The sequence below is a fragment of the Arvicanthis niloticus genome, chromosome 29 (assembly GCF_011762505.2).
Source record: "Arvicanthis niloticus isolate mArvNil1 chromosome 29, mArvNil1.pat.X, whole genome shotgun sequence".
In the NCBI taxonomy this organism is placed as follows: domain Eukaryota; kingdom Metazoa; phylum Chordata; class Mammalia; order Rodentia; family Muridae; genus Arvicanthis; species Arvicanthis niloticus.
Window position 1 is genome coordinate 4,750,040 of NC_133437.1, and position 72,089 is coordinate 4,822,128.

Sequence of the window (72,089 nt, forward strand, 5' to 3'; positions counted from 1 at the left end):
TAATTTTGAAAATTCAGAAAGAGTCGATATATATGTTCTCCCCTAGGCCACTATTTACTGAAGTTTCTTTTCTTGGTCTAGATATGTTCCTTTGATATGTGAGTCTAGGTATGTTCCTTTGATGTTAACCACTTCTTATGAGATGAACTTATTACAAAGCATGCTATATCAGAGCCCTTCTCCTCTTCTGAAAGAAAATGAATTCTAATTATCATGTTTAATAAAAACAATGAGATAATAAACACAAAAGGAGGATGTAGGAATGGGCATTCACAATCCATTCAGAGTTTCAAGATATACATTGATTTACAATGCACACTTGACACTGTCATGTAACATGAGGATGGTAAAACCAGTCAAGATAGCATTTCCATGTCACACTAAGTTTTCCCACAAGATGGATCTGAACAAAGCCCAGGTGATTCTGTGCCAGTCCCCAGGTATATGCCCAAAGAATTGCACAGGCATGAATAAGAACTATAGTAAATAACATGAAAAATAGATGTTTCAGGTGAGTACAGCTTTCATTTTGAATAAATAGCTAACTACACTTGTGTTGAAAACCACATGCTCCAAATGTAATGCTCATGTTGTTGTTGCTTATTTGGCTATGTTCAGCGAGTGTACATTATAAATCTTATTTTAGAAACACGCATCTTTTATATAGTAAGGAAAAATGAAAAGTGGGTTCTGAATTTGAACAATCATGGATTGTGGTGTTTGATTAGATTACTTCTTGGTGTTATTCTTCCTCCTGGGCCATTGGTGTGGTGGCCTTTCTCTTTTTTGGTGGCATATTATTACTGACATCTTTTCCTCTTGAAGATAGAAGCATCATTAGCATACGTAGAGATAAGTACCATTAGTACTTGTTTTCTAAGCTAGCCTTAGAGGGAACAATTTTGGTAATTATTTTTTCTATCTATAAATATTATAAACACCTTTTAATTATAGGGGAATGTTTTTTATAAATTCAAATAATAAAAAGTAATTTTCTACAATTGGTATAAATATCGCTTTATTGTCATTTGTAAAGTAGAAATGAACTTTAATTTTTATCCATCTCTTGGCTGGTGTGTGTTTTAACACATAGGTCAGATTCTGTACACAACTGGTCACTGGGAACAGGAACATAATCTAAATCATAGAAATGTCTTCTTAGAAAGCTTTGCTGTACTTAGAAAGAAAGAGTAACAAACGACACAATTTAAATACAGGTAGTGATATGCAGTGAAGTTCATAGCATGCACTTCAGGGGTTTAAGGTCAGGACACAGAGGGCTTAGGGAAGGTTTCTGCAGTAAATGAGACCCGAGTAAGTCCTTAAACTCGGGGCTATGAGAGGGCAAAGAGAAAATACCATTGACTTGGGAGACAAAGGGGATTTTCTAAAGAAGGAAATCTTACCTAGAAAATGCAACTAAAGTGACAGAAAGTAAAGATGAGTTCTAAAGATCATTGGAACTTTGAGATATAGACTTCCTTTCCATTATGCAATAAAGACAAACTGGACATCTCAGAGAGATGATTAATAATGTAAATAATGAAAGAGAATGCAGAGTAGTTTGTGGTATGGATAATAGGTGTCCAACTTGGATGTCTGTCTTCTATTTCATTAATTAGTAGAACTGCAGTGATTAAGACTAAAGTTTGTAATAGGGGTAGAGTGATGAGATGAGGGAAAGAGAGAGAGAGAGGGAGAGAGAGAGAGAGAGAGAGAGAGAGAGAGAGAGAGAGAGAGAGAGAGAGATTAATAAGGTGACATTAATAAGGTGACATTTGGTCTCTATATTAGCAAGGTAACCAACGTGACCAAGGCAGAGGCCCACCCAGACTCTTAACCAGTGATCTCAGGAGTAATAGGACTTGTGGTTAACACTTATCTGTTACTCTAATCACCATTGAATTTTTAGGTTTGAACTGGAAAGAGTTTCGCATATGTAAATTTAATACATGAGTATTTAATTATGCAAGACATGTATTTTTGGTATTTGTTTTGAATATATCATTTATGAAATGCTGGCTTGCATAAAATTGGCATGTGTATAAATATATTGAAGAAAGTTTAGAATTTTTATCAATGTAAATTGTACATAAAATATACATTTTATACAGTAAGGAAAATGAATGTACATTTTATATACCTCAGTAGTGTTATCGCTCTAGCATATTTCAAGAGGGAAATCCATTTTTACGACATGGGTTTTAAGAATAAGTAGAGAAAAGGCATCCATAAAACATAATTCTCTAGGTTTCCCTAGAAAAATTCCTCTCTGCTCCATATGTGCCTTGGGTTTTATAATTAAACTCATGCCTGGACCCATGTCATCTGAATTTTAAAGGTTATGTACATAGATTGTCAAAACACCATTTAAAATACATTAGTAGAGTGAAGGATTGGCCGAGATGATTTCCAAAGTTCCTACCACAGTCAACATTATCAAATGCTGTGAATGACAAGCATTGGAGCTACTGTGAGCGGTTCAGTTTGGTTTACACTCCGCTGAACGACTGGGTTGACTGGCTCTCTTTACTGGGTCTCTGGGTTTCTTTGGGGATGCAGACATAAACTTGGATGTGGAGCAGAACTTTCTGCAATCACAAGTTCTGGAACTCGTGGTTGCAGACCAGCAAGGGAGCCGGCTGTCCCACGCACTGCGTTTTATCTGTGCAACACATGTTTGCATAAAAAGTTTCAAAAACTTTAAAGTTGGAACTAGCTTTGTCTGTGACGTTTTGGGAACAAGAGCACTTTTATCGCCAAGTTTAGTATGGTCTTGAATTTTATTGTTTCTTCAATTTGTATCCAAATTTGAGTCAGCTGGATTTGAGTTTGGTGGAGTTGGCAACACATGAATTTCTGGTTTGGAGGGAGACAGACTAATTAGAAGGTGCAGAGTCATCAAATTGCTAACTGCACATGTTAGGAAGTTACGTGTAAATAAATCAAAATCACATGAGCTGAATTTAGTAAAAAATAAACTTGAATTTAAGAACTAATGGAAAAAAATTATTGTCATAGTGACCTGTCTCTTTTCTTAAAACCTTAAACACTTATAACATTTCCTGGACTGAGAAACCCTGGTGGAGCTGATCACTTCCGATTTGAAAGAAAATAAGTCCAAAATGGCCAAATACTGGACAACAACAAAATCCAAAACAAAACACCCAATTGTAGTTTTAGAGTCTATGCTTTTCTTTGGTTATGAAATCCATCACAGGTCCCTAAAGACTTTCCCACCTATAACTAGGGGATATAATGTTAGAGCTGATAGGGTATGGGCATCACACTGATGTTTGGAACTCTTGTCTCTTTTTTCCTCTCCTTCTTTCTCAACCTCGGCTCTCTTTTCATTCTTTTCTCTTGTAGCAAATTAGCTGTCTTCTTAGGTTTACTGTTTTCTTTTTTTTCTGCTGCTGAATACACGCTTCAGACCAACAGCTTGACCACCTCAGTGTCTTAGTTTATATATGGTCTCCATTCGAGATGCTTCTTTTATATCTTTTCTTCTATTGCTAACTTTGCTTAGTGGTTTTTTTTTTTTTCTCTAACCAAAAACATTCATCTAGGTGGAGCACAGAGACTAGCGCCCCATTCTACCAGGTGCTGGTATTAGTGGAAAGGTTAGCACGTGGGCTCCTACGGGTGCTGACACCATATTCATTATATTGTAGAGAAGCATGGCGACTCTATGGATTCTGGAGACACAGGTCTGAGGAAGGTGACTAATACCTGACACTACTTATATGACCCTCAAATTGTTTGAGTAGTATATTTTCGTACCTTCCTAGCCTTTTATTCTTTAGCTGAATTTCAGGGTTTTTGATTGTTGCTCAGGACATGGTTTTTAGTATCTTTGCAGTTTCATCATTTTCTGTACCCATTGAGTTGGTTTATGTATTTATAAGGAGAAGAATAAAATTTAAAAAGTATAGCTGCTGTGTCCATGGAATTTTAGTATATCAAAATCAACTGCCAATTTTTTTAGTTAAAATTAAAAAAAAAAAATGTATATGCATGTTTGTTTGTGCATATGAGTGCAGTTGAGTGTGGAGGCCAGAAGGGGGCGCCGTACTATATGGAGCAGGTCTTAGGAACCGCTCTTGGTTCCTCTCTAAAAGTGGTCTGTGTGCTTAGCTGCTGAGCCCACAGCCACCTGTCTAGGTTAGTAATTTGCTCCAGTAAGAGCCTCACGAGGTGAATTTTATTTCTGAGTGTCTCCTCAGAACTTACTTCTGACTTAAATTTCTAAATCCATTTTCTGTCCACACTAAGTCTTCTTCCCATTAATTGCATGCTTGCCTCTTGGTGCTCTGGCTCAATACATTTTACTTGCACTACTTAGATTTGGGCTTCGTTACAAAAGATTTAGTTTTTTTTTTTTTAAATAAAGCAAACAGTCTTCTAGGAAGCTTGATTCTTGACTGATTATACATATCATGTAGAGGTTTACTAACTAAACAGGGAACCCACTTGGTTAGGGTTTGCCTTACTGCTACCTTTCAAACCATTTCACTATGATCCTTAATCTGTTTTCCAACATATTTTTTCTCAACCTCGGCTGATTTTCTTTTGATAACCCGACGTCAGAGCCAGTATTTTTCTGCCTTCTTCTGCTCTGCTCTGTGGCGGAGAGACAGAAAGCTATGTTTTATAGGCCTCGCTGGTGTTTGGCCTCTAATCACTAGGCTTGCCGAGTACAGGTGCTAAAGCTAAGGTGGAGAAGCTGAGAAAAGCAGAATTTAGGTTATCTTTTTTTTTTTTTTTTTCACTTATCTTGCCTAGAACACTGATCTCCAGGGCAGGGAGTCTGCGTTTGTAGGATAGTACCCCAGTCTACAGGGTCAACAGCCCTTCTCAGCCTTTGGGAAAAAGTTGTCTCCCTTTTCCTTTCCAGGCCTGGAGGTGCTGGTCACTTTCTGACTTACTGATTTCTGAATTACCTTTATCAAACCCTTTGTCCCCATTGGGCATTCTCATATTGTCATTCTTGTTATACTTAGCAACAAGTTGTCCTTATTAGATATAAATTTATTAGAGTAAATTATTTGGAGTAAATGCTATTTTCCTACAAGTGTGTGTGTGTGTGTGTGTGTGTGTGTGTGTGATGTCTCTGTGTTGTGAAAGAGAGAATGTCTTTTCTGTCTCTCCCTCATTTTATATAATAAAGAGATTTATTTGATTCTGTACCTCAATTTCTTGTCCTAAAAGAAATATTGAACACATCTTTTTTTGAGATTTATAGAAAACAATTCTTAGGGTGGTGTGTAGGAGGAGCTAAGGTAGGAGGAGTACTGAGAGGAAGAAAAGGAGTAAGAAGAGGAGAAGAAGAAAGAGAGGAGAAGCTAGGTGATGAAAGAGAGAAAGAGGGGGGAGACAGGGAGCCAGATGTTCATGTATCTCCACCAGTCAAAGATAGTTGTTATATCTAGTTTGGTCAGTGGGTTACACCTCTGATTGAACAATTCCAAACTTATAAAGCCTATGATTAACATTATTTTAAAAAAAATGTATAAATGCAAAAAGGAAAAGGGGGCATGGGATAGGGGTTTCCTAAGGGGGGTGGGGGGGGGAATGGGGAAAGGGGATGCCATCTGAAGTGTAAATAAAATATCTAATAAAAAAGAAAACAATTCTTTTACTTGAAATATTTTGATCCAGATATATTTTGAAACTTAGAAATTTTGATTTTATAAAGGTCATGTACCAGGAGTGTAGCTCAGTGGTAGAGTGCTTGCCTCGTATGTACAGAGCCCTCATATGGGACAGACAACCTATATTTATTATATGAATTACCATATGCCGTACCATATGCAGCAATTTGTATTTATGTGATGTACCATATATTACATAGTACTCCAGTGGGATCTAGGGAATTCATCAAACAGCACTTTTTTTTTTCAACTAGAAATTATTTCAGATTTTGCTGTCAAGTCAATTTGGTTCATTTTGTTGCCTATTTAGTTACAAAACCGTTGATTTTTCAAAAGATTTTGATCTTAAAATTATCAGTAATGGACTCTGAACCTAGAATGAAGAACATTTAGAACAATGGGTGGCGTATAGTTAGCACTAGATTTGCAGCACTGAAAACATCTTCCAGCTTGGCACCTATCCATCATTTTCCATCCAACTTGATAAAACGTCTATTTAGGAGGAAGCGCCCCAGGCTTTTCAAGATTAAATAGCTCTAAATAATAGTACAAACCAACCTCCAATTTGTAAAGTTCAGAAATGCTGCCTGTCTTTTTCTACTAATTATTTCAATTCAAGAGAAATAGCAGTAACTACGGGGGATCTGGAACAATTGCTTGCTAAGTAGATGAAATCTAGGCCTTATCAGGCAGAAAAGCATTAATGTCTTTAAATACAGGAGTCCATAATTGGATAACACTAGTCTGAGTTATCATCCTGTACTGTGTTTTCCCCCCCTAGATAGCACTGTCTGATTCTGCAGGAATCTGGACTCTTTCCAGGCAGACCAATCAGTCTTACACAGCCATCTTAACGATCAGTAACTCTATGAGTGTACTCAGCTTTGATGGATTCAGTAGGCTACATGTGTCTTGAAAATCTGAATCAAGGTAGAAACAGAATTGATATTTTTGTTATTAATATTTATGATAAAATGTAGAAAGATACCTCTCAATGATAAGGAGAGGAAATCTTCCATAAATTTTGAAATTGAAACTGCCTCTGTTAACTTTGGATAAGGTAGTACAACATAGATTTCCTTTCTAACCTCTTTTGGCTTGGGCCATCACTTTTCTTGCTGAGTAATTTTATTAAGGGCTTTGGACGAGCTAAGAGCATTTATCTGAACTCACTGCCTCCTCACGAGAATGCCAAAATTAAAATTCTATGAGTGGAATCCATGTTTTGTTCTTCGCAAATTTTCTTTTCATTATTTTCTAAGGCTTTGTAGAAATATTTTTCCCGGTGCTGCTCATGGAGGCTTGTTCCCCATTTTTCCTGACACTAATTGTCCCAGAAGGCACTGACGCCTCTCATCTGAGTCATTTATCTCACCAGGGGGCTTAATTGATTGAGACAAAGCTCGCTAAATCTGAAGCAGTTGGGTTTTGCTCTCCCAAACCAGCTATGCACTCCACTGTCAGAGCTACCATGATCAGGGGCACAAAAGGCCCCCGTTGTCAAAAGCAAGCTTGGATCTCATTTCGATTTTACCAAAAGCACACAGAGGCTGTTCTCCCCTCCCCCACTCTTAACACTCTGCCTCCTGACTCCTGTTGCTTACATGCTACCTCACACAGTTTCACACGGAAGTTTTGGGCAAAAATTATTTGCTCCTCTTTCTGCTGTTTTATAGTTTTGTAAGTCATTATTAATGACTCGGGCAATTTCTTTCTCCTCTGCATCTGTCCAGTTCTTTTCTGAGGTCTCTATATAACCTGACCTACTACTTGGTAAAATTTCATACTTAAAATATTCTTTTGTTTATACAATGCCTTGAAGTATTAGATTTTCATTGTTTTGAGCCTCTTAATTATTTTATTATCTATGCTATATCGTTTTTCTTTCATTTTATAGTCAAACATTTATACCTACATATAACTATATAAATATCAATATGTATATTTATTTTTTAAAAGTTATTTTTATTCTCATGTATGTGTGTACGTGTGTGTGTGTGTCTGTCTGTCTGTCTGTGTGTACCACCTGTGTGCAGGTACCTGCTAAGGAGTGAGAAGGACATCAGCCCCTCCTGGATCTATTCATTACAGGCAGTGTGAATTGACAACCAAACTCAGATCCTCTGCAAGAGCAGCAAGAACTCTTGACCGATGAGCCATCTCAGCACCAATATATGTTTCTGTATGATCTTGTACTGTATATATTGTACTGTGTGTCTACATACATTAGTCGAGTTTAATCAGCTTGAGCTGCCATAATAAAATACCATATAGTGTGTGTGGCTTCAAAATTTTCTTAATTTGCGAGCCTGGAAGCCCAGTATGTTACTATGGTTTGGGTAAAAACATTTTTCCCAGCTTGACCATGGTTGCACCTCATTGTGCACAGACTTATTTTCGCACATTTTGTCTCAATTTAAGGCAGTGTGCCAATATATTTACAATATGATGACCATTCTGTCTTTTAAAAGCCCAGAATTAAATGTTTGGATAGATAAAGTATCCATTTCTTCTGAAGTAAACAGACAAACCATTCAAATAACAATTTAAGGTCACCAGAGGAAAAGCAGTGCATAAGAATGAGGTGGACTGAAGGTAAACAGAAAAACTCAAAAGTTCTAAACATTACTTTGAACCAGTTTCAGTTTCTAAAATTCCCCATGGGGATTCTCCAAATGAGACAATGCACATGTAAAAAGAGTTTTGCAAAGGCACAAATCTTAGCACTGTGTTTTTACTGTTTGTATTGCTGACTTCTGTTATTTTGTTGTTCTCTGTGCTGGCCCAGATTCTCATCCCTCAGGGCTAGGAGACCAGATTAACAACAATCTCCAGAGAAAAGACCTCCAGGGACCCAGAGGGTGGGGCAGAGAGGGCTGGCTGCTGTCGGGAGCTGGGAGGTTGTGCTTGTGAGCTCTTGTTGCTTCTGATTCCCACAGCATATAGATAGGAAAACTGAACACATCCCACTGGATTAATCCAAACACTTTTTCCTTAAATTCCTCCAAAAGAAGCAGCTTGAAGATGGTGTGCTTGGGAAAACACATCAGAGGAGAGGCGAGCCTGCAGCCAGGGTGCAAGCCAGAGAGAGCTGAACATCACCAGTGTTTTCAGTAATCTGTTAGGGAAAGTGGAAGGACATTTACCCAGGGAGAGAAAGTTTATTCTCTTGTTGAAAACTCCACACGATTTGTCTCCTATCTGGATGTTTTTCAGTGTTATATATTTCTAAACACTATTTAACTAACTAGGAATATAGGCACTGGAGCTAGCGAATACAGATGGAATCTTGATTTTTTAACTTACTATGTGGTTTTGAGCAAGTTAGTTTACATCTCTTGTCATATTTGTTTATTTGTAAAGTGGCTATAGTTAGTTTATACTATTGATACAGCCAACGTTACATAAATTAATAAAGGAGGGGAAATCACTTAGTACAGTTGCCCTCAGCAAACTCTCAATAAATTTTAGCTACTTCTAAGTTCATGTGGCCACTGTTTTATTCTTGTCTGAGTTTGGACCCTAAAAATGTGACTATGTAAACTTTGCGCCTTAGCTTTTATCTTTAAAAGGGATATAATAGCATATGTCTCATAAGATTGCTATAAAAGTTAAATAAACTAATATCTGTAAAGTCCTTGAAAGTATGCCTAGCCCACAAATAATATTATTATAAGTATCCTAGTAAAGTGAAAGAAATAGTTAGAGTTTCTGTTGCTATGATAAAGACCATGACCAAAAGTTACTTTGGAATGAGAGGGTTTTCCTTATCTTATTGTTAGGCAGTATTTCACTAGTGAAGGACGTCAGAGCATCAATTCAAGGCAAGAACCTGAAGGCAGCAACTGAAGTACAAGCCAAGGGGAATGCTGTTTACTGGCGTCTCCTTCTAGCTTGCTTTTTGTACTTTCTCATACCACCTAAGCCCACCTGCCTGTGGTTGGTACTGACCCTACTGAGCTGGGCTCACACATCAATAATTAACTAGGAAAAGTAGGTGAATCTTATGAGGGTGTTTTCTCCAGTATGAGTCCCTTTTCGAAAATGACTTTAGCTTTTGTCACATGGACAGAAAACTGACCAACACAGTTTGCCCTTTGTCAACTTAACACACATACAGAACACTATTAAACCATAAATTTTTCTTTATTGTTTGTTCCCAATATTATATATCATATATAGTGCTTACATATAATTATATAATATTAAAAAATATGTAACATATAAAATTATATAAGATATACTATATAAAATTTTGTCAAATATATAATATATAGTTATATATTTAAATAACATATAATTATAATTAATATGATTAAAATTATAACATATAATATAAAATGTCAATACAAAAATATAAAATACATTCTAACTTCAAAAAGTACCATTCAAATGCTTTAAAAGTTTACATTGTTTAGAAGCCCAATGTCTCTTTGAAGTTCAGTCTCTCTCTAACATATCCAAAGTCCAATATTCCAAAGTTGTTTAACTGTGGGCTTCTGTAAAATCAAGCAAACAAAAAATGAATTTAATATTTTTTTTCCTTCAAGAGGGAAGAACCAGAGCATAGCCATAGTCAAATCAAAGCAAACCAGAGTCCTGCGTGCAGTGCTCGGTACCAAGCGTCTGGCAGTCACATTTTTTTTGGGTTTCAGCAGGTCAAGGAAGCTTCTTCAGCTTTGCCCTCCACAGCACACAGAGCTTCTCACCAGCACATCCTTCATGCTCACCCAATGGGACTGGCATCTTCAAACTGCTGGGGTTTCTACCGGATCCGAGGCTTGCAATTTCACCAATATTTTCTCCTGGGCTCACTTTTAGGGACTCTGACCCTACTACATGGTGCCATGCCTCAACCTTGCCCCATGAACCCTTTGGTTCCAGGGTTTCTACTGCACCTGAGGGTGCACCTTCACCAATGGTCTTTCCTGGATTCTCACAGTGCCAAACCTCAGCTGCGTTCCATGACCCCTTCATACCTTCAAAAGCAGTACCAACTTGAAAACTCTTATCAGATTCAGTTACCCGTACAACTTACAGCTTTGGCCCTCTCTGTCCTGTGGCTTATGTATGCTGAGCCTAAGGAAACACCTCCCAGAAGATTTTCTTCACGATGCTGATTATGTAGCCCAGCTGACTTGTCTCAGTTGTTCCTGGAAAGCAAAGGTTTTACCTCAGTGGTTTTGGCCTATTGTTAATTACAGCCAATTGTTCCATCATAGCTGACCAGAGTCACATATTCTTAATTCAAGATTTCACACAAAAGACCTGAGTGGAGTCTTTGCTTCCCTCTGAAATGTGACAAGTTAGTCCTTCATTATGTACATTGTCCTCAGAATTGTTTTCTTACAATAATCCAAAGACACAATTGGGCTCTGAGAACTCAATAACTTTTTTAGTTTAAAGTTCCAAACTCCTTTCATAACACTTCCAAAAGCAAAATGGCCATGTCTGTCACCACAATAGCCTACTCTCTGGTACCAATTCCTGCCTCAGGGTTTCTATTAGATATGATAAGGACCAGGACAGAAAGGTACATGGGGGGGGGGGGGAGGGAGGGAAAGACTTTATTTCATTTTACAATTCTCAGGTCACTATTAGTGAGGGAAGTTAGCATAGGAACTAAAGGCAGGAGACTGGAGGCAGTAACAGAAGCAGAAGCCACTGGGGGAGCACTGTTTACTGGAGTGTTCCCTGGAGTTTGCTCAGCTCACTCTTTCATATCATTTAGTTCTGCCTGCCCAGGACATGGTACCAGTGAGGACCAGTGTGCTGGGTCCTCGCTCATCAGTCATTAAACAAGAAAATGTTCTAGAGACTTCCCTATAGGCAAATCTTAGAGTGGTATTTTCTCAATTGAGAGTTGCTCTTTCAAAATGACTTTAGCTTAGTCAGGTTGAGATAAAACTAATCATTCATATATATAATTTATGTTTGAATTTAAAATCCTTTCAAAGTCATAAAAACTATTAGCTAAGTTTAATTTAGTTAACTACCTAGTCTTAAAAAACAGATTGCCACATATTAAAATAACTTTGATAATGAAAATTTTTCATTTTTAAAATAGATTTTTAAAAAATGTATGAGTGTTTTGTTTGCATGCCCATTGCTTGTGGCATTCAGAAGAGGACATCAGATACCTTAGATTCCTTTGAACTTGAGTTATAGTGAGTTGTTAGCCACCATGAAGGTGCTGAAACCAAACCTTGGTCCTCTGTAAAAGAAACAAGTGCTTTTAACCACTAAGGTTTTAAAAACCTTAAAATACTACATTTGAATAAAAGAATTGAGGTTTTTCATAAATATTAATCTCTGTGTTAACATTTCTACTGCTTATAAAGCTTGCTGGTAAACCTTAAGGCAATCAAAAAATTTGCCTCAGCAAGATCTAAAATAATAACAAGAAAACAACTTGGGAGAATTGACTATGTATGCTGAAAACTGAATTATGTAAATTGATATACAAACTTCAGAAAAAAAAGTGACTCTATTATAGATTAGAAACTCTGCTTACCCATGTGAAGCAAGTATAGAACATTGATGGTCTGGAGTCTCCAGTTCCCTTCATGACCAGGTAGGTAGTGACTGGCAGCGGGTCATTTTGCAGAGGTTGGCTATGTAGACTCCTTCGTTACATCAATTTTTTTGAGGATCACATGAGTCTGTGGTCCATCTCTTCCAGACAACAAAACTTGCACTTATGATTTTTTTGTTCAGGAAGGTGTAAAGAAAGATTCCCAGGTTCAATACTATTAGACTTTAGGTTTGAGAAAGTCTGGGTTCCCCAGCTTGGAGTGCTTGAGAAGTTGGAATCAGAAAATTAGAATTAAAATTTTCTGGGATGTATAGAGCAGCAGCTGTGGTGTGTGTGTGTGTGTACTCACATGTGTGTACCTGAATATATGTGTATGTGTATATGTATATGATGTGTATGTTTGCAAGTGTGTGAACACAGATATAGAACATACATGCACATATGCACATTTGTGTGCATGTGTTCTGATGTTTGTATAATATGACTTCCAATTGCTCTCCACTTTATTTGTTGAGGGTGGGTCTCTCATTGACTCCAGAGCCCATCAATTCTGCCGATCTATCTAGCTGGCCCTGGGGATGTCCTGCCTGGCTTTTATATAGGTTCTGGGGATCTGAATTTCAGTTCTATGTGGCAGTCCCCCTATTACTGAGCCATTTCCCTAACCTCCCTATGGATGGTTTTATTATTCCTGTGGAAGTGTGGCAAGCTGCTTTTGAATTGTAACATCCTAACTTTTTTGATAATGGGAAGACACTTTTATGGCAGGCAGGAAATTATATGTGTACACACAGGGATATGTATAACAGAATAGGATAAATGGGCATAGTATTCAATTACCCTTTAAATTCCTATCTCTATAGCCATAGATTAGTGTAGCTCTCTGACCTCATTAGAGAACAGTCTTCATGCAGTGGATGGTGGTTAATGCAGAAACTCACAACTGTCCAAAGTCCCGAGAACAAGCATTCGTGCAGAGCACAGTTGCAAATGGAACATCTGTCACACTCGCTATACCAAAGCTTAGGGACCCGAGAAGAAAAGAGGGCAAAACCATTGTAAGAGCCAGGGATAAGGGATGATTTGAAAAAAAAAAATCAATATCTATGAACTTGAGAGAATAGCTTCACTCATAAACTCATAGCAGCTATGGTTGCCTGCACCAGACCAGTCCAAGTTAAGTCAGTCAATACTCTAGCATGAGGTGAGAAGGGTTTATAATCCAGATCCCTAACAGAGGAGTGATTGACAGCTAATGGCTTGTAGCTGAAAGAGTGTCAGTTTTCTTTAAGGCTATGTTTCCTGGTAGCTGTATGCTATTCCAGTAGACAGTCCATAAACATAACTCCGAGGGCAGCACAAGTTGTACTTGGTGGGTCAGTTTAAAGCAAGCTGAGGTTGAGAAAGGATACAGGAATGAAGGATAGGACAAAGGGGTGAATGTTATAAAAAAATTACATGGAATGAAATTCTCAAAAATGAATGACACTATCACATTAAGAAAAGAAAAAGTCCAAACCAAATGCTGAATTTTCATGAGCAACAAGATTTCAAACAGGTGTGCTAAGAATGACAGAAGTTGGGATTATTGGATAATTATAAACTTTTGAGGACCTCTATGCTTATTATTATTAGGGAGCCATCAAGATTTCATCTCTGCCCATCTTTTTCCTGTTCTGTTCGTGTGTGTGTGTGTGTGTGTGTGTGTGTGTGTGTGTGTGTGTGTGTGTGTGTGTGAATTCACAGAGGAGTGGAAATACTGGTCTATACATTGCTTTTTACAGCATCTCTCATGTGTTTTTGGGTAGTAGTAGTAGTCTCTGCAAATTCTAGGTCAAGGGAGGAAAGAGACCATTGTATTTAGAGTTCTCTCCTTCCCTTCCAGGCTCTGGCAAGCCTGAACTTGCACCAATCAAGAGTGGGTCATTCTCTGCTCCAGCTCTCTATAGTTGTGTAAAGCTGGTTTGACTGTTTGCTTTGACAGGCCTGGGACTGATCCTGACTCACCTGCTTCTGGTCTCTGGGTGTCTTACCCTTTCTTATTGGTTGCTTTAGCTTTGCATATGCCTTTTGTAAACATTCCTCCAGTTGCAATGTGCCAACTGGTTACTGTAGGTATTTGGGATGATTGTGCCTAACAATCTGTGTTCAGTACTGTTGTACAGCTTCAAAGATAGTTTAATATAATATAAATCTAGTTATATTGAATTTTCTGATATTGTCTTTAAATATTGATCAAAATGAGATTTAAAGGAGGAACTTTCCCAAGGGAACACAGTGTAAATAGCACAGCCAGGATTCATATTCAGCCAGGCTGGTGTTGCTTGTAGACTCTTAAGCATCACGCTGTTTACATCTCTGATCAGAGGCACACACAGATGAAGGTTTGCAACTTTGGGGAAAAAAACTTTCAAGATCAACACTTATGAAGGAATGCAGATAGAGGACTAGGGAGAAGTCAAAGTGCTATTGGTAGCAACCAGCTTAATCTGGACTCCAAAGAGCGCTGAAGGGGAGGGGGGGCAACTGTGCCTGCCTAGCTAGTATATTGCCTCAGTATCAAGGTCGTTGATCTCAGAATCGTTTTAGCCACAGCAAGTGCCAGAGAGACAGGTGTTCAGGAGTAGTGAGCACTGGAATAAGATCCTAGTGTAAGAGGGTGACTGTGCCCCACACCCAGGCATTAGCACACTTCTAGCAACACATACAAGTTCATGGGTTTATAGCCTACTCAAACTACATTCGATTTCTGGAAGACTTGTTACTTACACTTTCCGCCTGTGTTTCTGTGTCTGTTTCTCTTTCCTCTCTCTGTCTCTCTTTCATCATGTTACATCATATCCCATCGCGTCACCATGGGTATCACTGAATGGCACAGAAGCAGGAGTTAAAAGACAGGGTTCTAATTTTTGCTCTGCTGTGTGCTAGATGTCTTTGTTCAATTTATATAATTCCTAAAGACCCCACTTTCCTTTTTCATGATTTGAGGAGCTCTGATTAGATGGTCTGTATGGCTACATTCAGCTCTAAAGTTCTATCTCTGCTTGGTTTATTAGCTTTCCAGAAGTCAGCAATAACAGAAACAAACACATTGGAATGCTTTTTAATTCATGCTGGAGATAACTTTTTGCAAGTTTTAGTGGCTTTCTTAAGCTCTGTCAGTAAATGCTGATGGAACACAAGAAAATCCACACAGCTCCAATATCATCCATGTTCTTTGAAGAGTGAAGCTGTCCGTTTCCTCTCTAAAGTGTCTTTGGTTTACACAAAACTTTAGAATACTTGACACTTCTTATTCTTTCTGAGCACAGCTCATGAATATGTTTTGTTTTAGGAATTGTTTGAAATAATTACATTGAAGACATCATTGGAACACTTTGAGAAGACAGGGTGTTAATTAGAATAGATACATTTTGAGAAAAAAAATGGAATGGGAGATGATACCCATATCTTTTATTGGAGAACTAAAACTGATTTTTATATTATAAAGCCTGAGGAAATAAACAAGAAAGAAAACAATTAAACAATTTCAAATTAAACAATAACAACAAAAGAAATGGAGGTATTGATGGAATTTAAAAACAGTCGTATATGTACACAGTACTGTAAACTTTAATTAAAACTCACACAAATATACCTTAACAACAGAGTAAGAACTTTAAAGTAGAGCCAAGTAAATACAGAAATCTTTTAAGATTTATTTTGTTGAGCAGTAGCAAATGGTTCAATAAAAACAGTGAATAACTATATTGTCAGTCACGTCTGGCTTCAACTCTACGATTTCCCAAAGTAAGCCTTGTGGTCGAAGCTGGCTGCTTGAACCATAAATAAATAACTAGACATACCTTCACTCCAGCTTCCATGCCTGACTCTCCTTAAACCCTATCAGCAACTGGAGAGAGCCAAAGAAGCAATTTTAATAAATATTTCATTCCATGGGAACCCATTTGCTGGTATTTCAAATAAATAAGTACATTTTCTCACTGCACGGATACTACAAGGAAAACGTCTCCAGTCTGCATTTTCATGCTTCCCCTTACTGTTTGAGGAGGTCAGTCATTTTTGTTTTCCAGTGTACAACTCGATTATTTATTGGAAGAAAATGTTTTAAAGCAGGAAAAGAGGGGGAAAACACAACCAAATAATTTATTGAAGATTGTCTCTTGGCAGATTAATCCCTACCACTTGGCCTGGGTTCATTCCAGAATGAGCAGAGTGGTCAAGCTTAAATTGTACGTCCGTAAGAAGTTGCATAAATAACCCACAGTTCTGCGAGTCTCTTTGCACTTGGCCATCTCCCTGACCTTCAAAGAAAATGTCAGAAAGGTAGTAAAGAAAAATATAGCCTTAGACTGTCTACTTACGGTATTTTCTAATAAATAACAAGTTTTTGCTTCTTTTCATCCAAACACATTTATCAGTTAGGACACTCTAGGTTAGGGAGGAGAATTACTGGCCCCCCTGTCCCCCTGACCTGAAGTAATCTGGAATTACCATTAGAAAGGTTCTAAGTCACAGTTAAAAAATAAAATTCATAGTCAAAATCAACTCTTACTTCATTTTCTTTTTATTATTACTATTATTATTATCCTCAACTCGACTTTGAGCTGGTCCAGTTTTGAATTGCCCCCAGCACTGAGAAGCCATATGTAAACGTGGCTCAAGAGGCAGTGTCTGAACATTTCTAGAGCCCATGTGCTTAAGCCATGGCTGAGCTTTGGTTTATAGTTCTCGGAGCACAAGAGCATTCTTACAAACCTTGTGCTGTCACTTCTTGCTGAGCAATTTCAGTCTAAAACTCATGTGTTATTCTTTCTTAATCCTTTCTGGAAGTTTAAGCTGGTGACAGTGCCAATACTTGACTTTCCCAGACCAGAAATCATAAAATTATCTCACACCTTTGTTCTAATTCATTACGGTAAATATGCTGTGTGCTTAATATATCTGCTGTCTTAGGGTTTCTATTGCTGTGAAGAGTCACCATGACTACAGCAACACTTAAAAAGAAAAACATTTAATTGGGCTGGATTACAGGTTCAGAAGTTTATTTAATTCATTATTATCATGGTGGGAAGCATCAGCGTCCAGGCAGACACGGTACTGAAGAAGGAGATGAGAGTTTTACATCCAGATCCACAGACTGACAGGAGAGACAATGGGCCTGGCTTGATCATCTGAAACCTCAAAGCCCACCCCTACTGGGCCACCTACTCCAACAAGGCTACAGCTTCTCACAGTGCCACTCTCTTATGAGCCTAGGGGACCGATTTTCATTCAAACCACCACATCTGCCAAGTCCATCGTTTCTCACTTTTGATAAAAGAAGGAATGTTTTCAGGAAAGCGGTCTGAATGTCTAAGTCTGTAGCTCTCCTGCTAATACAGGGTCTAACATTTACTGTTATTTTCAGTTTTTTAAGGTGAAACATAATCATATCTGTTTGCTGACCTTTCAGAAGTTTTCACCAGGAAAAAAAACGTTAGTGTAAATTTTAGTTGACCTCCAGTATACGTGGTAGAAACGGAAGAGGTTAATTTAATAACGTTGCCATCACTTTGGCACCAGCACATGGAACCTCTATTCTCTCAGTACTATCTACTCTCATACTTTTGCAGACTGGTCTTAGGACGTCCGTCCTGTTCTTGCTGCTTGGAGAGACCCATCTCTGATCATCAGGTAAATTGTGTTCTCTGAAGACCGCTGACCTCATTGTTTTCCCAGGAGACCAAGAGACAGAAAGAGAAGACAAAAGCTGCTCCCTAGCATCAGTGCTAAACATCAATTCCAACATACATCTACTCATGGTTCAATGTATTCAGGATCTCTCAAGAGACTACAGAGAAGAAATTATTCCTATCTATGTATTCCTTGCCAGACAATGCACATATGCTTTGGGCTATGCCACCGGAACATCATAGGTCTAAAAGTATACTTAATATTCCCTACCTCTAAACTCCTTTTTCCTGTGTCCCCCTAGTCTTAGTGACAAGCATTGCATCCATTCATTTCTCCAAGGCCACATCAAGGGTTGTTTTATCCTGCCCTGTTTATCAAGACGCCAAAATCCTCGGGGTTGTCTCTTACATATTTTATATCTATTCATTCCCCCTCATCTGTATTGTTACCAACCCTACTTCGGGGTCACACTGTTCTGTTCTTGCATTCTGTCATAAGATTCTTTAATCATCTACCCAGCCTCTCCTCAATCCCCTTTCCCTTTGCTATGTCCCTTCATTCCAGGCCAAGGTGACTTTTCTGAAATGCAAATCTCACTATCTCATGACCTTGCTTTCAAAATACTGGCCAAATTCCATAAGTCCTTTGGAGATCTTAAATATTGTTTATGTGGTTTGTCCACTCTGAAATTAGCATTGAAGTTTGATCCTTGCTATGCGATATTAAGAGAAAGGACCAGGAAATGTTAAGAGGTGATTAGGGTTCTGCCCTAAAGAATGGGTTAGTACATGCATATCATTAATAGATTAAGGTGCTATCTTGGTAGTGAACCATCTATAAAAGAAGAAGAAAAAAAAGTCAAACATTAGTTTGCTTAGGACTGAACTATCTTGGCATTTTGCCAGCAACATGGCTATCACCAGATGTGGCCTCTTGACCTATCACCAGAACCATGGGCCAAAATAAACCTCTTTCCTTTAATTTACCCAGTGTGTGAAATTGTGCTAGCAGTGACAGAAAATGGATTAAAGCAATCCTTTAAGGTCAAATTTCTACTAATGCCTACAGCTTTCCTCTCTCCTTCTGAGTTATAAGTGAGAAGTTTATAAACTTGAGCAATTTCTTCCAGTTTCAAGAATGTTCCTTGAGTGTACATCCGTGACGTCATCTAGGCCTTCCTGGGTTACTTTATTTCTATGAACTTGATAAGCTTGATAGTTCTCAGTCACTCTTTGGATTTCAGTGTAGATGTTGCTTCTGGTGAAATTTTTTCTTTGCTTGACTAAGTTCTGAGAGCATTGTGTACTTCTCTCCTGATGATGCACATTGTATGGTACTGCCCTCTACCCCTCCCTACTTTCTTCAGTAGCACTCCTCAAAAACAGGGGCTATGTCTAGCTGGCTTAGTATTTGGTCCTGTCCCTATGACATGGAAAACTCTCAAATGACATTGCTTATGTTCCTCAGAAAAAAGTGATACAGTTAAATAATTATACTAGATACCAGCAATCCCACACCCTTATCTTATTCTTAATTGTGCGATATGGTTGTCATTATTTTCTCTACAGAATGGAATACTAATATCTACCTTAAACTTTGCCAAGAGTTGCTTAAAAGTAAAAACCATCATTCACACCCTATAAAATGCAGAATTCCCTGAAAATAAAAAGTACTATCAGAATGGCCATTCTTTTGCATTAGTACGTATGTTAAATAATTTAGCACTGTTATTTGAAATTTTTCAGTAAAATTCTTATCAGATGATAAGCATACAGCTGTTTAAATGTGTGAAAAATTTTAGTAGTTTAAAACACAACAGCAGCCATTTATTTAGCTCATGATTTGCCCAATTTGGGAAGCTGAGCTTAACTGGAGCCATGGTCTCTGTTGGGCTCTGCCGCTCGCTGTCCATCAGTGGGAGCTGTGGGTTTAGGATGATTTCATGAGGATGGCTCAGCTCAGCTCAGCTCAGCTTCCTGTGTTCTCCCATCCTTATGTAGGCTAACTTAGGCTTGCTCACATGATGAGGGGAAGGGGGAAGCAGGATTCTGCAAAAAAGAAAGGAATGACATCTTTCTTAAAGTCTAGGACTAGAACAGCCATTGTGAAGTTTCACTACATTTTAGAAGATAAAGCAAGTCTACAGTAGGTCCATTTTAAATAAGTTTAAATAACTACCCTTAGTGGGGAAAGCTCTAAGAGGTGCAGGTATTTGGAGAGCAGTCACTGAGTCCATTTAGCTAGTAGTTCACCATACTCCACTCTGTCAGCACTTTCTTTTAATTATTTCCCGCTGCAAATCTAAGCACATTGCTTCTGAATCTAAAATCACATATCAACTCCTTATTGTACATAAAATAAATTCCATGCTCACAGCAAAGACGTCTGTGAAGTTCACACAGTGGCCTCATCTACCTGGTCCTTCAGGTGGTAGGAGCAGAGCGTTCTTACAGTCCCCGGACCCCAGTTGTGTTAATTCTGTCCTCTGTACTTCATGTGTTCACTCTGTCTGGAGAACTGCTCCTTCTTTTCCTTGCCCGACCAATCTTACACATTCTAATAATAACAACAATCCTACTTACTATGTGCCAGGCACTAGCTGCTCTAAGCACTTTATATGGATATAGGTTTCCCTTATGAAGAAGGTACTATTTTTTTCTCTGTCACAGATAAGGAAACTGGGGCACTGAGAAGTTGAGCAATTTGCTTAAAGTCACTCAGCTCCAGATCTCCAGGCTGGAGATCTGGAGTTTGTGCCTTTATCCTCTGGGGCCTCCTGCCTCTAAGACCTAACTTAGTTCCCTCCATTCTTATGCACACTTTCACATTTAACATACTCAGTGATTAGTTCTAGTGTTGGATGCTTTGAAGGAGTTAACAGTATCTTAAGAGCATCTTTGAATCCATCAAATGGAGCACACTATCATGTCTGGGTTGCCTTCTTTGAACTTATCAAAATGTGCCTTTTGCACCATTAAAAATCTCTGCTGCTTTCTGGAAGAAAAAAATTCAGAGCAAAAAGCCCAGAGTCCTGACAGCATCTCCAAGAGAGAAGCAGGGAGTGGGAGCAGCAAGGCTCACTTTGCAAACAGGAAATTCAGGCATGTGGAGATGAAATCACCAAGCACACTGCCAGGATTCTTTTTTGGGGTTTTCAATTCCTAGTTTGTGTTCTATCTACCAAAAAGTGGTGTTTGTCTATGAAGTGCCGCTGATGGTTGCTTAATTTCTCCTAGAACAAAGCTAACAAACATAACAATTAAATTAAATCACCCAAGAGGGACACAGCTTTCCATTGTAAAGTTCTGAGGGAACAAACTTTTGGGGAAACTTTTTCCCCCTGGGGTGCAGTGCCTTTCTTCCCTTTCAGTTGAATATATTGTGTCTGATGGAGCAAAAAATTGTTTTTAAGAAACCCTGCACCAATCTGTCTGCCCCAGCTCAGACACATGCTCACATTGAAAATTAAATTCACAGAAATGAGAGGAAAATATCAAAGGAAGCAAAAGAGCATGTCTTCTGCTTCCCAGAACTGTTCTCTGGGGTATTTAGTGGCCTGTTGGGTGACAGGATGATCAGGAGGAAGGATAGGGACAAATTAATTTGTCATGCCTTCTTGATTACATCACCAAAGCACTGAGGAAAGGAGCATTCCACACCTTCTACCTACGGGGGCTTTAATCCCCAAGAAGCTTTATTAGAACTCAGACAGTTAAAGCAGGTTTCTGTCTCTCCCTTTATTCCAGCTTGAGTTTCATGAGCACCATTTCCTTCATTAGCAGCACTAACTTCTTGGATGTAAAGCTTGCTTAAAATGGTAAGTACCAGGAGAACATGGAGACAGAAGGAGAAATTAAAGGAGACTTACAGAATAGTACCGTTCAATCGCACTCACGGGAGAGAGACTGGATTCTGTGGCAAGAAAGATCTTTGTAGCCCTTTAAAATGTTGCTTCTTCTTAAGTGTGTTTGTTTATTTGCTTGTTTTGTGTGTGTGTGTGTGTGTGTGATTTGGTTTAAAGTTTACCATTTCTTAAATAGTAATCTTTATATTTCCACATAGTCAACTGTCCAACCCAAAGTATTTTGATTGTTCTTCAATCAGAAATACAACTTTAATATGAAAATTTGAGATGAAAATGTATTTTGCATTGTTTTGCTTTACAGCGACTTTCTAATTTGCAGCCTTCCTTGGGTTATAGCTCTCTAAGCATCATTAGCAAATATGACTGGGTACTTGACAGAGATGGTGGCGTGTCCCATAAGCCACACACTGAAAGTTGGATGTGGATAATGAATGTGATCTTGCAGATGCTGACCTTTCATAGTAATCTATTTTTCTTGAAATAATTACATTTACCCTGAATCTGTGACTCCAGCATTTCCGTGGTGCATGTGTGTGTGTGTGTGTGTGTGTGTGTGTGTGGTGTATTTAGGAACACCAACATCTTACTGATTTGTCATTTCAGTCTGAGGAGTGGAGAGTTTGAGGAGCTCAATGTCCAGCCTCTTTGGTCACCAAGCATGCCCTTGACAGCGCAGATGAACTGGCAATTAAAGCTCTCCAGCTTCTCTCCACTGGCTCAGATTCTTCCGCCCGATCCCTTCTCACCTCTATTCTCAGAATGGCTGGTTTGTTATGAAACTAATTCTTTTCTAGGCCAAGTTTCCCTTTGAACAGGGTGCAAAGGCATATGATCCTGTGGATTACAAGTGGGTTGTCATCAAAATGATACAGCTCTGTTCTTCTCTGTTCCTTTCTTGGAATGGCTGAGAACAGACTTGTGAAGAGAAAAACTTGTTGGCGTTTGGGAGCTGCCAGGTTTTAGAGAGCCCAATTATGTCTTTTTTGAACTAGCATTTCTTTAATAGAGTTTAATTTTAAAATGGTATTTTTTTTTTCAGTTTTTGACATTTCTTTCAGTTTTTTAATTTGAAAAGATAAAGATATGTTTACTCATTGGCGAAATAAAAATGGACTTTGTGAGTAAGCAGGGTCAGCTGCCCATCTGTGTTCAAACCTATTGGCCATCAAAGGGCGTGTGTGTTCTGAGAGGTGCCCTTAATATTGCATCTCCTTCTAGTGCCTTTGCTTTAGCTCACTGCAGCCAGAATGCACTAGCCTTGGCTGTGGCATACCATCTATGACATCTATTTCTTAAGGTACAATTCCCCTATGCAAATTATTCCACTTGTGTTTTGTAGGCATTAATTCTCCCAGGGTCATAGGACAGTACTGGTAAGTGTAGTCTAGGGCATGGACTGGAGAAGATGGCTCACAAGTGAGTGCACTGTCTAAAGAACGATGTAAAAGTATGTGTACTTTCGAAAAACATTTGGTCTTTCATAGGAGGCTTCCAAACATCATTGGAGAGCTCTCCTTCTCTACCAGAGCTGGAGTAGGAGAACTGAAGTATGACAGATCCTCCAGGTCGAGACTTGAGGCAAGTGAATGGCTCCTGAGAGAGGATGTGAACTTGTGAGAAGGAGGATAGAGAGATATCACAATGAGGCTAGAGAGCTGGCTCAGCTGTTATGCTACTTACTCATCCAAAGGACTGGAGGTGTGTTTCTAGCACCTAGTCCACAGCCTACTGTGACTCTAGTTCCAGGGGATCTGACACTATTTTCTGACCTCTGGAGGCTTAGACATATGATTATATATTACACCATTTAATGTGAGAAAACTACACCTTTGGTGACATACTTGGAACATTAGATCAAACTTCGCCTGATTTCACGTGAACATATCATACACATGTGATGTAACTTCATGAACATCATATAACGATATGACTACTTTTATAACTTTTTGATTATTATCTATTTTGACTTAACTCTAAGCGCCACTGCTGTTTTAGTGCCAGACCCCCAGGGAAGTAATTGAAACTTGTGGGCCTTCATCCCACTTTGATTTTCCTCTGTACTAAGTACAATTTCCTCTCTTTCGCCTTTGTTGATCTTATGGACACTCTTAATAAATCCATTTCCTGGATACTATATCTTAGAATCATCTTCCTGGTACACTCCAAACATGCAAAAATATCTCTTTTCAAACAGACTGGGTTTCCTTGGGGTAAGCACCTACAGCTCAATCCCCCCACTTAATTAATGGTCAGTGGACATTGATAAAGGAGATGGAAAGCATGAAAGAGCCACAGAGCTAGGAAGTCTGCTTCAATATTGTATCTACTAGCTATGACAGGAGAGCCACAGTCCTGAAATGCCAGTAATATGGCTGTTTCATATCGCATATACAAGTGCCAAACAATAGCAACACGAGTTGACATACCAATACCAGTGAAAATAAAACCTCATGGGGTTCCACCCCATGAAGAACAGGCTACTAATGACCACTGAGAGTGGGAGAATTAGTCCTCCCCAGAGATAAGCCACCTAATTGGTCATCCAATACCAAATGACTCTGACTTGTGTGTGTGTGTGTGTGTGTGTGTGTGTGTGTGTGTAAAAAGAACACTTTGAGAGGAGTGGCAGAGGACACAGTGGAGAAAGAAGAGGGAACAGCCATATAATTATAACATATATCAATATATTACATAATTATATTTGAATTTTAAAAACTAACAAAAATAAATAAACAAAGCATTGTTTCAGTGTATTACTTTTGTAAATGTCTGGAAGTTTACCTGTTGCTTTTACTCCAGTATTCAACAGTTAATCAATCAGTACTTGAGTTATCTCACTAAAAGACCAAAAGTAGAAGAGATTTGGGTAAAAATATTATCTTCTAGATTTATTAATCAAATTTATTCTTTATTTAAAAAATTCAACTTATTTGTATACCCATGAAACTATCACGGTATTTCATTAAGACTCTGTTGTAGACTTTCCCTTTGGCTCTTTCCCCATTTCTGTGCAGTCATAGACCAATTTAATTTGTCCTATATATTTTTTTTTTTGCATTTTTAGTACACTTTTATAAATGAAAGCGGTTTTTTAAAATTTTACTCAGCATTTTCTGAGGTTTGTATTTTTCATTGTATGCCTATACAACTTGTATATTCACTGACTGATGGCAGCTTGTGTTGGTTCCAGTTTTCCAGTATTGTAAGAATACTATAAGAATTTCAGAACACATCTATAGACATAGGCTTTTCTTTCCCTCTTTTTTTGTTAAACATATGAAGCTGTTTAATTAGGCTGTAAGCAATTTTGAACACCAGTTCGTGAGGATACATCCCGTTTGTCAGGGAGAACTGAGATCGCAGGTAGCCCTGGAGGAGCAGCTTTAATCTTTGGCAAAATCTGCGAGTCCACAGTTTTCTGATTGGCCTTTCGCTGCTCTGTAATCTCGTATTTCTCCTCTCTGTGTCAAAGATCTCGCCCTCCTGATGCCTGGGTTTGCGCAGCAGCTGCTTCTTCTTGAAGTAAGCGTCAGTCAGGTGTTTGGGGATTTTAACCTCGCTGATACCAACTTTTGTTGAGGTGACAATGACAAACTTCTGGTGTGTTCTGCGCAGAGGAACTCTGTTGAAGCCAGAGGTCCAGTCACAAGTAGCAAGCCACTGCCCAGCTGCTTCAGGAAAACCATTCTCTTGCCCCTGTGGCGCCTGGTAAGGATGATCAGGACAGTCCCGGGAGTGATGCTGGAGCACACTGGCTGAAGGGCTGTTTGCCATGGCTCAGCAGCTTCTGAAGCACATCTTCGGTAGGAATATTTCTAAGCTTCACCACCCGGGTGCCACCGTTCTTGTTCCCACCAACTGTTTCTGTGACAGTAGCAAGGACCTTCTCCTTTTTCTTCTTCTTTTCAACCTTGGTCTTGGCAGCTGTACAAGGCCTTTCTGGAATACATAGCTGATCAGGAGTACCTGCCAATTCCTCTAACCAGGACAGGGTTTCAGCTGCAATGGGGCTCCGCCTTTCTGAGATTTTTAACCTTAGGTTTAGCCATTTTGGCCGCACTAGCGGCCCGGGGACCAGAGGCAGCAGCACCACCGCCAGCTTTCTTGGACGCAGGTTTCTTCTCTTTTGTATTCGATTTCTCCGCCTTTTCACACGCCATCTTGTAAGACGGGAAAGAGAACTAAGGCAGCCTCTTTTCTTTCTCCTGGCTACATACCTGAGAGTAGAATGATTATTTTCTAGAAATTTGTGTCCAACGTTTTATGAAGATGTAAAACTATTTTTAAGTGGTTCCATGGTTTTGTATTCCTACCAATTGTAGTTTCTCCATACCTTTAACATATCTATGTGTGTGCACATATGCATATCCATGTGCGCATGGGCAGGGTGCACACAGATACACATAACATGGAGCTTAGAGAGCAACTCTATGGTGAATTCTGTTCTCACTTCCCACCTTTCATTTGAGACAGGGTCTTTCATTAGCAAGGAATTTTGCCAAGTAGGCTAGATAGAATACTATTTGGCCAGGGAGGTCCCAAGGATCCATCTGTCTCTGCCTCCCATCTCATTGCAAGAACTACAGGTGCATGCCTTCATGCCCAGCTTTTTACATGGATCTGTGGGTCCCAAATTCAGGTTGTTATACTCAAAGGGAAACACTTTAGTAACTGAGCCATCCTCACAGCCTATCTTCCTTTAGATCGTTTCTAATCCTGGGCCTGGACTGTCTCTTTAGATAGTGACTGTTCCCCAAGTCAGCAATATCATCTTAATGGCTTTAATTTGCCTTTCCCTAATGACTAATGCCACTGAATACCTTTAGATATAGTCTTCTATCCACATGTTTTCTTTGGTGAAATATTTGTTGGTTATTTTACTTACTATTTAATTTGGTCACTTGCTTATTTCATTATTTTAAGAGTACTTTTAAAATAATATATTTTATGGACAAATATTTTATCAGATATGAGCTTTGAAAACATTTTCACCTAGTCTGTGGCTTGTTTTCATTCCTCACTTCCCATACCAATGCACTCCAAAGAATAGAATTTTTTATTTCAATTAAATTCAATTTATCTTTAAATAGTCTTATAGGCTGTCCTTCACATATACTTTAAGAAATCTTTTCATAACTCAAAGCAACAATTATTTTCTTCTAGAAGTTTTACGTTTCACATATATTCTTTGACTCATTTATCTTTAATTTTTATATGAGTTAATTTTTATGTATTATACAAGATATGTATTGAAATTTACTTTATTTTTGCATATGGATACCCAAGTGTTCTAGCACCATGTGTTAAAACATGGTTCGTCTAATTTTAAAAATGGAGCACATAATTCCAGGAGTCCATAGACTGTTTTAGGATAATCATTCCTAGTGCTTGTTAAGAAGAGTATTCTTAGGTCCAACACTATCCTACCTAATTCATATCTGATGAAAAGCATCCTCAGTGATTCTTGTGAATACCAATCCCTAGGAACAATGAACATGTGTAGCGTGAGGTATTAGAAAAGAGGCGTCTGGCTGGCTCCTGGCTTAGCCTCCATGTTTCCGCACTGATGGTGCACTGATGGCTGTCTCAGTGGCTTCGGCCAGGGCTCCCAAGACATTGGCGTGGCTGCTGCCTCTGCTGGCCTCCACGGCTCTTAGCCTGGCCCCTATGCCAACCCTGCTACCTCCATGGCACTAGGCTAGCCCCATGCAATAACCTCCATCCTCGCAGTTAGATATCACAATATCCATTAACTCAGTAAATCAAAACTCTGAAACTTATAACCAATGGTTTTAATATATCAGTAAAATCTCAATACCCAAGATGCCCACACAATTAGACAAGTTAGTCCAATTATCCTAACCTTTAGCTATGCATAACTCCCTGAGACTACAAAAGCCACGCGGGTTCACGTCCACTGCCATTTTCTACAGCCTCTCCCCGCCCCCCCCCATCTCTCTTTGTGTCCCCTCTCTGCCACCCTTAGCTCCCTCTCGCTTTTTCTTGTCCAATCACTGGCCTCCCGCTGCAAATAGATTGGACAGGAAAATTTCTGCCACAAACATCATTAGCTATTCATACTTCAGTTCGGCACCATCTCCATCGGAGCACAGAAAAAAGATATAACTTAGTAAAGTATAGTGCAATACCTGTTTGGGGAATAATTTCCCCCAAAGTATGAGCAACAACAAGGTTTTTTAAATGTCAAATATTAACATATATCTTAATATATGAAAAACTTCTACACATCATTTTTAAATAGCCTAAATATAGGGTAGATAGTAATGTCCAAAATATTTTTTAAAGTACAAAGATTTAATTTTGATTAGTAAAAATATATAGAATAAAAAATGAGTAAAAACTCAAAACACACATAAAACGGAAAGGACATAAAGTATACCATTAATTGTGTCAAGGGGTTATTTCTATAATCCTGTAAGATTGTCCTAAAACATTTTCATAATAATAAAGAGATACTTCCATGGCAAGTATATAAATACAAACTTATTGTTTTAATTATTTTTAGATGCACAAAATCAACTTTTGGAAAGGGAGCTGAAAGCAAATACAGATAAGTGTGCCAATGGTTCTGTTCTCTGTCATGTCATCCTTACAATAATGCTGTCTACAGCACATCCAGAGGTCTATAAGAGGTAGCCAGCATCTCATGGTGGAGCAGGTTCTGTGCTGGGTGGTTTTACCTGAAGGTGGGCTGACGTAAGAGTTCTGAGCATGCTTAATAAAAGATGAACTAAGTTATGATGCTTAGCAGATTATACACAATAAATGCAGATTTATTTGTTAGTTCAATCTCTGGTGAGTTTCTTGGTACATAACTTCATCTTTCATAAGCTGGTATTCTTGAATGGTAGTTTCTAAATTATCTACAGTGAATGTATACATTCAGTTGAAGTAACCAGAAAAACAACAATAAAAAACAACAACAAATAAAACATATGTTAAACTTTGGCAGGGATTATAAAGATATCTAAGCCAAAGGAAAGGAACTGGAGGCGGTTAAAGACAGGGTTCGGTCCCATGATTTAAATGAAAAGGCGAGGCAAAAGTTTAATGTTTAACCAACTGTTAAAAATGCTTCCATGTGATATCACAGATTGAGAGGACTAGCCAAAACACATCTGTGTCATGATCTGTTCTGATCATGTTTACATTCCACTGAAGTCAAGAGTCCCTTCCTTAACTCATAAGGTGAATGAGGTGTGGAGGACAAAGTTAGTCACCAGTTCCATCTGGCTTATGAAGTATCTGTCAGTTCATCTTCCTGCCAGTGTTACTCTGTGGTCTCTTCCTCTAGAAAGTACCTCTGAAATATTTCATCCAGTTGGTAACCCACTCATGTCTTCAGGGTTGTACTCTGAACTGAAGTTGAACCCTGACAGTTTAGTTCTCATTACCTTCAAACAATGCTACTTTTGTTTTGAGGAACTGCTTTAAACCTCATAAATGAACTCTGAATGTTCTTGGGTATCAACTAGCACTTATAAAGACCAGTATTGACTTTTAGTAATTCTAAATAAACAAATGGTAGAGAGACAGAAATGTGCAGATTGCATGTTTCTGATTGCACTCAGATTCAAAAACAATAAAAATGTATTTGTTCCTTTAAAGTCCAGTGCCATAAATCAAATTAAAAAACTGCAAAAAGAGTACTGGAAGACAAAAACAGATTATGATCTATGAAAACATATTAAATAATCTAAGAAAAGTAAATTATATTTGTAAATGAAGCTGGAAAAATCTCAAAAGTGCTATGAATTTTATTCCAAAAAATTTTTGGCATAATTGTGTTATTTATATTGTTCTATAGTTTTGTCTCAGGTTATCCAGATAAACCATCTTTGTGGGACACACATCAGAACCTGAGCAGAATCCCAGAACTAAAGTAAAAAAGGACGTCATGGGCATGCATTTGTAATCCCAGCACTGAGGAGGCAAATGCAGGCAAATTGCTGGTACCTAGTGCCAGCCTACCTAGTCTAATTGACAAGTTCCAGGCCAGTGAAAGACTCATCTGACAAAAGGTAGATGATGTCTGATAAAGTCAAATTTGTCCCCTTCCTCCATTTAGACATGCACTCATTTATATGTGCACCTGCATGTACATGTGCATCACACACACACACACACACACACACACACACACACACACACACACAGAATCTTGCAAAGTCTAAGAACCATCAAACAGTGATTGATTAAGCAAAGTATGCAGAATATATAAAATGAAATAAATAAAAATATATAAACATGTCTAGGAAGTGTTTGCTTTCAGGTTTATAAATAGAATAATACAGCAGGATTTAAAACTATAAAAATTAAGTTAGCAACAGGCAAAGTGTTTCTTGAAGGAATCCAGAGGAAGTTAGCAAACGGACTTAAAGATTGATCATCGAAAATCTTACTATTATTTGGTCTCTTTTCTGAAGGATAGACAATATAGAAATGATAATCATGACCATCCTAAAAGAAAATATTGAATCCCAGTAAGACATGAGAATGGGCCAGGTAAACGGTTCAGAATGTACATTGGACTGCCCTGCTATGAACTACTCACATGCTTGACTTACTTGTATGAATTTGTGTCAACTGTGGCAGAAATGGAATAGAATGACCAAAAGCATGGGTTATCAATGAAAAAGGAAACTTTGGATCCTAATAATGTATAGAAACAGATTTCATGGCCATGGTTTGGGGCCTGAGGGTCTTAATCTTCTCCTGTATTTCTCACTTAGCTTGTAGAATTACTTAATTCGTGCAACATCTTAAGAATCATGAGTGTGTAAACCATACTCTGTGGTACTCTACTTTTCTAGAACAGTTATCAGCATACTACATCACGAGTATTTTCACCTTGGTTTGAGGTTGTTTTTTTTGTTGTTGTTGTTGTTTTTTTTTTTTTTTTTTTTCAAGACAGGCTTCAGTTTCACAGTGGTTTTTCTAGATACAGGATGTAATACCTCCTATTCCTTACCTAACTCACTTTGCATCTGCTCAGATTCTATGTTGAGATGGACATTATGGCTGAAAATACCTGATTTGACACCCAAAAGAAAATTGTCCAGCTGACAATGTTAGCCATTATTTTAGAAATGTGAGCAAATAAATTTGATATTTCTGTTTCCCAAGGCTTAAGAATTGTATGATCGGATCTGTGCTGATTTTCTTATGAACATGCAAATTATCAATCTTAGATTCATGCACAGAAATAATTTGAAAGGAAATGTTTGTGGTCTTTAAATATGCTATTCTGAGGGTGAAGCCACGTGTCCAGTGCTTTGCACCTGGTGCTTTATTAAGCACTTAGGAAAAAGAAGAGACGAGTATGGTTTCCAGTAGCAGCTACACTCTTATATTTGGCAACATGTGATTACATTTTTCGGTTTCACTTTTATTGGGACTCCACAAGGCACACCTTGTTTTCTCCATTTTATAGATGAGAGAACAGAGCTAAGAATGCACTTGCTCACATTTTCATTTTTAGTGAGGCCGAAACGATAATCTCAGTGGGCTTTGGGTCCTAAGCCTTTTTTCTTTTTGTTGCTCAAAAGATATTATTTTTTTCCCAATATGTTTTTTCCCCCAGGAGAAATTAAGTAATTATCTTAATGTAAAGAATCTCCTTAGTTCAAACTCAAGAATTCACTATCTTGTCTGATTTTTACAGGCCATTTCAACGCTATAGAAGCAAGAAATTGTTCAGTTCAGGGGAAAATTCACCAACCTGTGGATTCCATCTTTTGTGCAGGATTGATTAATAGGTGAGGTTGGATTTATTTGCTCTATGACTAAGCTTTAAAATTGGGATTTCAAATGGATATGTAGTCTCAATCTGATTCTGTGTCTCCTGCAATGCCTCCTAATGTATGAGAATCTTGGAAATGCACTGAAAGTACCAGCACACCCTTTTATCCATTAACATCAAACTGAGGTCTTCTTTGTTCACTTTTGTGGAACCTCTAACCTTTAAAGGTGAGTCCAGCAGCTGCAGAAAGCCTGAGCTGATTTTCTGCCCCTGGCAAGACTTTTTCAAGTTCATCTTTTTTTTTTTTCTTTCTCTCAAAATCTGATGAAAAATGAAATGTCAGGGAAACAAGCTCTTGGGCTAAAAAAACTTGTGTCTGTCTCTGTGACAGATGTCACTTTGAAAGGTTTCAGGTCACCTGTCAGAAACATGCTAGTGTGAGCCGTGCGCACATGGACGGGACCTCACACCAACACTGAGTTCTGCTCCTTCGAAATCTTTGGGGAAATGTAAACGGTTTCAAGTTATTGCCTTCTTTTTTAAAAAATTCTTATTAGTTAGATAAAGGAGGTTGGAAAAGCAGGAGGAGTAAGGAGGAGGGAGGGGGAGGAGAAGGAAAAGGGAGGGAGTGATGGAGTGTCAGAGGGAGGGAGGGAGGAGAGAGAGAGAGAGAGAGAGAGAGAGAGAGAGAGAGAGAGAGAGAGAGAGAGAGAGAGAGAGAGAGGCTTTTTACAAGGGAGAGCTTGACCTTTAGGTGACCCTGGCCTTGAACCAATCAGCATGCTTGTAATCCAAACACAGATGCCTGGAGCTAAGCAAATCTTATACTTGTGAACAGGAATTCAGTTTGCTGTCAAAATACTGTGAGGTTCACCACAGTGTGGCTTTAACAAATATCTTCAGCTAAAGGTTTAATGTTTGTGATTAATTGAGCAAAGTAATATTAAACATTATAACATTTAGTAGTGGTTCAGTTTCACTAAATATTTCCAGCATAAATCCATGTATTTTGAGAAGTACTGGATTCTGATACCAATTTGAATATAATTCCCTAATGTTTCTTGTCCGAAACAGCACAGATATTATTGTACAGTTTAGTAGTTTGTAATGACTAATAAAAGAGATTGAATTCTTATTTTCTTTCTGGATTAGTTGTGCAATGTTTGAATTACTTATCACAGTGCTTAAAGTGATTAAATATTTTCTTTATTCTTTTTACTTTATTCTTTTTCTTTATTCTTTTTACTGTATCATAATCAAGAAAATTTAAGAATTAACACAAAAATACAGATTTACTATTTGCATCTATTATATTACTAGTTCCTCAACCTAGAGTTTACCTTAATACTTGCATGTAATTAAAATGGTGTAAAAGCAGATTGGGAAAAAAAAAGAATGCATAATCCAAAAAAAAATACACCCATAGAAAAGAGTTTTCCAAAAACCAATGTATCACCAATCACTAATTAAAGGAATGAATCCTGTTTTGTTTAAAAAAAAAATACAGATTTAGTTTAATCACTTTGGGGGTAATGTCTTTACTATGGCATATAAGAAAAACAGTTAAGTTTATACCTTCAAAATCATGTTTTTGCCAAATTTACCATCTAAGCAAGAGGACAAACATAGCAAGCAGGGAAGATTAGCAAACCCAAGACACAAATGTAGAGGCTTTGAATAGACCATCAAGCCTTTTTGCTTGTTTTATTTTGGGCTGAGATTGAATTTAGGGCTTTGTGCATGTGGACAAAGTAGCACAGTGACACCCATGTGAAGATAAGAGAACAATTTGCAGGATTTGGATCTCTCTCCACAAGTTGAGTCCTGGTTGTAGAACTCTTGGTGTCAGGCTTCTAAGCAAGTGCCTTCACCAGCTTAGGCATCCTGACAGTCTCTGCTTGACTTTCAAGTCTGCAATGCTTTTCTTTGTTTAAGGAGGCCCCACCTTGACTTCAAATAAAAGTAAATTTCTTAAGATGTGTTTGTCGTATCCATGTTTGGAATAAAATGTGTACATGAGTGTGTGTATAAAATCTTAGGGCCGATAAGCAGTGGAGACTTGGAGTGCACTAGATTGACTTGAAATGAGATGGAAGTTGACTCTCAGCAGCATTTTGCACAATCTTGTGACATTTTTTATCCTTACATCTAGAGATGCACTTTAGAGCATAGCTTCTCCAACGTTAGTGCACACAGAAGACACTTGGTCATTCCCAATATGTAGGGTCAGATCAGCAGGTCTGGGATGGGGCTTGTCTATCTGTAGTTTTAGCAGACATCCTTCCCCAGGTGGGTATCACACCTGGATGGTGAGTATCACACCTGGATGGTTAAAGGTGTAGTCAAATGTTGCCTCTCAGTTTTCCATGAGAGAGTTTTATACTTTAAGGGTCTCATGTAATTTTGAAAGTTATGAAAGATTATTTCACATAAAAAACCCTTTTTGATCTTTGTCTATATACTGGTGACTTGATCTCTTTTGAGTAACTCTCACATTGTAATATAACTGTAGGTTGAACATCTCAGACTGAACTGCCTGCGTTACAAAGGTATGCATAGAGAAGAAACCATTTTCTGCTTAGCGATCTCTGCTTTTAAGTTGTTTATTTTCTCCACACTATTGTATTGATGGTAACATTATTATATACAATTTAATATATGTACACACACACATATAGTTACACTTCCATTAATATAGACATATCTCTTCCATGCTATGCAGCATTCATATTTTCATAATCAAAGTGTTTTAAGTTTTAACATAAATATACTACTTGATTGGGACTGCAGAGTTGGTTTAGTGGTTAAGAGCACTGGCTGCTATTTCAGAGGACCAGGGCAGGATTTCTAGCACAATGTGGTAACTCATGACTATTTGTAGTTCTAGTCTTAGGAGATCCAATACCTTCTTCTGTCCTCGGAAGGCATTAGGCATGCATGCATTCCAGAGAAATAAATGAAGGTAGAACACCAATATATAAAAAATAAGACAATAAGTTAAAAATAATATAAAAATGTGTTGAGAAGTACCAGGTTGTGTGGGGGGGACACTTGAATACAAAAGAACTCAAAAATATCAGCTGCATTTAGACCCAGATAACAACAAACATTCTAGAATCAGCTTAATCATGCCCAATTCCTTAGTGAGTCATGTTTATATCACTAGATATTAGTTTACTTTTTCTTCTTAAAGAAAGTTCTTGATGCAGTGGAAAGAAGAAGCAGATTCTTCTACAGAAATTAAAGCTTGCTGTGCCTTCTTGCAGCTGATAGGTGGAGATCTGACTGCTAGTCACACAGTGTTGTGCAGTCTTCTCATGCTCATCACACGTTTCTAATGTGAACATTGTTGTGTCATAGCACGCAGCGGCTTTAGCAGGACACTAATATCAAGCAAGAACATAGCAAACATTAGGTGCATCAAGAGAGAATGGACTGTCTGTGGTTCTCACTATTCATGCTTTGTGTGATGGGTCTATGTGTGGTGACTGTGATGTTTCTAGTCAGTCTTTTCATAGTTGAGCATTCCATTACAAATTATATCTTTTATAAATATTCTTTCTTTTTTGTGTCAAGTTTTTAGTTAGTTTAATAAGCATAAAATAATAATTGTTAATTTTCTTTCCTATCTTCTTTTAGAAGAGACAAACCATGAAGCGGTTGATGACCCCTGAAGGTGTTAAGGCCTTCTAAACTACTTTCACAAAGGGTTGTACTTTGTGTCAATGACGTCATCTGTTTTGTGTCAATGACATCATCTGGTGAGTAGCCTACACCTGGAGAATGCTATCATCGATTAGAAGCAGTGTTCAGTTATAGACTGTGACTTCTAGACAACTGAGCTCACTGACATTGCTGTTAACATCTTTATCAGAAAACTGCTTCAACCTTTCGGATAAAGAGTGGAGGAAGAAGAGGAGCCAGGGGAAGGATGTGCATCCATTTAGAAACGGACATTTCTGATTGAAATTAATAATTTTCAGCCACACTAAAATTAATTACTCTGTGGTTGTAAGTAGGCAGTGGATTTATAGTAAATGACAGAGTGTTTACAAATTTTCCTGACTACTCGATTAGAAAATGCACAAGTGCAGGCGGCAGCCGAGCATGCATTATTTAAGTGGCTGGTGTCTGGCGACAATCTGGAAACTGCAATTGTTGTAGATGCGTAGGAAAATTCTCACTTTCTGAGAGAAATTCTTTCACCTTTGTGTGCCCACAGCATGGATCTTTCCTCATGGCAGCTGCAGGAAACACAGGAACTCTGTGACCTGGAAAATGTGGGACAACTGACACAAGGTGACCCTGTAAGGCTGGGGTAGGCCCAATTAATTTAAAATTTTGCTTGGCCTTGTCTCTTCCAATTTTCTGAATCCTCTGGAAAAATGATTAATGCATACACTGCCAATGCGAAAATATTTTTGACCCTATTAAAGTCGACCAAGGATAAACCAAGTGTAGGCTGGCATTGTATCAAACTGGCTTTATTAAATTTGATTGGAGGTTTGTATGAGGAAGGGACAGACAAGGACATTATTTTGCACAGCCGCTGTCTTTTAAATGAAACTATCAAGTGGAATACAAAGTAGCGAAATGCCTTGGACAGGAATCATTTTACATATAAGAAAATACTACAAAGAACTTTATTTAAAGGGTAAACTATTTGCTAGGGGGGAATGTGCTTATTGCTATGCTGGTCATTCACCAGTTAGGATGTTTTAATTTCTGGACGGGGGGTACAGAAGCCTGATGGTACTTTCTCCTTTACGGAGGAGCTTGTCCAATCTCGCCTGCCTTCTCTTATATGTCATTGGAAATTGTACAACTTAGAATTATTGTGGGCATTTCAACCTTAGCAGAAGAGAGTAGATTCTAAAAGTGTTTCTCTGATGTACCTATCTTACACAGTCATGCAATTAAAGTGACTACTTTTTGTACTGGACATGTGATTTTGAATAAAGATGTTGTGATTTCAATACCAACCCATTGGATCTTTAAAGTTATGATCTTTAAAAAAAAAAAGTACTTGTAAAAAATTTTTAAAATCTTTTCAATTCTCATTAAACAGAGTGAAAATATGATGTGTGTGTATGTGTGCACATGTGTCATATTTATTTAACTTATTAGTACCTGTACCTGTCTCATTTTCTCTTTAACAAGTGCACCTACCTACAAGCAGTGATTAAGCCTTCTGTGTGTACCCTGGATCTTATCAAAAGATAATGCCTTTTTGTTAAGTTCTCACTCCTCTTCCATAACTTCAGCTTCTTTCTTTCTATTGGATCATTCATTTCAAGAATTGAAAAGAACAATTTCCTGTTCCATGTTCCTTCCCACTTATTATTATTAATTATTATTATTATATTCCCACTCTTATTTCAACTATGCTAATGTGTTGTCTTAGCTAATTTCTTGGTAGCTTCTAACCCATTCTCAAAGATTTCTCTTGCTGCTGAAACCAGGTTGCCCAGCCCACTGAGAACCTGTGAAACGTCCAGTCCAAGGACACTTAGATGTGCCATTTTACTCCCAGTGGCAGGATTTCATGGAGTGGGCTCATCCCTCCATCCTCAAGGGCTCTTGACTTGGCTTCCAACACACTCTTATATTCTCTGCACATGACTCAATCTCACTCTTCACTCACCATTAACATTTGTGAATACTCATGAATCAGTTGTCAGTTCTTTCCCCCTTTTGTCTATATATTGTCTTCCTATGTTGAATTGGGTCCTGTTTTTCAGAGTTGTCTTTTGAAGTTCCCGCCCTAGAAATACCATATAAATGCTTCTCTAATTCTCATGTTAAGCATCCCTCCTAAAACGTTAGGCTGAATTCATGACTTCTTTATTTTAATTCATATGTTTGAATTAAAAACCCCTGAATTCTTAGCTATAATATATGACAGGAGTTATAATAGGTGCTATAAATATGAAAGTGAGTAGAATATAAATATTTCTCAGAGCTAATCCTTGTGGGGAAAACCAATATCACAGCCATGATAAAATGACATTTCTAACAATGTCTTATAAACAGAAGAAAAGAGAAGTTTCACTTTCTGGGACAGCAAGAAAACTCCTAGAGGAAGTTATATTTGAGCTAAAACTTGGCCAAATAGGAATTTATCAGAAGGAAGAAAAAGGAAATACCACTGAAAGACAAGAAGATGGGTACATGGTCAGAGAATTCAAAACCTCAGTACTTCTACAAACAGTAAGGGAGGCCTGAGTTTAGGGCAAAAGCTGAGTCTGTGCTTGGGGGTGTGGATCCAGTATAGGAGGACTTTAGTGGAGTTATCATCTTTGATGTTCTGAGTTGCATTTGTGATCTCTCCTGCTGTCTCGACTTAATCCATCCTATGACTATAAGCAAGAGACCCAATGTACTGAGGTCAAGGGCGGCATCAGCAACATAAAGTTGTAAGTCATGGGGGCATGTATCTTATCTCATTTCTAGATACTGCATCATATTGCAGTTTTCTATCTATTTTTATGTGATCATCTTTTATTACCTGTTTACTTTATTTGACTTGAGAAAGTAATTTTCTGGAAAGATTTCTCATAAAATTTGGAGGTGCTGCTGAGATGGTCCATTGAGGAAAAACAGTTGCTATGCAAGTATGATGATCTTAGTTCAATCCCTGGATCCAATGCTGAAAGGAGAAATCTGACTCTAAAATAGTCCTCTGATAACCATACATGTACTTGGGCTCTGTACTCACACTTATCTCATACACACACACACACACACACACACACACACACACGAATGACAAATAAACTTTAAACTATTTGTAATACTCCAACTCTAGTTCTTTATCTTAAATACTGTAAGGAAACAATAATTCTGAGTATCTACTAGCTGTTTGCATATTTAGTGTGGATAAGATGTTTACAAGTTCAATATGAGAAGAAAATCTTAATTGGCAATGGGTGATTATAAAATATAAGTTATTTAATGGAATTCATTGGAAGTACAATTCTCAAGAACTCAGCAATGCATTAGGAAACATGACAATTAATATAATTTTATTGTAATTATACTTTAAACCTAAGATTATTGGTAATTATTAGCATGTGTTTTATGAGTTACATATATTTTAAAAAGGTAAAAATATGTCAAACCTAGTTTATGCACATGGCTTTGTGAACATTTCATATCTTCTAGAGCAAACAGAGAAACTCTTTGGAAAGTAACCCATGTAAGGCACTTCTGCTTCTACATACAATGTAAAATGTTTCATATAGTTAAATTTTGAAATGGAAAATTTGGTTGAGTCATGTGAAATTTTTAAGCTACATTTTCATTCTTACATTGTTTTTCTGCTTTCACTTCTTTATCTACAACAACAGAGATGAATTGCCAATGAAGTAGTCAGATTACACACAACCTTTGACCTCAGGGTGGCTCAATAGTTTCAGGGACAAACCTTCACTGTGGACTGCTAGCAGGCTCCATTGTCTTCCTTGAATTATTTTATAGTTGAAACTGGATGGACTCTGATAACTTCTCCAGTAAATTAGTCATTCTAGTGGACTGCCTAAAGCATTTCTGTGAAGGCAGTGGGACCAAGAACAAAGAGACATTAGCAGTATAAATCAGATTTTGCCCTGTGACTTCACAAGTAAGTTGAGAGAATAAAAAAAAATGATAGGAAAGTGTACAAGCCTAATTTTCTGAAGATAGAAGCAGTTTATAAAATAACTCTAAATACTCAGTGATTTCTTATCTGCCAAGCACTAGCCCATTCAAGTGCTCATTATAATTTTCTATTTGTATTTGATAGAACAGAGCTAGGTGGGCAGCCATTAGCAAATAACTTGGCTCCACTGAAATTTAGACTCATTTGTCACTAGGAACTTATACTACTGGGCACAAGGATACTTTTTCAACACCTATTATTCTTCCACTCGTTCAGCCAAATGTTAGAAAATATGTTGTTTTAAAATTTTTAGAAATAAAGAAATCTATGCTTCAAATGTGTGAGTGACTAAATAATCTATAAAAAGTTTAAATAAAAAGATAAGTAATGATGGGCTTCTTGGCTTTCCACCATGTCTACATCTCCTTTTGATAAGACCTAAGTTGTTGATAGAAGGTTATTGAGGATTTAAGACCACCCAAGGACCATAAACACCATCAATAGCTACCACTAACCTTCAAATGCATTAAGTGATCAAGTGGGCCCTGGAGAAGTCTGGTTCTTTTTCTGGTTACAAAAACCCTATTCTGGTGCAATGTCAGCCTTGTAGCTCACAGTTGTGTGGATCTAAGAAATTAGTGTTAGTGTCTGCAAATGTCCAGGACTCTGCACAACACTGTAATTTGAATATGTGGTCACATGTGTCATCTGGCATCCTGACCCCCCGCCCCCAAGAAAACCTTATTTTATTTGAGGAAGCACTTTATAAAATGCACATGGGAAGTCACATGTACAGAAAAGATGGATTCCTTCATTTAATGAGATAATAAACAATGTCTCCTCATTTACCAAATGAACTAAGATGAAGATAAATACATATATTTTATTAAACAATCTTCATTTTGTGTTTCTTAAAATTATTTCAAAGCCTTAATCCTACTATTAAAAGCTTTTGCTTTTATTATGAAATAAATTCTAAAAACAGTTCTAAATTTGTTATTTAAGAAAATACTGTTACAAGGGTTATGGAGGCTGTATGTGATTATGGCTAAGATGGTGTTTGTTTTAAGTCATGGGGTGCTCTCAGGTAACCTTAAATGTATGAGGCTTACAAATATACAACATAGCAGGAGATATATCTAACAGCTTGCTCTGACCACTGACTGTGATCTTTTCTTTTTCTTTATTTTTGTGGTGTTCTATATAAAATAGAGTTGAGATATCGGAGGGTTTAATAAACATTTTGCAATATAAATAATACAAAATAATAACGGAATAGCAATGTCAGGGAAAATTATATAAAACTTTGCAACTTGCACTTTATGTTTCTCAAGATTACTTTTGCCAGTGAGAGACTGAGAAATTTGTAGGTAAAATAATGCCAAAAATCTTTTGAAAATCAGTAGTAGATCTCTTCTCGAAGTAAGGTTCATGGTGGGATGTACTCCAGTTAAAGAAGACTTCTAATTTTCCCTAAGAATAACAATTCTAAAATTGTAGAAATATATAATGACCATTTCAAACCAGTAATGTAAGCTAAATATTATTAAATATTCCTAAATCAATAGAAGTTATTAGATAGTTTTCTTCCTTTAATTTACTAAATACTTTTAATAAACTTCCAAACATTATATTGGACTTTCAAATGAGTGAAATCCTATTTGATAGTAATGTTGCAGTTTGTGGCTAGACTTTAAGGCTCATTGATTAATTGTTAAATTTATGTAGGGCTCTTCAACTGCAATTTTATTGTACTGGTTTTGGTAACATTTGATATCAGAATTATGGTGCCTTCGAAAATATCTTAGACAAATACCTATATTTCTTATGGTCATAGAAATTATCTGTTTGGGCAAATAACTGATGATATTTTCTTCAAAATTAAATGAGTCCAGTGCCATTTTAGATATAAACTCTTAGGATTTCTCTCCTAAAGCTTATTGAGCTCAAAATTTCTACCACAACTTGAAGCAATTTTTGCTACAACAAGAACAAGAACAAGAACAAGAGCAGCACCAACAACAAGAGCAGCAGCAGCCACCACCAAGCTATGTATTCCTAGCATACATTGGCACAGAGTAAACATTCCCATTGCAAAGCAGAGAGATGGATGCATTGCAAGGAATGATTCAACTAAAGCAAGACTAAGATGCCATGCCTGACTTCAAGGACCTGTGTGGAATATTATGTCTTCCAAAAAGTTCATTAGCCCCACTCACTTAACTGAGCTGCCTGCTGTACACATTGCCTTCTTCTTGGACCATCTCCATTCCATACCGAAAGCTTCCTTGGGCAGATGTTGCATGGTTCTGGCATCTCCAACATCCTGAGGTCTCCATTGCAACTTCTGCTTTACTTTCACAGGTCCATGCGGAGACCTCTCAGGACCTCCTTGCTACACATTTTCTGGTTTCAGTAGCTTTCTTAAAATTTGGAGCAGGATTCCATAATCTTCTTAATCTTGCATCTCCTATGTCTGTGAAACTAGTGCCATGTGCGTGATGCTGCTGAGTTCTGCTCACAACTCAAGGTGCAGTTTGCTTGTTTTGAGCCATACTAGGATCTGCATTTATGTGCTGCTCATTAGAAAATACTTCCCTGGGCATTTGCTTTCAAGTTCTTCTTCAGTTCCATTGTCACAGCAGTTTCTCTCCTTCCAAATGCATTTTCCTTCTTAGTGGATGAGACTTGTCCTTGGGGTCTCCAAGCTCTTCAATGGGTGGGACCTATCCTCAGGGTGCCCATGCTTTTGTCTTCAGCCTTAAACGCAGTTACTTACACACATCCCCTTTCCAATCTCACATATTGCTCATAGCTCTGTTCTTCCTCTCACTTTATCTCTGAGTAAGAATAGGGAATAGTAGTCAGGCCACAGATTTAACGCTATATATCTTGGAGTTTATTTAACAAAAAAATTGGTTCATTACTTACCCTGTACATTCTCAAGACCTGTACAGTACAGCCAGATTCTGTCTAAGTATACAGTCTGAATAGTCCTTAGCCCAATTCCCAAAGGAGTCCTTGTTTTTCTCTGAAAATACATGAGCCAGGCTTCCATTTTCTGTGTCTCTCCTAGCATTGTGCTCTTTTAAGCTCTCCACAAAATGACCCACTAAACTTCCCTTAAGAGTATCATGGGAACTTTCTTTGTCAAAAACTTGAACTTTTTCATACTGCTGCAGGTTTATACCAGAGGCTTTCATGTGGCCTTTGGTATGGTTATAATGGGATTTTATTATCACCTCATTGCTGGTACCTGGAATATTCTGGATTGTACTTATCCAATTATTATGGCGAAATACCCACTGAAAACAATGTAAGGACTGAGGCGGCAGGGAACATTTCTACATCACACTAGAGCTGAGTGGGACAAAAGTAATTTTGTTGAATATACCATTACTTTTCCCTTTGCACTTGAATAAAGTATGTCTGAGTCAATAAGTCTAAATTTCAATAAATGCCTTCCCACTTGTTTAAAATAGTCCTGATATATCATAGACTAAGCTATTTTTGTTGAGAAATCTTATTTAGGTGTAGTAAGTTTCTGTTCATTGCTGGGTCATCTCTTAGTTTTTCTGTAAAACTTTTAGAATTTTTCCGTTTGTTTAGAGTTTGATACTTTGTAGTAATTTGTCTTGAAGGATATTGTTTTCTTGCATTCTCTTCAGTACTAGGTAGATTCAATGATGCATTTTATTTTAAATTACAAAAAAATCCTTTTCATTATTATTTGATTTCTTACATTTGTCTTCTCTACAAGTTCAGAGAATATTAAATTCATATTTTTGTTTTCTCTGGAATGTAGATATTTTGTATGATGTTATTGCTACTTAGTCCTTTTGATGAGTTTCTAGAAATATGTTGCCTTTTCAGCTATAATTCATTGCTTGGCAATGTTCTCCTTCCACTAACTTAAAACTTTTGCTTAAAACAATTCTGACAATAATATTTACAATGTTTGAGATCAGTAGTTGTTCCTACTTCTGTATACAAGATACTTTTGAAGATCACTATCTGAATAAGACATACATATTTAAAATCATAACTTCTTAATTTGCTATGAATTATAAATTCTAATTTTAATCATTTTAATTGTCTTTATCACAGATATCTGATCATAATTGCTCTTTTCCTCATCCTTGTACTTCTGTTAAAAATCTGTAGCCTGTCTGGAGTGGGAGTTGTGAAAGCTGCTAGGTACATGGGATCTCATTCATTTTTGCTAATGATCTGGGCCAAAGTATTTCATCAATGTATTTGTTCATATTCTTTCCCCTTCTGCCAACACCTTCCTGATCTTTTCTACCCACCCAGCCTCTATGTTCTTTTTCTCTCTCAAAAAACAAGCAAAAACAAAAATGATAATCAAAAGAAACAAAGAAATAAGCTACAACAACAATAACAACAAAGCCCATAAAAATAGCAAAACAAAGCAAAACCCAGGACCTGCCCTGGAGTGTGGTTGATATACTCAGTTACTTTTTCTTAGAGTAAAAAATTTTTTCTTTTCCAGCAGGTTTTAATCACAAAGAACTTCTTGATTAAGGGTGAGACTTTGTCTCTACATCCCCTTTTCAGTGCTGAGATTTTGTCTGATTTGAACCTGCACAGATCTTCTGTGTGCTGTGACAGTCTCTGTGAATTCATTTATGCATCAGTCCTGCTGTGTCTAGAAGTATTGTTTCCTTGGAGTCACTTACTACCTCTAGCTCTTTTTATAATTTTTCTACTTCTTCTTCATAAATCCCTGAGCCTAGAAGGAAAGGATTTGATGAAGACATTTCATTTAGACATGGAATGCTCCAAAGTCTCCCACTTTCTGCATATTGTTCAGTAATGGGTCTCTGTGGTTATTGCCATCTAGTGCAAGAAGAAGCTTCTCCAGTGACAGATGAGCGATGCTTTAATCTGTATGAGTAGCAATATGCCACTAGAAGTCATTTTTATTGGTATGTTTCTTTAGCAGAATAACAGTAGTAATCTATCCTTTAGGGTCATATTCTATCTACTTTCAGAATTTTGGCCACTTTCACAGTATGGGGTAAGGATGCCATCTTATGAAGTAGGCCCTAAACAAACCAACAAGCCAACCAACCAACAAACAAAAAACGTTGGTTACTTCCATAATATTTTTGCCACTACTGCACCAGAACCTTGCAGGTAGATCACTAATACAGACTGCAGAGTTTGTAGCTGGGTGATACTGATTATTACTTCTCTCCCCTAGAAGCATGTAGATAGTACCTTCCAGCAACATGAGTCAGAGTCAGTAGGGTTGAAGCATCTACTTGGACTCCAACTTGATTCCTTCATGTTTGATGACACCAGTTAGTTGTGTCTTCAGCAATAAAGCGTTATCATCATGTTGTGGAGATTAACCAATATCCTTGATAACAGCCTGTAATGTTGGGAGCTGTCTATGAGATTTTTTTGCCAAAGACATAACAAGATGTAGCCAATTCATGTCTTAGGAATTTTACTTAGGAGCATAAAATGTCTAGTTGAGGCATTGTTTCCCCATTATATGGTAACTTCATTTATTCATTTTTCATTTATGCATACATTTACATAACTTCAAATTTTCTTAATGACAACTTGGCAGAAAATGACTGAATGCTTATCTCTTCTTTATTCATTTTGGTGTGATATATTTGAAGTACATGAAGAAAATCCATCTTCACATGGATGTGTAGTTATTAAGTGCAGGGGTATTTCAATGTTTTTCTACTTTTCCTTATTTAATGATTTTGTAGTTACTGGAATTGAAGCCAGCACCTGGTATGTAAGTGTTATGTAAGTTCTGTACTATATCCCTAGCCCCAAATATTTTCCTGTTAAAGTGGTAGTTTACTGAAGTAACAGTTCCAATGAAGAGCCTTCTATGACATTCATAGTCTTTAGTATGATTTTCTTTAACTTTAGTAGCATGTCTTATCATCTGAATTAATTTTATACTCATGCACGATTTTGTAACATCAGCACCCTTTGATCTTTTGGAATGATTTGTTTACTATAATTTCCAGTGCTTTAAATATTATCACAGTTCATCAAATACCAACAATTGTATCACAAGAGTTCTCAAATGTTGGAAAGGTATGAAATTCATAGCAGTAACAAACTTTATAAATTTTCATATGTGTTTGTGTGGGGTGTGTGTGTGTGTGTGTGTGTGTGTGTGTATTTGCTTCAGAGTACAGATATTTTACAATAGTTTGTGACTGTGGCGTAAGCCAGACTTCTGACCAGTGTGAAGGCACTGGACGACTTTCAAGCTGTGAATGTTTGCTCTTCAGAACTTGAGAACATGTGTATGCTTGGCCATCAAGTGTTTGTATAACTTCCAATTAGCATCTGGAAATTAGAATAAGAAATAAAGGATTCATTTTAAAAATACATGTTAGAACACATTGAAAGTGAGTTAGAATGGGAGGCAAAGTAAAGTAAATGAGGAAACTGTCGTCATAATTTAACTATAAAATCCCCTAATGAAGGCAGGGTTAGTGGAGACAGAGGTGATGAAATGAAGTCAAAGCACCATCCAGTTAGATGCCAGTTATCATTAGTATTGCAAATATGAGCTCAAATGACTCGGGCAGTGAGCAGATAAGTAAAAATAAGAGGAGTCACGTGATTCAGGGGCTTTAATTGAAGGACTTAAGTTCACCACCTTCTCCCCTATTCCTGCCAAGTAAATTTTGGTATTAAATCTGAGGTTACTTAGGGAGGGATGAGATGAAAGAGACATGAACTTCCTTTGTGATGAGTCAGACAAGGCAGTTTCCTGTGGGTAGATGCAAATAGGAGTGTCTGGCTTAGGTGAAAGGCCTGAGGCTTGTGAAAATTCAAAACGGGATGCCTGATGTGGACCTGCAGACCAAAATCGTCCTCCATACAGAAACAGAAAAGTGGAAAAAGAGGCGGGGCTTAGGAAACAGGCAAAGTCCTAGAGAAGTGAAGTAAGAGGGGACCAGAGCCAGGCTGCTTCACTAAGGAAGCCACTGCTCCAGGGCCAGGTGCAGTCAAAGTGATGTCACTGATGGGCAGGCAGAGGAAGCCACTGGAGGTAACTTGAGTTCTAGGTGTGAGGCTTTGTAGGGATATTGTAGTAGGAAAACCAGTTTAGGAGTAATTAATAATGAAAGGGAACAGACATCATTCCAAAAAAAGTAGCAGAAAAAAATAATTATAATGAATCCTCAAAGCAAGTGCATTTGTGTTTAAAATGATTTTTAGTAAGGATGTGCAATTTTTGAAGGCCTCTATATACTTATATTACTGTACTATGAGTAATAACAATGAGAATAATGAAGACAATGAAGGATGAAAGAAAAACATGAGAAAAAGAGAATGAAATAAGATGTCTAGTCTATTTTGTTTACAGAGAAAATGCCAAAAAAAAAAGGTTGGGATGGCAGGCCTTAAATCCTAATGGTGAGAACATACTTGTCAGCTCTGTACTGGGAACAAGGCTGTCTTTGTACCTGTAGAACACCCTGGACACTAAAGAGGACTTAGGCTGCCTGTATCTATGGCTGAATCACTACACAAAAGGGATGTCTCCTGACATCTCATTGTCAAGACTCAGGAGGAAAACCTTCCTCTAAGACAATCTACATAGACCGGGCATCGGGAAAGAGCTGCATTTCATGGCTTCAAGTTTCCCACCATGTGGTAGAGCTGTTCACTGAAGCTCATTTCTCTTTTACCAATTTTAGAAGTTTGTGTATTTAGAGATGAAGGCACATATATTTGTTTCACGAACTTGAATGACTAGATGAAACTATCTCTACTTTGAAACAATTGTGACAAGTAATATTAATTTCCATGTTGTTTATCTATTCTTCTACAGACTTGCTCTTAATTTCTCTGTGGTATATGTCAAAATTGGGGCTTTGGGTTATTAGGTTATGAAGGGAAAAAAACTGAAGGGCCTGCACGCCCTGTGCAGGTGGGAGTTCTCTGTTGCATCTTGGGTCCACCCTTCTGCCGGGGGCTCAGTTGGCTGGAACTGCAGCTCAGCATGGCAGGAGTGCTCGGGATCTTGACTGAGTTCCTTCTGGTACAGGTTGGCGCTGGGCCGTGAGAGGCCACCAGGTCACCCCTCTCCCCATGGGGAGTGATCTCAGCCTGATTCCGCAGGGGGCGCAGGGTTCTAGAGTGGGGACCCCCATGCCCAGAGGCGGCCAGGGGCTGATTGGTCACAATTCTGGAGCTCCCGTAGCTCTGGGGCACTGGAAGGCTGCAGCAGAATGGAAATGAGGAGCTCGCAGCTGTGTGCAGAGAGACTGAAGGGAAAAGAGAGGGTTCTGGCAGCATCCCACAGGAAGTGCTCGTTTATTCTACTCGCTTGGCTTGAACGGTGCCTCCCTTGGGCTGGAACTCTGAGAAGTCCCCCACAACATCAGCAGGACAGCAGGCCCCAATAACATGAGAAAGGCTGGGGTTCCAAGAGCTTTATTGACATGGCAGATGATGGATGGTCTGGATATGCACCTCTCTTTAAGGCAGGGGTGACCTGATGTAAATAGGAGAAGAAAGGAGAGACTGGAAAAAGAATACTTAATTAGTTACACCTTCTGGCCTTTAGGTATCTCATTAATTTGGAAATATCTTGAGGCTGAAGCCTGTAGTCACGTCCTCTACATGTGTAGGGTGACCTAAACCTCTCTGGGAGGAACTGCAATGTCCTATGTGACTGAATGACACAGGTTAATGGAGTTCCATGCCACGTGTTAGGAGCCTGGATTCTGGGACCACAGCAGAATAGATGCCCGTCCCTTGCAGGGTCTCCGAGCTACTTCCAGCCAGTGCTTCTACCAAAACCCAAGATACCCACAAGTTTCTGTTCTGATTGAGAATTGAACCATTGTGTTAGTTTCCTTTCTCAACAATGTTGTCAACTTATTACAGTTTCATTCCATCTTTTTCCTCATTTTGTGCTTTTATACTGGTTAAGAGATAAACAACACATCTATTAAGTGTAAACCAGGGTTCTAATAATTTGCAGCAATATATATATATATATATATATATATATATATATATATTATATATAAACAACACATCTATTAAGTGTAAACCAGGGTTCTAATAATTTGCAGCAATATATATATATATATATATATATATATATATATATCACATAAATGGAATAAAACACATACATGTGAATTATAATATATATGACATACACACACCCATATATATGTATGTATATATACATATACTTAGTCATCACACTCTATGGAGAAAACCACAGCATAGGAAAGAATATAACTGTAATAGGATTTCTTACAGAGGTCTTGTTAAAAAGAAAAGAAGAACAAAAAAAGAAAAGAAAAGAATCAAGATTTAGATTGTGTTTTTTATTGGATATTTTTATTTACATTTTGGATGTAATCACCTTTCCTTCCCACTGAGGAACCCCCTAGTCCATCCCCTCTCCTCCTGGTTATATGAGGATATTCCTTCACCCACCCTCCCACTCCCACCTACCCACCCACAATTTCCCCCACACTGGGGCATCCAGCCTTCACTGGACCAAGGACTTCCTCATCTGCCTGTGCCTGACACTGTCATCCTCCCCTACATATACAGCTGGGGCCATGGGTTCCTCCCTATGTGCTACCAGGTTTAGACCCTGGGAGCTCTGGTTGGTTGGTATTGTTGCTCTCCTCATGGGGCCTCAAACCCTTTCAGCTTCACTCTCACTCCTCCATTGGGAACCCCATGGTCAGTTCAATGGTTAGCTGTGAGCATCTGCCCCTGAATATGTCAGACTTTGGCAGACCTCTAAGGACACAGCTATATCAGGCTCCTGTCAGCATGCACTTCCTGACATCCACATCAGTGTCTAAATTTGGCGACTACACAAGGGATGGATACCCACGTGGAATGGTCTCTGGACAACGCCTCCTTTAGTTTCTGTTCCACTCTTTGTCTTCATATTTGCTCCCATGAGTATATGTCCTTCAACAGAGGAATGGATACAGAAAATGTGGTACATTTACACAATGGATTATTACTCAGCTATTAAAAATAATGAATTCAAGAAATTCTTAGGGAAATGGGTGGAGCTAGATAATATCATCCTGAGTAAGGTAACCCAATCAGAAAAGAACACACATGGTATGCACTCACTGATAATTGGATATTAGCCCAAAAGCTAAGGACATCTGGGTTCTTTCCAGCTTCTGGCTATTATAAATAAGGCTGTTATGAACATAGTGGAGCATGTGTCCTTGTTATATGTTGGAACATCTTCTGGGTATATGCCCAGGAGTGGTATAGCTGAGTCCTCAGGTAATGCTATGTCCAATTTTCTGAAGAACCACTAGACTGATTTCCAGAGTGGTTGTACCATCTTGCAATCCTACCAACAATGGAGGAGTGTTCCTCTTTCTCCACATCCTTGCCAGCATCTGCTATCACCTGAGTTTTTGATCTTGGCCATTCTGAATGGCATGAAGTGGTATCTCAGGGGTGTTTTGATTTGCATTCCCCTGATGACTAAGGATATTGAACATTTTTAGGTGCTTCTTGGCCATTCAAGTTTCCTCAGTTGAGAATTCTTTGTTTAGCTCTGTACCCCATTTTAAATAGGGTTATTTGGTTGTTTGGAGTCTAATTTCTTGAGTTCTTTATATATATTGGATATTAGCCCTCTATCAGATGTAGGATTGGTAAAGATCTTTTCCCAATCTGTTGGTTGCTGTTTTGTCCTATTGACAGTGTCCTTTGCCTTACAGAAGCTTTGCAATTTTATGAGGTCCCATTTGTCAGTTCTTGATCTTAGAGCATAAGCCATTGGTGTTCTGTTCAGGAACTTTTCCCCTCTGTCTAGGTATTTGAGGGTCTTTCCTACATTCTCTTCTACTAGTTTCTTTGTATCTGGTTTTATGTGAAGGTTTTTTATCCACTTGAACTTGAGCTTTGTACAAGGAGATAAGAATGGATTGATTTGCATTCTTCTACATGCTGACCTCCAGTTGAACCAGCACCATTTGTTGAAAATGCTGTCCTTTTTCCTCTGCACAGTTTTAGCTCTTTGTCAGAGATAAAGTGACCATAGATGTGCGGGTTCATTTCTGGATCTTCAATTCTATTCCAATGCTCTTCCTGCCTGTCTCTGTACCAATACCATGCAGTATTTATCACTTTTGCTCTGTAGTACAGCTTGAGGTCAGGGATGGTGATTCCCCCAGAGGTTCTTTTATTGTTGAGAGGAGTTCTCACTATCCTGGGCTTTTTGATATTCCAAATGAATTTGCAAATTGCTCTTTCTATCTCTATGAAGAATTGATTTGGAGTTTTAATGAGGATTGCATTGAATCTGTAGATTGCTTTTGGCAAGATGGCCATTTTTACTAAATTAATCCTGCCAATCCAGTAGCATGGGAGATCTTTCCATCTTCTGAGATCTTCTTTAATTTCTTTCTTCAGAGACTTCAAGTTCTTGTCATACAGATCTTTCACTTGCTTGGTTAGATTCACACCAAGGTATTTTAGTGGGATTGCTTCAAGTTTCTCTCCATTTAGTTTGATATTGGCTACTGGCTTGCTGTATATTGCTTTTACTATGTTTAGGTATAGGCCTTGAATTCCTGATTTTTCCAAGACTTTTACTGTGAAGGAATGTCAAATTTTGTCAAGTGATTTCTCAGCATCTAGTGAGATGATCATGTGGTTCTTTTCTTTGAGTTTTTTTATATAGTGTATTACACTGATGGATTTCTGAATATCGAACCATCCTGCATTCCTGGGATAACGCCTACTCGATTATGATGATGGATGATTGTTTTGCTGTGTTCTCGGATTCGGTTTGCCAGAATTTTATTGATTATTTTTGCATCAATATTCATAAGGGAGATTGTTCTGAAGTTATCTTTCTTTGTTGGGTCTTTGTGAGGTTTAGATATGAGCATGATTGTGGCTTCATAGAATGAATTGGGTAGTGTTACCTCTATTTCTATTCTGTGGAATAGTTTGAAGAGAATTGGTTAGGTCTTCCTGGAAGGTCTGATAGAATTCTGCACTAAAACCATCTGGTCCTGGTTTTTGTTTTTGTTTTTTGTTGTTTTGTTTTGTTTTGTTTTGTTTTTTGGTGGGGAGACTTTTAATGACTGCTGCTATTTCTTTAGGGGCTATGCGACTGTTTAGATGGTTTATCTGTTCCTGATTTAACTTTGGTACCTGGTATCTGTCTAGAAAGTTGTCCATTTCATCCAGATTTTCCAGTTTTGTTGGGTATAGGCTTTTGTGGTAGGATCTGATGATTTTTTAAATTTCCTCAGTTTCTGTTGTTATGTCTATGTTTTCAGTTCGAATTTTATTAATTTGGATACTGTCTCTGTGTCCTCTGGTGAGTATGGCTAAGGGTTTATCTATCTTGTTGATTTTCTCAAAGAACTAGCTTCTGGTTTTGTTGATATTTTGTATAGTTTTTATAGGTTTGTTTGTTTGCTTGTTTGTTTCTACTTGGTTGATTTCAGCCCTGAGTTTGATTATTTCCTGCCTTCTACTCCTCTTGCTTGTATTTGCTTCTTTTTGTTCTAGAGCTTTCAGGTGTGCTGTCAAGTTGTTAGTGTATGCTCTCTCCAGTTTCTTTTTGTAGGCACTTAGAGCTATGAGTTTTCCTTTTAGCACTGCTTTCATGAAGTCCCATAAGTTTTGGTATGATGTATCTTCATTTTGATTAAATTCTAAAAAGTTTTAAATTTTTTTTTATTTCTTTCTCAACCAAGTTATCATTGAGTAGAGCATTGTTCAGTTTCTATGTGTATGTGGGCTTCTTATGTTTTTATTATTATTGAAGACCAGCCTTTGTCCATGGTGATCTGATAGGATGCAAGGAATTATTTCAATCTTTTTGTATCTGTTGAGGCCTGCTTTGTGACCAATTATACAGTCTATTTTGGAGAAGGTACCATGTGGTGCTGAGAAAAAGGTATATTCTTTTGTTTTATTATGAAATGTTTTATAGACATCTGTTAAATTCAGTTGATTCATAACTTCTGTTAATTTCACTGTGTCTCTGTTTAGTTTCTGTTTCTATGATCTGTCCATTGCTGAGAGTGGGGTGTTGAAATCCCCCACTACTATTGTGTGAGGTGCAATGTGTGCTTTGAGCTTTAGTAAAGTTTCTTTTATGTATGTAGGTGCCCTTGCATTTGGATCATAGATTTTCAGAATTGAGAGCTCATCTTGGTAGATTTTTTCTTTGATAAGTATGAAGTATCCTTCCTTATCTTTTTTGATTACTTTTGGTTGAAAATACATTTTATTTGATATTAGAATGGCTACTCCAGCTTGTTTCTTGGGACCATTTGCTTGGAAAATTTTTTTCCATCCTTTTACTCTGAAGTAGTATCTGTCTTTGTCACTGAGGTGCGTTTCCTGAGTACAGCAAAATTCTGCATCCTGTTTATATATCCAGTCTGATAGTCTATTTCTTTTTATCAGGGAATTGAGTCTATTTATGTTAAGAGATATTAAGAAAAAATGATTGTTGCTTCCTGTTATTTTTGTTATTAAAGGTGGAATTATATTTGTGTAGCTGTCTTCTTTTGGGGTTGTTGGAAGATTACTTTCTTGCTTTTTCTACATTGTAGTTTCCCTCCTTGTGTTGGAGTTTTTTGTCAGTTATCCTTTGGAGTGCTGGATTTGTGGAAAGATATTGTGTAAACTTGGTTTTGCCATGAAATATCTTGGTTTCTTCATCTATGGTAATTGAGAGTTTGTTGTGTATAGTAGTCTGGGCTGGCATTTGTGTTCTTTTAAGGTCTGTATGATATTTGTCCAGGATCTTCTGGCTTTTATAGTCTTGGGTGAGAGTCTGGTGTAATTCTTATAGGTCTGTCTTTATATATTACTTTACCTTTTTCCCTTACTGCTTTGAGTATTTTTTCTTTGTTTTGTGCATTTAATGTTTTGATCATTATGTGACGGGAAGAATTTCTTTTCTGGTTTTGTCTATTTGGGGTTCTGTAGGCTTCTTGTGTATTCATGGACATCTCTTTCTGTAGGTTAGGAAAGTTTCCATCTATAATTTTGTTGAAGATGTTTACTGGCCCTTTATTTGGAAATCTTCACTCTCATCTATACCTGTTATCCTTAGGTTTGGTCTTCTCATTGTCTCCTGGATTTCCTGGACGTTTTGGGTTAGGAGCTTTTTGCATTTTGCATTTCTTTGACAGTTGTGTCAATGTTTTCCATGGTATCTTCTGCACATGAGATTCTTTTTTCTATCTCTTATATTCTGTTGGTGATGCTTGCATCCACGACTCCTGATTTCTTTTCTAGGTTTTCAATCTCCAGGGTAGTCTTCCTTTGAGATTTCTTTATTGTTTCTACTTCTATTTTTAGATCCTGGATGGTTTTGTTTAATTCCTTCACCTGTTTGGTTGTGGGGTGTTTTTTGCAGTTATTTAAGGGATTTTTGTGTTTCCTCTTTAAGGGCTTCTACCTATTTACCTGTGTTCACCTCTACTTCTTTAAGGGAGTTATTTACATCCCTCTTGAAGTCCTTTATCATCATCATGAGAAGTGATTTTAATTCTGAATCCTGCTTTTCAGGTATGATGCGGTGTCCAGGGCTTGGTATGGTGGGAGAACTGGGTTCTGATGATGCCAAGTAACTTTGAGTTTTGTTGCTTATGTTCTTGTACTTGCCTTTTGCCATCTGGTTAACTCTAGTGCTACCTAGTACACTCACTGTCTCTGATTGGAGCCTGTCTTTCCAGTTATCTTGCTTGTGTCAGAACTCCTTAGAGTCTAGCTGTCTCTGTGATTCTGAGTTCCTGGTTGGAAGAACAACTAGTACTCAGGCCTCCTCTGGGATCCTGAAATCCTGTTGCTCTGAGTACAGTGGTTCCTTCTCTGCTCTGAGTGCACTGGTTCTTCTAGTATGGCTCAGGACATGGTGTCTTCATGGGAGCAAACCAGCTAGGTGTCTGCTCCAGCCAAAAGGAGACTGTGTTTTGTTTAGATGAAAAGTCCAATGAAGAGACTTTGCATTTGTGGGGAGGTGGAGTTGATGGCATTTCAGTGGAGACATGGAACAGAAGGATCATGCCTTGTGACTAGGAAGTGTCTGAGGCTGAGGTGGCAGCACAGTGAAGGTTTACAGAATGGATGTTCTTGGAATACTCAGGGAGAAGGCATGGCAGAATAATTAGAGTTGAGACAGTGGGGAGGACACCATAAAGATTAACATCAAGAAGGTGGATGGTTCTGTAGGTTAGCTTTACAGAGTGAGGTAGGCAACCACTGGAGGAATAGATGCCTTCTGCCATCTGATTTATTTATTTATAAGATCATGAAATTGACTGGAGGGTGGTTGTTAGGTCAAAAGCAAGGATACAAGACAGGAAATTATACAACTTTTCAGTCAAATGATGAGCACTTGAATCAGAATGAGAGCTAAAAAACTGAAAGATTAATTCCTGGTTACATTTTAAGTTCAGCAGATAGAAGTTCACTGATAGGCCACTTGTGAGAAGTCAAAATAGGAGACAAAGATGGTCCCGAGGTCTTTGTGTAAGCCATTCTCAGGGATGGTGCAAACTGTGGAAGATTCTGTGTAATTTGATGGGCAGCTGATGGCATGTGATGGCTGGATTAAAAAGCACTTATGAAGTACACTTTATGGTGTGTCTCTGAGGACATTGTCAGATGAGTTTTGTTCCTTTCCAGTTATTAAAAATGTATTTTCACATATCCTGATACTAGTTTCTCCCTCTCTCCTCCCAATTCCTCCTCACCTCCCCTTCCATCTAGATACAGCTCATTTCTCTCTCATTAAGGAAACAAACAGGATTTTGTACAAGATGAAATATAACAAGACAAAATAAAATAAAAAATAATAAAGTAAAATAAAAACTAACAGGTCAGAAATTGAACAAAAAACAAAACCTCCACAGGAAATAAAAAAGAGATCAAGAGAAGGCCCAGGAACAGATTCCCCCCACCCCCCTTTTCTTACATTTAAGAATCCCACAAAAATACTACACTACATTACAGAAGAAGCCATAACATTGAAAGACACACCCCCCCCCCCCCCCCGCAAAGGGGACCCTCACTCAAGTCCGGACCTGCACGAACCCAAGGACACACGAGTAACCATCTTGATGCAATTGCAGAGGAGGTTTAATGACGAGGGCCCTCGGGCCGGAACATATCTCACACAGGAGATAGAGGTTCTGACCCAGAACCCAGGAAACTTGGGATATTTATGGGTAGGGGTTGGGGAGAGCGGGAAAATTTGTCGCGGTTACATATGATTGGATATTTCAAACATCAGTAACTTGCAGAACTGGCAGAACTTGCAGAACCTCAGACCTCCCAGAAAAGGAGGGAGAGAGAAATAAACACCAGATAGCCCATTACTCACTTGGGCTTGTTTGGACTTGTCTGGGCATGCCCTTGCATGCCTTTATTTTTGGTCACCCTGCCCCTGCAGGGACTTAATATTTTATTATGACTAAATTTAACAAATTGTTGGTGGTCTTTGCTGACCATGAATTTTTTGTTATTGTTTCAATGCTGCTTTCAAATTTTATTTTCACAACATACACACAAAGAAATTGTAGGATAACAACAGAAAAGAAAAATTTATAAATAAAATAAAATAATAAGATAAAATGTAAAATAAATAAATAAATAAATAAAAAGGAAAAAAAAGAAAAGAAAAGAAAAGCCCTGTCAGAACATTATGAGCCAAGGAATCGCCCCTGAGTTAATTTTCTGTTGTCCTTTCACTGCTGTTCATGTAGTCAACTCTCAGGTGTAGGTGGTTTCCCTGATGAAACTCCCTTGGAGAAAAATAAATTTTATTTGCAAGTGGTTACAAGTTGGAGATAGCTTCTGGTTTAGGGTTGGGGCATGTGTTCTTATCAGGTCTAGGATCCCATCTGGTCCAGTGCAAGCCTTGTGCCTTCTTCCTTGGTTACTGTGAGTTTGTATTTGAGTGGATTATTCTGATTGAGAGGGTCTTGTGTTCATGATGCCTGCTGTCACATTTACACATTCTAACCTCCTTTCTCCTTCACACTTTACACCTCCTCTTCCATGGGTTCCCTGAGTTGTAATGAGAGGGTTTTATTGGAGACATTCTGTATGGCTATAGTGATCCATGCTATGTACACCATCTCTTTCTCAGTCTATTGTGTATAGAAGGGCCACTGACTTTTGTGAGTTGATTTTGTATCCACTTACTTTGCTGAAAGTGTCTATCAGCTGCAGAAGTTTCCAGGTGGGTTTTTAGGGTCACTTATATATAGTATTGTAACCATCTGCACATAAGATACTTCTCTCCTTTTTCTCAATTAAAATGTCTTGATTGCCTTTACTTGTCTTATAATTCTACCTAAAATTTAAGTATTATATTGAATAAACATAAAAAGAATGAACAATCTTATCTTGTTCCTGAATTAAGGAATTGCTTTCAGTTTCTCTCTACTTAAGTTGATGTTGGCTGTGAGCTTTCTTGAAACTGCCTTTACTATGTTGAGGTATAGATATATAGTAAGTACAAGAGTATACAGATACTCTCGCATCCAAAATCTTTCCAGGACTTTTATCATAAAGAGATGTTGGACTTTTCTCAAATGCCTTTCCTGCATCTAATGAGATGATCATATATTTTCTGTCTTTCAGTTTGGTTATATGGTAGATTACATCCCTACATCTCTGGCAGGAAGCCTCCTACTTGATCATGGTATGTTGAGTATGTTTGCATCAATGTTCATAAGAGAAATTGGTCTGTAAATTTCTTTCTTTGTTGTTTCTTTTTCTACTTTGAGTATCATAGTAACCGTGTCCTCACTAAAAAAAACAACCCCCCCAAAAAAAAACAAAAACAAAAACAAAAAACAACAAAAAAACCCCCTAGACAATGTTCCTTCTGTTTCTATTTTGTGGAATAATTTGAGGAGTATTAGCATTAAGTCTTCTTTGAAAGTCTGATAGAATTCTGCACTAAATTGTTTGGTCTTGGGCTTTTTTGATGGGAAGACTTTTTATTTCACTAGGGCTTACTGGTCTGGTTAAATTGTGTTTCTGATCTTGTTTTAACTTTGGTTAGTGGCACATACTGAACAAACTATTTCTTTTAGATTTTTTTTTTTTTTTTTTGGATATTAGTAGAATACAGGTTTTTATAGCATGCCTTTATAATTCTCTGGATTTTCTTGGCATCTGTTTCTATGGCCCCAGTGGTGGTTTAATACAAATGATCCCCAATAGGCTCAGAGGGAGTGGCATTATTTGAAAGGATTAGGATCTGTGGCCTTGTTGGGGTAAGTGTGGCCTTGCTGAAGAAAATGTCACTGAGTGTGGTCTGTGAAAGGATAGCTTGGCTCCTGGTCAAGCACAGGCCTCAAACCCTACGGTAGGTGTTCGGCCACGCCCCCAGACTCCAGGCTCTTGACATGGGGCCCTTCCCTCCCTACCCCCCAAGACCTCTATTGACCTGGCCTTTCAGTTTTGTAGGTAGCTCATTAGTATGTAAATCTCTTGAGGCCCTGAGGCTTGTAGTCAAGCCCTCTACCTGTGGAGAGGGGGGCCTCCTGTCAGGAGCCTGGAGTCTGGCTGAACACCTACCATCATCCCATTAGGGTCCAATGTTCGAGGTCTGTGTTCGATCAGGAACCAAGCTATCCTTTCATAGACCTGTGCCCCACAACTGAGGATGGGTTTTGAGGTTTCACAAGCTTAAGCCAGGCCCAGTATCTCACTTTTTCTTCTTGCTGTCTGTTGATTCAGATGCAGAACTCTCAGATTCTTCTCCAGTACCACATCTGCTTCTGTGCTCATGCTTTCTATCATGACAACAATAGATTAACTCTCTAGACTATAAGCCAGCCCTAACTAAATGTTTTTCTGTATAAGAGTTTCTGTGGTCATGGTATCTCTTCATTTACCTGGAATATTTTTTTCCATCCTCTTACCATGAGGTTGAAGAGGTCATCTTAGAGCCTTTGGAAAATTCCACCAGGTCCCCTCTACTCCCAGAAGGAGAAATCCTTAGAGCATGTAGGCACCCCTCCCCTCTGGAAGGGAGAGGCTAAATTATATCCCTCAGGAAGACCACATGGGGGGAGTGGGGGTGACCTTGGCCACCTGCAGGTAAGGGAAGCCCTAGAGCAGTAGACAGATTCCTCAGGGCAGACTGACCTAAGGACCAATCAGTTTAAAAGTCACACTGTTCTGTCAATCACATTGTGCCTAATGGCTACTGCTCTAAAAACTCAACAACTGGGCTGCATGGGGTCACCACCTTTTTTTTTGAGTGCAGCCCCCCCGTAGGCTAAGACACATCTGAGGCTTACAAGGTGATACCTGTAGTTTATGTGACTCTTAAATACAGCAGTAGGATGGAACCCGTTTTCCCATCTGTTCTGTTAGTCTGTGTCTTTTCATTGATGAATTGAGACCACTGATACAGGGAGATATCAATGACCAGGATTTTTTGATTCATGTCATTTTGTTGTTGTTGTGGTAGTGGTAGGTTGTGTGTGTGTGTGTGTGTACTTCACTTTTTAAATTTTGCTGGTCTAGGATTATTCACTCCTTGTGTTTTCTTGTGTGTTATTAACTTCTTTAGGTTAGAGATTTTCTACTAGTGCCTTTTTTAGGGCTTGATTTGTAGATAGACATTGCTTCAATTTGGCTTTATTATGGAATGCCTTATTTTTTTTTTTCATACTCTGAAAGTTTTACTGTGTATGGTAGTTTGGGCTAGCACCTATGGTTTCTTCCAGTCTTTTAGAACATTTGTCCAAGCATTTCTGAATTTTAAAGTTTCTATTAAAAAGATATGTCTTATTTTAAAAGGTCTGCTTTTATTTGTTACATGTTTTTTCCCCTTGTGTCTTTTTTTTCTGTACATTTAGTGTTTTGATTATTATGTGCAAGGAAATTTTTTTCTGATCTGGCCTATTTGGTATTCAGTTTGCTTCTTCTATCTTGATAAGTATCTCTTTCTTTAGGTTATAAAATTTTTCTTCTATATTTTTGTTGAAAATTTTCTGTGCCCTTGATCTGGGTTTCTGTTCCTTCATTCTTTTCATTTTTAGATTTGTTTAGCATCTCAGATTTTTCTGGATGCTTTGTACCAGGATTTTTTAGATAGAACATTTTCTTTGATTGAGGAATCCTTTTCTTCTATTTTGTCCTCAGTTTCTCTCTTTCATCTCTTTCATCTCTTTTATTTTACTAATGAAGCTTGCCTCTGCGTTTCCTGTTTGAGTTTCTAAATATTTTTATTTCCAGTGTTCCCTCAGTTTAGTTTTTCTTTATTAATTCTATTTTGACCTTTTGGTTTTTGACTGTTTTATTCATTTCCTTCCAAGGTTTCTTTGTGTTTTCTTAGATTTTTTTTTTAAAGGCATTAATTACTTTCTGTTACGTCTCAAAGCAATCAGAGACAAATGACTAAGGTGTCTATTTAACATATCAAAGTAGACACTGGCTGCCTAGCTCTGAGGGAAGAGCTGCTAAAAGAGTCCTGGTGTCTTAGCTCTTTTCACCTCTGCCCCACTCCTAAACCTCTTCAGCCTCTGGGCTTTGCCTCCCTTCCCTCAGTCTTTTTTTTTTTTTTTTTTTTTTTTTTTTTTTTTTTTCTATAAAATCTGAGCCATTTGGCTAAGAGTTCTCTTGATTCTCCTCTTGATCCTCAGTTCCTATCTTTGTCCATTTGTCCTCTCCCCTCTTCCCTCTCTCCTCTCCTCCTCTCTTATTCTTACCCCTCTCTCTCCTCTCATGACCTAGTTCAGTCTGGGGCCATGTTCAATCTGAACCCTTCCAGATGTCTCTTCTCTGTGTGTTTGTTAATCCTAAAGATACAAAAAGAAAGACCACTGACCAAAATTGTCATGGCAAAATACATTAAAGCAAGCAATGAATTAAAGCAAGGTTTTAAAATGTATTTACACAAGCTACCTCCCCCTAACTTCAGCACTGGATGTGAGAAAGAGAATTATAACTCAGGGTTAGGAGGTTTATGAATAGGGAAATTAGTGGGCAAATAGGCAGGGGTTCCAGAAGCAGAACATTAGTACAAGTTGGTCATAACAACCTCCTTAAAAAAACATGATTGCAAAGTAGTTAGAACAATCTTTTGAAACAAAGGTAGCTTTGCAAGATGGTTATAATAATTTTGAAGCAAAGATATTGTTGCCATTTCCTGGAACAGGCAGTGTAGAACAATTTGTAGTTAAGGTTACTGGTGGGGCATACTGCAATCCTTGAGAAACAGGTTTAGTCATAAACAGGAATTAGCCTAATTTATCTTTACTGTAAGATAGCTTTTAAGCCTAAGATGCAGGCAGGCTGATTCATCTCTCTCTTTATATCTATAGTATAAACTGTCTCCTCAACTATACTTAGAAGTGATTGTGTTCTCATTTTTATCCACCTGGTGCTAAAACCTCCTCAAGGACCTCTATCATAATAGCACAGGTGATTTTAAGGTATTTGTCTTGTGCTTTATTTATATTGCAGTACTCAAGGCCTGTTGGGGTAGGATTGTTGATACCCTATTGGAGGTATATTGTTCTGGCTTTTATTGATTGTGGTTTTACACTGACATCTAGGAATCTAGGTTTAGAAAGACTCTAATTCTAGGAGTTGATAACTGGTCTTGTTTTTGGTGTTTAGGTGTTTTGTTCCTTGGTTTCTGTTACCTTCTATGGTTCTTAAGAGAGTGTTGTGGCTGTGTGCTGCTGGTGAAGACCCCCATACTCGGGAGACCCTTCCTCAAGTCTCAGGAAATCACGAACACCCAAAGATCACAAGAAACCATACCTGGATGCAATCAGCAGAGGTTTATTAGGGAAAAGAGCTGGCAGCCAGTGATCTGACCACGTACTCGTGCAGGAGTAGGGTCCGACCCCAACATCCAGTCCGTGGAGCGTTTTAAAGAGAAAAACCACAAACCCGGGGAGTGGGGCGGGGGGGTGAGGGGTTGCCAAGGATACATAACATAAGAATAGCGAAACATTCCAAAGAAACCCACCCTGAAAGGTTAATAGCCATGGAAATTACTCAGTACAATCATTTTTTCTCAAAAAATGTAGTCTTACCAAGTCACTAAGTCACTGTCCTCTATACCGTCATTACAAAATATTTCTCACTTCCTCCGGTCACAGCCCCACCGAGACGGCTTGTATTTTTTATGGTCAGGAATGCCTTCCTGCCTTGGGCCTCTTCCACCCAGAATGTGCCCCAGGGAAAGTGAAGGCCTGAACTCTTATTTTCAGTTCCTCGTTCTGGAATCTGCACTTTTCTGCTCAGGTCTAAGGCGAAAAATCTACACATATTTCATAAAATGGCCTTTATAATTTTTCACTCTACACTGGTATGAGATGCTTCTGGGATCCTGTTGTGTTTTACCACTGGGACTTCTGGGTAAAATGTCTTTTTAGGAATTGGGAGTTGACACGTAGGAATGGGGATGGGCTATGGGGGTGGGGTAAAGGTGGCTCATTGGAGGGAGGAAAGCTTGGTGTTCAACTAGGATCTACTTAGTCACCTTCGAATGGAGGCCGAGAATGAGTAGAGGTGACAACAGGAAGTCTGCCACAAAACTGGAGTTGAGGACAAGGGAATTGGATATGGAGAGAAGGAAGGAGAATAAAAATCTAAAGCTGGCCAATCTGTTTCACTGGCCTACTGGTTCCTCTGGTAGACTTGAGGGACTGCCTGCTGGAACTAGAGTCTGTAATAAAGCAATGAGTTCTGAAAGTTTGGAGGGGAAGATCTGTGTTACCAAGAAGAGATGAAGGTCTGTGTTACTCAGTGGAGATGAAGGGGGATGGAGGGAGGCGGCAGCAGCTGGCATCCTATAAATCTGTAGATGATACTAGTGCATTACATATAGAGTCCACAGTTAAGCTAACTCCTTTCCTGGTTGGAGTGGCCTGCATGTTCTCTTTGAGTTACCGCTGGCTAAGCACCAGTATCTCTTCACGTTTCTCTGCTTCTGGACTGTGGACATATCCCCATTCCTAAGTGTTAGATCCCAATACCCAGAAATACATTTTACCCAGAATGCCTAGTAGTAACACACAGCAGGATCCCAGTAGAATCTACAACCAGGCTGCATGCAGCCACTACACTCTCCTAAGAACCGTAGAAGGCAACAGAAACTACACCCACCTAAGAAAAATAAGCCAATTATCAACTTCTAGGATTAGAATCTTTCTAAACCTAGAGAAACCAGTAGGTCAATGAGGCAGATTGACCAGCTTTAGATCCTTACTGTCCTCCCTTCTCTTCATATTCAATTCTCCCATCCTCATCTCCGGCTTTGTAGCAGACTACCTGTTGTAGCCTCTACTCAATCTCCAGAAACTGGTGCTTTTTCCACCATGTCTTCTCTGCCACAGCTGAGTGTCCTCTAAAAATACAAGCCAAAATTAAGGTATTTAATGATAGCAATGAGAAAGTAACTAATACAAGAAAGAATAAAAATTCAGTTTTATTTATTTACAGTATGTGGACACATAGACATATAAATATACAGAGATAGAGACAAACAGATAGGCAGAAAGACAGACACACCACAGTGTGTAATTTGAAGCTAAAGTACAATATTTGTGGAATTGGTTCCTTCTCTCTTCTACCTTTTTTTTTGGGGGGGGGGTTCTACAGAGCTGTGCAATTGGCTTAAATTTTTATTTTGGCACATTAGATTTATTATGCTTTTTAGGCACTTAAAGATGTCATTTAGACATCCAAATATTTGATTATGGAAATTGGAGAAATCACAAAATGGAGATGTGCCTGTGGGAGTCTTCAGAGTGTAGATGGCCTTTGCAGTCACAGAAATTGGTTGAGGTCATCTCAAATCTGAGTGCACGTAGAGAAAGAAAGTCAGAAGATTCCATACCAAGGCTCCCCAAGGTTTATAACTTGAGAAGATTGAGACACATAAACAAGCAGAGTGAGAAGGACCAGACAGTGAAGTAGAAGGGGGAACCCACTAAATACAAACAAAAATAGGAAAAGATCATCCGTGTTCAGGCTCTGGCTGTGGAAGTAGACGAAGATCAACTACTGTACACTGGTGCAGTATCACTAATGGCATTCGTGAGGGAAGGGTCAGTGAAGAGCAGGAGTGATGGCTAAATGGGAGCAAGTTCAAGAATATAGGAGAAGGCACAAAGGACAATTTCGGCTAAAGGGAGCAGAGAAATGGGCTATTAGCCTTCTTGGCTGGTTGTCAAGGGTTGGGGTTAACAAATATTAGAACATTCTACTATGCATTTGTATTTTACATTGATCCTCTATAAAAGTGGAATATATTATGAAAGATAAAGAGAAGACAGTTGGCCAATATCTTAGGGCAAAAATGGAGAGGCTGGGGCTTCAATAGATGACAGCGCACCCACACATATGGTAGAAAATTGTGGTGGTGGGAGGGTGTATCTGTGGAGTGTTCTGATTTCTTCCGTCTCTCAAGGCTCCAGAGAGAACAAATAAACACTGTAAGGAGAGAAAGTAGAGCGCATGGCCAAGGAGAGTGACCTAGACAGGGTAGAATCAGGCAGCTGGATCATTAAAAGACTCATTCTGACATATGATTAAGTCTCAAAAAAAATCTATCAAAGAAGTAGATAATTTGTAAACTTTAATAATTTTACCTGGATTCAGAGATTTTGTCTCAAAGACAATTTTTTTTAGTGCAAACTCTAATTATGAAAGACAATTAATGACAGTTGTTTTGAATATCAAGCATCATCTCTGCTTGAGAAGTTAAGCTTGGAACCAGATATCTGAAAGGTGAAATTTTACATCCCACTGGTTTCCTCGGTTGGTCCCAGCCTCTGCTGCAATACTGCCTTGGAGTGGGTTCTGTCAAACTTTATGCAGGCACAGTCTGTCAGTCCCCACTCGCACCTATGTGGATATCTTGTCATTCACAGGTGTTAACTGACATATGTGGGACACTGATTGACCATTTTTGTGCTCTGGGTTTATAAATGTGAATCTAGAAAATCTTTTTGGTATTTTTCAGGTTTGATTCTAATGCAAAGAAGGTAGATGATAGTAAAAAAAAAAAAGTGTTCTCTATTATTTATCTCTCCTGGTGGCTCCAGGAAGATTTTTGTCATCACCATCATCATCGTTGTCATCATCGTTGTCATCATCATCATCTTCATTTTGAGACAGGGTATCACTGAAATTGCCACTGGCTTTGAACTTGCTATATAGACCAGACTGATCTTAAACTCACCGTTAACTATCTGCCTCTTCTTGATTCAAGGCATATGCCCTCACACTTGGTTTCTGAAAAAGCTTTATCCAGATCCAAGAAGTTTCTCTTAGCATACCCAACTGGAACACATTGTTATATTTTTGTACGAGTTCTTTTCCTCTGACTTCCATTCCTCTTATCTCTCATGTCTACTCTGGAGGTAGCACTTACTGACAAGCTAGTAGATGGTGAACTCTCCACGACAAGTCCTGCCTCTGAGAACCTAGCAGAGATGTGCATAGCCCACTCTGTATCCTGTCACCCCAAGAAAGGAATAAAAATTTATTTTAGCAAGTCACCTCTTGGATGAATCAGCCTAAGGGACACTTAAAATTTCTATCTTTATATTAGAAAAATTTCTCCCCCTAGTGTAGATTTTCAGTGCTATGTGGCTTATTCCTTAAATATTATTTTTGAGCTTAGATTTGATTAATAGCACATCTTGGGGAACTTTAGACTTGACATACATGCTTTTTCTGATGTAAAATGTGTAGCAAAAGAAGCAAAACAATAATAGCTGGATGGAGATAAACCCAAAAGCATGCACTGACTGGTATACTGTTTAAACCAGGTCTTATTTACTGTTTAACCATCTTTCATTTCTTCACAAGTCCACCACCAGCATTTTGGTTTACAAATCCGAACTCTTAGCTGAATTAGTCAATGAAGCAAGATCTACTCTGCTTCAGCATCTCTCTTTGGGAACCCTGATGATTACTCCAGCTGTAGTCAGAATGCTGTATGATTTTCTGAGATATTTTAAGTTATTAGCAATAGAAGATGTTTTCAAATGTCATCTAAATAAAGTTAATTATTTTCTGGTGTCATGTTCTCCTTTACCTTTTTTTCCACCTCTAAACTTAAGTTGAAGTCTCTTGGGACCAACTGTAAACAATTGTGCTATCAGCTTTAATAAGATTGACTAACTTGCTCAGAGAATTCCAAAACTCAAAGTATGTGTTCTATATTTAACTAGCAAAATGTAGTGTTTATTTCTTGACACTGTAGCAGGTCCATGTGTTCTCTTGTGTCTTTTCGTGTTAAGCTGGTTTACAGGGAGAAGGAACATAACAGGAAGTGACATGACAGGAATACAGCAGTGCCATGTATAATTTACAGAATTGCATTCCTATTGGAAGCAGACACCTACAATTAATTCACATCCTGGGAATTTAACAGGAGGCTGGTGAACAAAGGTAGGAATGCCCATAGCCTTGTGGATTAAAGGTCTGATCCATTGGCCCTAATCCATTCCAGGTTATGGGAAGATGTTATCTCCAAAGATCTCAGAGCCCCACATGACCTGTTTATGTGTTCATGTGTATGAGGTTCTCACTTGATATTGTCTAAATTTGGTTAGTGTCATTGAAAGACAGCCTAACAAGCAAGAGTTTAGAAGCATTTTCGTGTTTTCAACTTTAGTAATTTAGCTATTTATATTGTTTAAATCTCAAAGTAGAAAACTTAATCCAAAGTAACTTCTGCCATCTCTATCTGGATGTGTTATATAAAAATATATTTTACCAAAAATTACCTTGTTACTATAGCACCATTCACAAAAAGGGAGATGTTCAATCATGAAGGCCCTTGCATTGAATAAAATGAAGAGAAATGCGATTTATATGTAGGAGAAGAAAATCATGCCATTTTCAGCAGGCATATTGTAACTAGAGGTTATTGTACGAAGTAAATAAGTTACACTCAGGCAAACATTATGTGCTCATCTGTGGAAAACAAAAAGATGACTTCACAGGACAAAGAAGGAGAGTAGTGGTCACCAGAGGTTGAAAGTAAACAAACAAACAAACAAACAAAAAAACTAAGAAGGAGGAAGAATTAGTACTGTTTATTTTATATCAAAGTAATGTAATTATTGGTGTTGACAACTACAATATATTTCAAACAGGAAATGTTTGAATATTTAATTTATTCAACATAGAAGTGACTGACACTTGAGGAAATGAAAGATTACCTTGATCAGATTAGTACAGATGTAATGATCCATAATGTACTGTTATTATAATATACACTATAAAGATACACATTTATTTTAATGACAATGATATATATGAAATACATACAAACATACACACAGACATATATATGTATACCTATAAAGATGTAAACATAAACCATGACTGGCATTCATTACTTTCAATCTTGTAAAAGATGAAAGTCACATTTTATTTACCTATTCTACAACAATTTATTGAACATTAATTTCTATTCCTGAAATGCATTATGTATTTATAACATAATCACTTTGACATTTGCCCATTGTCACACAATTCATTTTGGTTACATTAATATATAATATAAAATTCTAGTTAACATATATTTTTCTGGATTTGTATTAGTTCCTTGACCAAGAGTCCAAGAAAAGAAATCAGCTGAGGGCAGAGACATATGTCAGACCTGCAACAGTCCGATTGCTCCTCGGGACACAGTGTCACATGTGTTCACAGCATGATTGACCCACTTACATCTCTATCTTCATTAGACATTTCTAAGTCTTTGCTCAGCTTAAGTAAATTCTAAGTATCCTATTGATGTCATTTGTATTTATGAAATTACTAGTAAAAGATGTGACATTTTCACTTTTCTTATCAATTTTCTTTCGAATATTTCTTCATAATTGAGATACTAGTTTTTAGAATCATCTCTTCTGAACGCTCTATATGAAGTCCCTACTCCTTTTAAAGATAGAGCCATGGCATGGTATACATAAATACCTTTGAGCAGACATTTAAGATGATATGACTCATCTAGGCATCAATTTCTTTACATGTTGTGGATTTCAACAAGACTGGTAATGTTTTAGAACAATTTTGTAAAATGTTATTATTAGAATGATTTTACATGTTATCCTTACTTAAGCTGTGTTACACAGAATTATCATAGACCGTGGAGTGGCTATAGTATTTTAAAATTTTCTTTCCAAAACAATAAAGTGATACAAGCATCTAGGTTCGGTGTTACCTTATTGCTTTGTTTCTTTGAAAAAGTCAACAAAATTTAAAATATTTTCTAAAGTCTAGAAGCTATAGTTATTTGTCACTTAATGTAGGGGAAATACTTTGAACCCTACTTTCTTAAAATAGTCACAACCTGACTTGTTTCATATTAGGGTTTTATATTCATAGTTTCTTATAAGAGAGAATGACATTTTACTTAAAAATATTTTTATTGCTGATAAATATTTTTAAGATGTTAGTTCTGTAAAGGGTCAATTCCCTTCCACTCTACTCGTCAGTGCTTGGTGTCAAGATGCTGTAACATGGGTTATAAAAGTAGAGAAAAGTGAGTGGCTGATAGCTCAATGTGATTGCATAATAGATGTGCACCTTGGGTAAAGGGCTGTGAGGCTCACTGTGGACATTTACAGCACAGGTTTTCAGGAGGAACATCACAAATTGCCCTGGGTATCTGAAAAACAAGAAGAATTCAGGAAATCTCTACAAAGACTTTTTCCCCTCTTTTTTGCTATGAAATGAAAGTATTTCATCATGATGTCCTGCCAAGATTTGTCCTCAATAAATTCTATGTTCTTCTCTTTACTTTCCAAAATTCTGTAAAGTGCTTTGCTATTGATTTTGAAACATATATTTTCTCAAATAATTCTTCCTCAAAGATGGTTTGTTTGATGTGTGCGTACTTGCCCATTCGTCATTTCCCAGTGTCCTCCCTTTCTGATGCTGCTCTGGTAAACACGAGCTCTACATGGCTTGACTACTCTAGCTAGTGTTCATTGATGAGATTACAGGTCTACCCAACACATATTAATACCTGCACATTTATCTTTATTCTTTTTCTTCATTTTCCTGTATTAGATGCTACTGAGAGAAACACTAGCGATGCACTTGTTCTAATAGTTACACAATGTGATGCTGTATTAAACTGTTATTTTTCTGACAATAAACTAACAAAAGACAACATGCTAATTTTTGTGTGGATGCAATTGCACACAATTGCATGATGCCATTTCATCCCCTTTCTTCTGGAGACCTGCATAACGACCCCCTTTATTACTGATGGGTTTCTAATAATGGTGTCCATGTGGCCTTGGAACAACAGTAGAATGCTAATTTATTCCCCAGTGCTACCTAGAGGCCCTGACTTGGGTCCAGCACTGGTGACACCCTAATTTAAATACTGGGGAGAACCAGGCTGATCAGGTGGCCCTGAGCTAGCACAATAGGCAGAGAGGGGAAGCCCACTCCCTGATCAGGGCAGATCAGGAGGATTCCATGTGTAATTGGCCTCTGGGGAGTGTGCAAGTCACTCTTGTACACCCCCTTCCGACCTCCTTAATGCCTTGCCAGCTGGAAGGAAAAGTCCCTTCTTGTATTGCCCACAAAGGAAGTGGAGCCTGAGAGGAGAAGAATTGGAGAAATTAAAACAGAGGAAAGAGACAGCTCCATAAGCAAGGAGGTGGGTGTCGATATTGTGCATCTAGAAGCCTGGGAGTGTGTCATAAACAAACAGGCTGCAATGGGCAGTAGACAATTATATCCTGTTACCTCATTTAAAATGCTGACTAATTACACAGAACAAGAGGAAATTAGCACAGGAACTGTGTTCCTTGCCAAGTCCACATCAAAATGCTCTGAAAGAAAAACATGAAATCAATCTTTCGTGGCTTTAAAGAACACATAGTTCTCAAAGCTTAAACATCTGGACAGAGTCCTCCAAAGTTTAGCAAGAATTACAGTATGTTCAGATCTCAGGGATTACACTTGTAAATGAGTCAATCAAAAAAAAAAAAAAAAAAAAACCCTTAAAACCCTAGGACAAGAAAAAGAAAATCCCCCAAATCAAAAACTTGGTGTTTGTCACCTTTTGTGATCTGAGCTCTGAATTTAACATTTTCTCTTTACCCCGAGGTTGTTTACATCTCTAACTCCATTTTATTTGCTTTATGTCAAATAACATTTTGCTGAAGTGAGAAAGTACTGACTTCAACAAAACTGTCTCCTGAAATCTCTCTCAGAATGCCCTTCTGTTTTCCTTGTTTCAGAACTTACTGAAGTTCCTGCTGTGTGAGGTACAGGCTGGGGAAGAGTGGGGGCATCTCTGTCTCCTAATCTTTGATCCTTCATAGTGTTTTCTGAACACAGGGCTATTGAAACCAAATAATTCTCTTCTGATACACAGTTAAAAAAATGCATCACCACTGAAATGAATAGTTCTCAAGGAAATTTAAAGTTATTTAGCAAGTGCTCCCTTAAAAACTAAAATCTTAAAGAAATGTGCTAAACCTTTGTTAAAAAAATATGCTGGAACTGGGAATGTAATTTAGTGGCAGAACACTGGCTCTGATTGTGCAAGGCCCTGGGACTGATTCTTTGTGCTGCAAACAATCACAACAACAAACAAGGAAAGGTTGACATCTGATCTATGGGAGAGCCTGGGTAATTCCAACCAGCACTATGACTCTGGGCAGCAACTATCTCAATCTGAGCTGACTGATCTTCAGTGGTGGCAGTCTTAGACATTGTCTCCAAGCACTGACGTAGAGCTTCTGGGCTCCTGCTCTCAAAGACAGGATATCTCTTTATTTTAAATATGCATAAGCTAAAGAATTATGGTCATAACGACGTTGGTTTAAAGCATTCAGGTGCTTGGAGGCTTACAGCTCATCCCTTCACCTACTGAAGGACATTGTTTTTAAGTTTTGGAAATTATGAATAAATCTTTTGTGGGCAGGTTTTTCTATAGACATGTGTTTTTGAACTCCTTTGGCAAATGTCTAGAAACTTAGTTCGCTATATCATATGGTAAGAGTATGTTTAGTTTTGTAAGAAGTCTCCAAATTATCTTTGCAAGTGGCTATACTGAAGTGTACTAAAGTGTTTGTGTACACTAAGACAATGTAGTGTAACACTTTAATTTGGAGTTTAAAAAGGGACTAGAAAGCCATGGAAATGGTATACAAACTATAAAAGTACATTACTAAGTGAAAGGCTGATAAGAAAGGGCTTCTTATTGTATAGTTCCAACTGGAGCATGTAGAAAAGGCTTTAAAATTATGGAGAAAATAAGTCAGCTGTATTCAGAGCTTGTAAGGGGAACTGGTGTAGAGCCGAGGGAAATTTGGGGTTGTAAGAATACTCTGCATGATATTATAAGGATACTGAAAGAATACACAAGCACATTCTCACCCACAGTTCAAACCAATAGATTGGACAGTTGTGAATCTGCCTGGGAAGTAAGAACTTTATGTGACAACAGTGTGTCAGTAAGGTTAATTCATTTTAATAAGCACATCATTCTGGTGCTATGATAACAGGAACACGGGTGCATGCATGGTGGGAGATGGAACATGGGAGAGGCATTCAGTTTTGCTTTGTACTTAAAGGGAACTCTAGATGATCGAGGGGTGAGGGCATACATGTATATATGTGTTCAAGTATGTGTGCATCAGTGTGACATTATGCATGCCTATGCATGCATTCATGTACATAACAAAGAGTGGTGACAGGTATGTTTCTCAGTCATTCTACTTTATTTATTTGAGCCAAAGACTCTCACTAAACTTGCAGCTCACTAATTCTGGCTAGGTTATTTGGGCAGCAAGTTTTGGGGACTTGCTTCTCTAGAGCCTGGATTAGAGATGTGCTGTCATGCTCAGCTTTTAAGAAGGTGCTAGGAATCTTACTCAGGTCTGGCCATGTTCAACAAGCACTCTGCTAATTGAGATAGTTCACTAGCTCCTAAAATATTTTTATTTTAAAATAAAAATTATTGGGCCCAGCTCCAATAGTCTATGGTTCTGTAAAAAATATATTCCTGAAAACCTATGTGAAGAATATTAATGTATCTGAAATAGAAATGATCAGATTAGATTAGATAAAAAAGGGTCTTGTATTTGTAAACAAAACTGAGAAAAAAAAATTCCCTTTATGATCAAAGCAACCTAAACAATACAATGCAAAACAAAACAACGCCACTGTCTTAGTCCCTGTTCAATTGCTGTAAAGAGACACCATGAACAAGGTGACACTTATAAAGAAAGCATTTAATTGGGGGCTAGCTTACAGTTTCAGACATTTAGTCCACTATTGTCATTGCAGGGAGCATGGTGGCATGAAGGCAGAAAAGTACTTGAGAACTGTATGTGAATCTGCAGGCATCAGGAATAGAGAAAAATCCTGGAACTGTCATAGGTGGGTTTTTTGTTGTTGTTGTTGTTGTTGTTGTGTTTTGTTTTATTTTCGAGACCTCCAAGTTAACCCCAGGCAATACAGCTCCTCCAACAAAGAAGACACAACTCCTAAGCTTTCCAAACAGCTCACCAACTGGAGACAAGGTATACAAATATATAAAATTAAGAGCCTATGGAGGCCATCATCTTCATTCAAAACACCACACCAAACAAATAAAAAGTATCTCCTAGGACATTAACTTAAATGTCCTTTTGAATGATGTTAGGGTAGACATCTTTGTTTTTCTGTTTTAAAGAAATTGTTTGATGTTGGCATAGTAGCAGGAGAGAATCTTAAATGTCAACCTTTCTCATATTCAAGTTTTCTCCTGTCACATTCTAGGAAAAGCAACATCGCTATAAGTTCATCACAGCAGTAAAAATACAGAAGTGTGTGAGAAAGCCAGTACCAGATTAAGAACTAAAGAATGTAATGGTGGTAAGTAGTTTTGGAAGTCCTGCTGATGGATTAAACAAATCGCTTAATATGCCCTC

General features: G+C 38.0%; 1 long non-coding RNA gene and 1 pseudogene across 2 annotated transcripts; one reads left to right on the plus strand and one right to left on the minus strand.

Moving 5' to 3' along the window:
* Positions 1–21,504: 21,504 nt before the first annotated feature.
* LOC143440271 (uncharacterized) lies at positions 21,505–36,498 on the plus strand. 2 transcript variants are annotated; one of them, XR_013108063.1, is made up of 5 exons: positions 21,505–21,682; positions 31,416–31,509; positions 34,006–34,042; positions 35,133–35,254; positions 35,716–36,498. It is a non-coding gene; the product is annotated as an uncharacterized LOC143440271 (long non-coding RNA). The 2 variants fall into 2 exon arrangements; XR_013108062.1 differs by having other exon boundaries at positions 35,133–36,498.
* On the minus strand, positions 24,953–25,890 carry LOC143440219 (large ribosomal subunit protein eL6 pseudogene; annotated as a pseudogene).
* Positions 36,499–72,089: the final 35,591 nt, after the last annotated feature.